This window comes from Nyctereutes procyonoides, unplaced genomic scaffold, assembly GCF_905146905.1.
Source record: "Nyctereutes procyonoides isolate TBG_1078 unplaced genomic scaffold, NYPRO_anot_genome, whole genome shotgun sequence".
In the NCBI taxonomy this organism is placed as follows: Eukaryota; Metazoa; Chordata; class Mammalia; order Carnivora; family Canidae; genus Nyctereutes; species Nyctereutes procyonoides.
Genome location: NW_026575131.1, coordinates 42,478,028 through 42,550,116, shown reverse-complemented (window position 1 = coordinate 42,550,116; position 72,089 = coordinate 42,478,028). Strand labels below are relative to the sequence as shown.

At 42.8% G+C, this 72,089-nt stretch overlaps 1 protein-coding gene across 1 annotated transcript; it reads left to right on the top strand.

Moving 5' to 3' along the window:
- Positions 1-16,889: 16,889 nt before the first annotated feature.
- CCR3 (C-C motif chemokine receptor 3) lies at positions 16,890-32,058 on the top strand. The gene is made up of 2 exons (XM_055344579.1): positions 16,890-16,961; positions 30,919-32,058. Exon 2 carries the CDS (start codon positions 30,929-30,931, stop codon positions 32,006-32,008), a length of 1,080 nt encoding a protein of 359 aa, XP_055200554.1. The 5' UTR covers positions 16,890-16,961; positions 30,919-30,928; the 3' UTR covers positions 32,009-32,058.
- Positions 32,059-72,089: the final 40,031 nt, after the last annotated feature.

Genomic DNA, 72,089 nt, shown 5'->3' with positions numbered 1-72,089 from the left:
ACGAAAGCTCTTTGGTGTGGCATCACACTGTGCGGCGTACGCGTTCCTGAGGCCCAACCGCTGGTGCGGGGCACACCAACACAGTGAAGTCCTTCCAAGTTCCTGGCTCCACTCATTAGTGGTTAGTGAACCAGGGCAAGGTAACTATTTTTCTGAGCCACACACTGGGCATGTGAATAAAACGGTGCACATTCAGCATTGAGCACATGGTATATACTCAGTAAACACGGTCATGACGGGTCCCTGAAGCCCACAGCCGACTCTGGCTACCCTGCTGCACTTTCAGTGGCGTTCAGTTGGCAGCTTGAACTGGGCCACAGGGAGGGTCCTCACACCAGGGAACCTACATCAGTGGCTTTTCCACTGTTCCCTGCAGGAGAGCTGATGTGGAACGTTGGCCGGCTCCCCACCGCAGGGCAACGACGGCCCTGAATGTACCAGGGGAGGTGTTTGCCCCCCTTTAGTCTTCCATTTGTGAGGGCAGAGGGACCTGATGAGAAATTCTGCATGTGAGTGCATACAGACCTTCAGTCTGGGCAGAATTGAGCTTTTATTTGAACGTCTGCCCTTTGCACACGGAGCTGGGGCCCAGTTCCCTAATTGCAGGGGGGTTCCTTCACATTCCAGATGCAACCACCCACCACTCAGCAGCCCAGACCCATGTTGCTGAGCAGGCTCTCTGACCTTTAGGGGGGTGAGGAATGCCATGTCTGGCCTATGTCTCTCTCTGTCTGTCTCTCTGTTTCTCTGTCTCTCTGTCTCTCTCTCTGTCTCTCTCTCTCTCTCTCTCTCTCTCTCTCACACACACACACACACACACACACACACACACACACACGCAAGGAAGTTCTATGGCCCGGAGCTTGTGCCTTGGGGCCAGGCTTCTTGTACCCACTTCATACTTCCCTTTTCTGGACTTCTGGTCTCCCTCCCATCTTCCTTTCCCTTCTGTGGGTTTTTGCAGGGGAGGGGATGGTGGTATTTTGTTCTGTTTTCTGGTCTTCATTTTTGCTGTTTGCTTCCCTCCCCCCTCCCCTGGCACCAGCTGGCAGTTTCCCTGTCATTGAAGATCACGTTCAAGTTTTTTTTTTGAGAATCTTCGGTTCTTTCAGCCCTTGTGGACCAAGCCTCCTCAAGGTCACTGAGGGCGGCCAAGGGGAAGATCCATGAAGGGAAGCAACTTCCTACCTCCTTTGTCCTGTAGCAGCATTTCCTTCCCAAAGTGCCACCAGAGTGCCCCCCACCTCTTGATCAGGGGACTGCCCTTCCCCCCAGCATGGCCTCCACATCCAGCTCTGGGGCCTCCCCTCCCATCTTCACTGCTGTCCACACAGTGCTACTTCTCATCTTTAATTCTCATTTTGAGCCTCTTGTCCTCTTTCTTTTTTTTTTTAAGATTTTATTTATTTATTCATGAAAGACACAGAGAGAGAGAAAAGCATAGACATAGGCAGAGGAAGAAGCAGGCTCCATGCAGGAAGCCCGATGTGGGACTCAATCCATGGATCGAGTCTCCAGGATCACGCCCTGGGCTGAAGGCAGCACTAAACCGCTGAGCCACCCAGTCTGCCCTCTTGTCCTCTTTCTGATGCTTCCAGGTGTGCCTGTTTCATGAGATCTCTGCAAAGAGGACTCAGAGCCCCCTTCAAAGGCCTTTACAAAGATGGCTGTTGGGGAGCCTTCCGGGTTGGATGAACTTGAGGCCAGTTACACCTCTCTACCCTGGGCTTCCATTTCTCATGAGTTTTAGTGACAGAGAGTACTGGGGAGGGACTGTCCTGGGAGAAGGGACAAAGACCTCTAATCCTTGAAGCTCAAGGAGGGAAGTCTGTCAGTATGGTCTACTGGGGGGGTCTAAAGAAATTACCAGGGGGAGACAGAGATAGAGCCAAGGGACTGCCCTCCCCAGAGTTATACAGGAGTAGAGAGGAGGGTGCCTGGGTGGCTCAGTGGTTGAGTGTCAGTTTTTCCCCCAATTGATCTATATACATAAAACAATTTAGATTAAAATCCTGCCAAGGTCTTTTTGTAGAAAAAGACATAGACAAGATGATTATTCTTACATTTGTATGGAAAGTCACAAGACTTCAAATCTCTAAAAACAAGTTTTGAAAACAAGGGCAAACCAGAGGAGTCACTTTATCTAATTTCAGGATTTGGAATTTGAGATGTCATACATACAGAGCTACAAGAATCCAGGCAGTGTGGTTTTGGCAGAAGGACAGAAGACAGATAAATCAATGGAACAAAACACAAAATGTAGAACTGGACTCACAAAGATGTCCAACTGCTTTTTGACAAAGGCGCCATGACAGCCCTTCCAACAAATGGTGCTAAAGCCAGTAGATATCCATGGGCACAAAGAAAATATAAGCCTCAGCCTCAATCTCACATCTCACACAAAAAATTAACTCAAATCAATCACAGCCTTAATTGTAAATGTAAAACTGGAAGACTCCAGAAGATGACAAAGGAGCAATCTTTGGCATCTGGGCCAAGGTCAAGCATTCCTACACTTGACACCCAAAGTGCCATCCATAAAAAGAAAAATGGATAAATTAGCTTTTATCCAAATGAAAACCTTTCCTCTGTGACTCTATTCAGCAGATGGAAATACACGCTACAGACTCAGAGAAAATATTTGTAAACAACATATCCAGCAAAATGTTTGTATCTAAAAGGTACAGCACTCTTAAAACTCAAAAGCAAAAAATCCAGTTAGAACAAGGGGAAAGACATAAATGGACACTTCCCTGGGAAGACATACAGAAGGCAAGTAAGCACATGAACACATCTTCAGTATCATAGGACATTAGAAAAATGTAAATGAAAACTACCACGAGATAATACCACACACCTGTCAGAATGCCTGAAATAAAAGTGACAAAATCAAATGCTGGGTCACTCACACATTGCTGGTGTAATTCTAAAATAATACAGCTACTCTGGAAAGGAGTTTGGCGGTTTCTTACAAAACTAGGACAGGTGCTTACAGTATAACCCAGAAGTCACGTTCTGGGCAACTTATCTCAATTTTTTTTTTTAAATCAAAGATTGTTAAGTTGAAATGCAGGATGCATCTAGTAAAATGCCTGAAGCACACTAATCATAGAACTTTGCAGGTGTATGTACACCAATCAGGACGTTGCCAGAAGCCAGAACATTCCCTGACTGGGTAATTTCCAGTTAGTACCCAGGGAGGTAGTTACTATTTTATTTCCATCTCCACGGATTCGTTTTGACTGTTCTTGAACTCAATAGAAATGGAGTAATATACAATAGCAGCAGATTATTCTTTTATATTGTTGTGTAGCGTTTCATCATATGAATATATCACAATTTACCCATTTTAAGGGATCCCTGGGTGGCTCGGTGGTTTAGTGCCTGCCTTTGGCCCAGGGCATGATCCTGGAGTCCCGGGATCAAGTCCCGCATCGGGCTTCCTGCATGGAGCCTGCTTCTCTCTCTGCCTGTGTCTCTGCTTCTCTCTCTGTGCCTCTCATGAATAAATAAATAAAATCTAAAAAAAAAAAAATTTACCCATTTTATTGTTGACAGGAATTTGGGATTTTCAGTTTGGGACTATTCTGAATAAAGCTACTAGCAACAGTCTTGTGCTTATCTTTTGGATTCATATGTACTTCTTTCTCTTGGGTATATAGCTTGCAGTAGTATTTTCGGGTCATAAAGAAACCATATGTTTTACTTCACATCCTGCAAAATGGTCTCCTCAGTGGTTGTCTTGATTTATACTTTTGCCAACGTGTGTGAGAGTTCCGGTTGACCCCACATTCTCGCCAACACCTGGTACTGACTGCTCCTAGGAATCCTTCCCTCCTTCCCTCCTCCCTCTCTCTCTCCTTCTCTCCTTCTCTCCTTCCCTCCTTCCCTCCTTCCTTTCTTCTTCCCTTAGTCATCCTAGTGGGTATGTGCTGCTATCTCTAATCTATTTATCTAAAACTGTGGTTTTAATTTGCATTTCTCAAATGAGCAGTGATATCAGGTACATTTTCATATATGTGTTGGTTAACTGGATATCCTCTTCTGTGAAGTCTTTGGCCTATCTAAAAGAAAATTAAGTTATCATTTCCAAATTGACTGCTAGGAGTTTTTAATCTATTCTGTCTACGAGTCCCTCATCCGGGGCGGGGGGGTACCTCGGCCTGTTTCTGGCTATGGGCACTCCTGCCCTTTCTACCCAGCTCCTGGAAACCCCCTGACACTCATTCTAGTTGCAACAATGCCCAAGTTGAAGCTTCTGGACCCTGTGAGAGACACCAGCCATTCTCCCATACTTCTACCAGGGTCTCAGCCCTGGGCCAGCCCCTGCCTGGCCAGATTCTGGACCAGCCACAGGACACAAGTCTCTCCCACTTGTTGCTTCTCCCCTCAATTCTTCCTCAGGAGCAAGAAGATTTCTCACTCCCAGAACTGGGGCCAAATAAAAAGGGACAAGGAATTTATTTAAGCAGTTGCCTGACAATGTTACTCTGGACCAAAGATGTCAAACCACCCTCACCTGTGGTCATGAACACATAAAAGCCTCAATCTTAATGTGCAGGTCTGGATCTTGGCACCTCTTGTGCTGCAATTTAGTGCTAGGCACCATAGAAAACCCACGCAGAAGGACAGGGCATGGGGCCAGCTACTGAGAAGCTTTCAATCCAGTTGTAAAAAAAAAAAGGTGTAACACAGGCTCCATGAAATAATAAGATAGTGTGTGTTAGTCAATACAAAAATAGGCTCAGAATCCAAGTTTTAAAACAATGCGTGCACAACCATAAGTGCTAATTTGGGCTGAGGCTGGAGGGGAAGTTTTTTGGGCACTTCCTTGAGATACTCTCTCCTTCCCCTTTTTGGCATGGAGGTGGGGGGGGAGGGAGTTCTTGGATAGTTTTTTATACTCAGGAGGCACTCCACCCATGTTTGCTGCTTTGACTGAAGCTTGGGTTGAAGAAATAGAGAGCCACATAATTCCCACCAGCTGAACCAAGTGCCAGGCACGTAGTAAATCACATTTAATTCTTGCAATATTCTGAAGGAAGAGATATCAACATCCCCATTGTATAGATGAGGAGACTGAGGTTCAGACAAGTGGTAAAGAATATCACCCAAGATCATACGATTGGCATCTGATAGAGCCATAATTCGAACCGAAGGCTGGCATGCTGGGGTGCTCATTGCTTGCTGGGAGATGCTTAGACAGTGAGGCAAGGCAGGGGCAGTGTACAGTAGGAAAGTAGAACCCAAGCCCTGCAGAGCCAGTTCTCTGATGCAGCCCCAGGAAGCAAAGGGGCACCCTGGCTCTCTGCCGGCCTGGTGGCACCCTTCAAGGAGACAGCCTAAGGCTGTCTGGGTGGCTGGGCAGCAGCAAGAGAGAGACAAATGAGATAAGAGACAGCTACACAGCCAGGTGGGTAGCCCCTTTCCCTGTCACAACCCAGACTGGAGTGCTGCCTCACGTGCCCAACTGGGCTGGAAATACATCTGTCCCTGTAACGCCTCCATTTCTTTTCCTCTACCTTTCCCACCCAGGAATTCTGGAGACCACACTTTAGGGCCATGGCTAGGGAGCAGGGAGGCCGCGTTGATGGGGATCCATGGTAGTGGTATGGCATGGGATCCTGCTTCTTCTGACCTCACCGTTCTGAAATAGGCATTCTACTGCCTGGACCTCAGGAAGATGTTCAATGTCAGGCCCTGGAGGAAGCCTGTGCCAGGGTCCGACTACCCTCCAAAGGACTGGGTCATGGCGGGCCCTTCTAGCCAGAGCCATTGTCCTCTCTACATTTCAGTTTTTGTTTTTTTTTTTAAGATTTTATTTATTCATGAGAGACACACAGAAAGAGGCAGAGACACAGACAGAGGGAGTCCTGTGTCCTCTTTACTATGTTGAGTTTCCCAACCCATGAACATAGTCTGTCTCTCTCCTTTTATTTTGGTCTTTGGCTTATTTCGCCAGCATTTTGCAGTCTCCAGCATTGAGTTCTGCAAATGTATTGTTAGAATGATACTTAAGTATAATCTAAAAGCCTTTAGGAGCAATTGTAAGTGTAATTGTGTTTTCAATTTTGGTTTCCAAGTGTTCATTAATATATAAAAATGTGATTGATTTTTCTTCATTGGTTTTTTCTTTCCCTTGGCAACCTAGCTAAATTCAGTTATTAGTTCTGAGTTCTTTTGTAGATTCTTCAGGATTTTCTCCACAGATGACTGTGTCATCCTCCAACAGGGACTCAATTTTATCTCCTCCTTTTCAATTGGCATGTCTCTCATTTCCTTTTCTTCCTTATCGCTGTCTAGGATCTATGGTTCGGGAGGAGTGGTGAGAATGGACATCTTGCCTCCTTCCTGATCCTAGAGGAAAGCACTCAGTCTCTCACCTGCAAATTTGATGCAGTCACTGGCTCTCTGTAGTTGCCGTTTATCACGTCAAGGAAGTTAATATTCATAGTTCACTGAGACTGTTTACCATGAATAGTCAACTATCTTGTCAAATGCTTTATCTGTGTTACTATTCTGCAAATGGGCTCATTTCTTGTAAGATTTTCCATTTATGAGCATGATGTTGTTCACAGTATTTTCTCATGACCCCTTTTTTGGCTGAAGAATCTGTAGTGATATTGCCTGCTTCAATCCTGACATGGATTGGTGATTGGTTGCTTTCTCTCTCTGTCTCTGTTTCTCTTTTATGTCTTGCTAGAGGTTCACCATTTTTAATGATTTTGGGGGGAAAAACAGATTTTTGTTGCATTGATTTTGTGTGTTGTTTCTGTTTTCAGTTTTATTGATTTGTTTTGTACTTCTTCCTGCTTACTTGGCTTTATTTTGCCCTTTTTCTAGTTTCTTGAGAAGGAAATAGATTACTGATTTGACACTCTTCTAACATAAGCATTTCGTGTTGTCTGTTGGCTTCTCAGAGCCACCTTAGCTACCCCCCACCAATGTTGACTGGTTATATTTTTATTTTCACCTAGTTCTATGTATTTTTTAAAAATTTCCTTTGAGACTTCCTTGTTGACTCATGGATTATTTGTTTAGAAGTGTGTTTTTAAATTCAAGTATTTAGAAACGTTCCTGTTATCTCTCTGTGATTCATTTTTAGCTGATTCCATTTTGGTCTGAGAATGGGAATTCTGTAGAATTCCCAGCTTTTGAAAAAAATTTGAGGCCCTGGATGTGGTTTATATTGGGAAATGTTCAGTGGGCACTAAAAATTTTTTTCTGGTTGCAAAGGAGTTGAAATCCTATATTAATTCCCTTTCTGGCAAAGTTACCTACAGAAGCCTTTTTTCATGGCCAAACTCTGACTGATAGAGGACGGTTATATCCCACACTGCTCAGCAATCCATCCCTTCTGTACTTTCTACCTTCTTTTTCCCAAACTCTTTCTCATTTGCTGTCCCATTGCTGAGTGTATTCCCTTTGGGCCCTGCACAGCCTGGTGACAGTCACATCTCTCTTCCCAGACCTCATGTCACACACCCTCCCCATGCCACTCAATCCTTTTCTTACCTACAGAAATTTCTCCTCTGTCAAATTAAAAAAATGTGTGCCCTCCTTGCCCCATCATCTCATTAAGAACTTTCTTTTTCTTACTTGTTTACTTATTTTTTTTTTGTTTTTTAAATTTTTATTTATGATAGTCAGAGAGAGAGAGAGAGAGAGAGAGAGGCAGAGACATGAGCAGGCTCCATGCACCAGGAGCCCGATGCGGGATTCGATCCTGGGTCTCCAGGATCGCGCCCTGGGCCAAAGGCAGTCGCCAAACCGCTGCGCCACCCAGGGATCCCTCATTAAGAACTTTCTTTGTGATTCATTCTCCTTAGAATGCACAGAGAGTGCAGAGAAGACTATAAGGAGAGAATACTCTCGCCACCTCATGGGCTGAGTTGACTGCACCCTTGGATCAGTGGTGCATTCGTCTTCTTGACCATCTGCTCTGGGGTCTAAGTTGTGGGAAGCTTTTTCTAGAGTCTAGAATCCTTCTAGAATCTTTGAACAGCAATGGAATCTTGGTAATCTTGATGGTTTGGGTTATTTTGAAATCTTCTGCTATTCCATAGCTCCCATGGGAGTGGGAAAATGCTATCAATTTGTTCTTCTCCATGCTAACAGCAGAGCATTTAGGAGTCCAGAAGGATCGAGGCACGTTGGATGGCTGTGCGGCCACGGTGGGTCATGTAATCTCACATTGCTTTCATCATCACCTGTAATTTGGACACCTATAAATCGTGATGATAACCTGACAAACCATGGTAAACCTTTGGCATGAGACTGTTCAAAAGATGATCATTGTTCTCATTGTGTGTTATTTTGTGGTTGTTGCTGTGACATCATATGGCAGTGTTTCTTGCTCCTTCCACTTCCTAGCTGTCTTTTCAGCTTCCGAGAACTCTATGCATACCTGCGAATGTTAATAATTCCTGGGTACACCAAGAGACTACCTGTCGAGCCTCTCTTGCATTTTTGTGAGGTCATAATCAGAGTTCTAGCCTGTGGAATTGGTACAAATATGATGTGAGCAATTTCTGGGCCTGCTCACAAAACACTTTCATACTCTTTCCCCTACCTCTTGGGTGAGGCAGCTGTATACATTTTGATCTTTAGCAATATCAGATTCTCCGTACATAAGGTGCCTCACTCCCTGAAATAAGGATTGGAGGCAGACTGCCACTGATCAGTGATCTTGACTAGCTATACATGATCAAGAAATGCATGTTTAAGCTCATTGTGCATTTTGTAGTTCGTGAGTAACTAGCATTTTCCTAACTGATGTAGAAATGGGTACCTTGAAGTGGTGCTGTACAAAAACCTAAAATATGTAGTATTGGCTTAATGCTCAGGCAGTGGGTGGCAGAGAAACTGATCTCAACAACTGGAAAGATGTGGTTGCCTGGAGTTGGGGACAGAGGGAGGGACGGACAGCAAAGGAGCTCAAGGAATCTCTTGGGGGGGGATGCAAATGTTCCATATCTTGACGGGTGGCAGGTGTTTCCCAGATACATATGAGCATCGAAATTTATTAATTGGATGCAGTATATAGTCCAAAAATTGTATCTTAATAAGTTGATGCCAAAAAACAACTGCCATCTATGGTAAACTTCCTATTTTCTCTCACGTTTCCAAACCCTGAGGTGAGGATCCACATGGGAGTGATTAATTTTTATTGTTTTAATTTAAATTTTAGTTTGTGAACAGCCAGTGCAATACTGGTTTCAGGAGTAGAATTCAGGGATTCATTGCTTACATACAACACCCAGTGCTGATCCCAACAAGTGCCCTCCTCAATACACATCCTCCATCTAGCCCATCCCCCCCCCCCTTAAACCCTCAGTTTGTTCTGAGTGCTCTCAGAAACCACCAGCAAGCAAGGGAATGAGAAAGCAGGACAGGCTGGGAGGTAACTGGCAGGAGTGACCTCAGGCAAAGTCACCCCTCCACCCGATGTGCAGAATGCTTGTTTTCTTCCAATTGTCTTTTTTTCTTTTTAAGATTTTATTTATTTATTCATGAGAGACACACACACAGAGAGAGAGAGACACAGGCAGAGGGAGAAGCAGGCTCCATGCAGGGAGCGCAATGTGGGACTCGATCCCAGGACCTTAGGTTTACAACCTTAGCCAAAGGCAGATGCTCAACCACTGAGCCACCCAGGTGTCCCCCATTGTCTTTTAAGAAATGGAGAATTAAAGCACAGATGTTTGGATATAGAAGTCAGCTGCTGGATCTTGCGCATGGGCTCCTGGAGCTGGATGGGGTCCAGGCCAGCTGCACATCCCCCGCCCCCCCAGCCCTAGCCCCGCCCTCTGCCACACCCAGAGCTCTAGGGAGACAGCAGGGCAGGGTGGTGGGGAGTGTGTGTCAGGGGGCTTGGCTGGGATCTGGTGGCTGGGGAATCCAGGCCCAGCCCTACTGTGTTCTGGCTGTGTGATCTTGGGCTCATTGCTTAACCAACTCGCTTCAGTTCCTCCTCTGCAAATGGTAAAAACAAACACACAGGCTCACGGAGAGGTGTTTACTCAAGATGAACCACGTAAAGCCCTTAGCAGAGGCCCTCGCGTGACACAAGTGCTCAGAGAAAGCTGTTTTTATCTTTCAACCACCGTTTCTCTGCCCTTCCCCCCCTCCTGCAACTTCCCCACTATGGACAACAGCCCCCACCCTCTGTCACTCCTGGTAGCTGTGAGTCCCCTATGTCCTCTTGTATTCAGAACACCCCTACACTGGCTCTTTTATACCCGCCTCCCCAAGAGACTTTGGCACATTTTTTAATTCGTTCAGCATTCACACTGTGCAAAACAGAAGCTTGGCACATTTAAAAAGTATCCAGATTAACCTTGTTTTGTGAAAATGAACCATCAGTCCTCTCCAGCCAGAGGTCTCACTTCTGGGTAGCTTTCCAGCCACTGGGGTTCATGGGAGGTTCCCATACTCCTCACCATACTCCTGAGTCATGAACAAAGCCAGAAATGAAATTTTCTTGAATGGGAGAAACATTGCTGGCTGTTATTTGGAGAAAGAAAAATGAGCTTAAGGTTCTATTAGCTACCATCCCTTACAGATTGTATCTCTTGTCTTTTTCTCCCCCTCCCCCTCCCAGTTCCCCCTTCTTTCTCTCTCCTTTCTTGCATTTCCAAGGGCCCATCTCAGAGTGTAAGGTAACACAGAAGAAAGGACTTCATTTATTCTACTCCACTGACATTAGGTACGTTCGCTCCTGCTTATTTTCAAGTGTGTTGTATCCCATACCCAGGGGAGACAACTGTGTTTTGTGCATCATTTCTAAGTCCTTGCAAACCTTTTTCTTCACCATCCTATTAATTTGCTAATTTTTACACTAGATTTTTGGTGTTTATGCCAAAGAATAAAAAGGAACAAAATGAAACACATAAAATGGTGAGATGGACCATAGTGCCAGCCCAGAGCCTTATGGAAATGGCCTCGTAGGGCCTGGGGCCTGTTTTCAGGCTAATCTGAATACATGGGTAATGCTAGTCCAGATCCCTGAAAAGCAGACACTAAGGAGGTTTTATACTGGTCAGAGTTTGTTAGGGGAAGCACCATGAGGGGACATGGGTGAGGGCCAGGAGAGGCGGGGAGGGCTGTCAGGCCCCACGTGGAGTGGGACAGGATGGCAGAAGCGTGCTGGCCATCACACAGACTGAGGGATGTTTGGCGTAGCACTGGGAAGTCCTAGCCCTAAAGTCAGCCAGCAGAGGAGGAAGGTGTCCCAGGAGTGGGCCTGCATCAGCATCCCCTCTGTGCTGGGACAGGGGCAGATGGGGACCATGGGACGTGTGGCCTTGGGACAAGCACAGCGCTGACTTCAGAGCCCGGCAGCAGGGCCTTGGTCAATTCCACACCACGCAGCTGGAGGTGTGCGAGGTACGTGCTCATGGCCACCATGAGGGAGGGTTTGCTCCATTTCTGGTTTAATTCTGGATTTGAGTTGGAGGCCAATGCTGAGGCTAAACTCCACTTTTCTGTTTTCTGCACATCTCGAGAAGTCCACTACCTCCCCAGCTAACAGCTTCCACGAGTTCACTCTGGCCCTTCTTGTGAGCCGTCCGGGAGGGGGAAAGTCACATTGGTAAAGGCTTGCTTCTGTAGATTTTTGAGCTTCCCAGGAGAGCAGTGTGCTGTGGACAGAGGGGATTCAGAGGTACAGTGGACCACCGGTAAGCCAGAGGCAGGCAGGGCTGGCCATCTGGGCCCTTCCACTAACCCACTGGGAAAATGTTACGGAAAGGACCTGCATGGTCTGAGCTCAGTCTCCATGCCCCGGAGACCTTGTACCTGGGAGCTGGTGACCAGAAGATAGGTGCAATTCAAGGAAATGTGTGCTCTCTGCTGCTCTGCCAATCACTTCCTTTCACACGCTCAAGGCTGAGGTTGACCTGACCTCTCCTGCAAAAAAACTTCTTGGCCTCTCAAAGCTTCGGATGGTTTTTTGTTTGTTTGCTTCTCTTGCCCATGCTCCTATATTCCTAAGCTGTCTTCTCTTTGGTTTGTTGTTGTTTTGGTTGTTTGGTTGTTTTTCCTCCAAAATGTTTCTGTTTTAGTTTCTGTGACATTGAGAATCTGGAAGATCACGGAGTATTCGTGTTTGAGGTCAGGTTTTCCTGTGAGCTGAGCACTTTGAGTGGCCTGAAAGAAGCTCCAGAAATCTCTTGCCCCTCCTAGGAATAGCCAAGACAGAGCAAGCCCCTGTGGACCTCTGGGAAACCTCCTCAGGTTCTGTCCATACATTTGGACACCATGTCATCCTTGTGGTCAGTGGAAGCTCAGTGCACTTTTCCTTCAGATGGTAGGAGAATGGAGGAAAAGCAAGTACTCAGTGGATAGTCTACACTCTGGGGTGGAGCCCAGCTTTGCCCTTCACCCTCCCTGTGGCTTTTGCCAAGTCCCTTGACATCTCTGTTTTCTCATCTACAATGTGGGGGTAACAAGACCACCCCTGCCCACCTAGTGGGCTCCTATAAAGACCCCCTATCAATATGATAGAATGGGCCAGAAAGCAATTTGCAGCTGCGTTGTGTCTATATGCTGAGCCATCACAGACCAGCATCTCCCAGAGCTCTAAGGAATCCCGGTCCTGAAGAATGTTAACAGGTGTTCTTTGAAAGAAAATAATTTTTGTTTCTACATTAAAAATAGGTTTGGGAAATGCTAGGTTAACAGAGTTTAAGTGGTTCTACACTGCAGGATTTCTCGGAGACTTCAATGTGCTGTGAATCTCCCTGAGTGTTTTCCAATAGTGCATGAGAGAATCTTCTTTATGTAGGAACCTGTGGTTCGCACACAACACCCTCTAGTAGAAATGCCGTCTGAGATAACATCGTCATCCTGGAGGACAGAAGGCATCAGATTTGGTGCCAGCTCTTGTAGTAATGCTGGATCACAGGAGACACCAAACACATTGGATGGATTAGTTAGTTTAACCAACACACAGGTAACAGGGAGCCACAACCTGCAGGACTTGAGGTTCTTGATACCAAAACCAGCCCAAGAATCCCTGACATGGGAAGAGTCTGACCAGGATCTCCCAGAGTCACCACATGCCCTTCCACAGCCCACATAGAGGCTTGTGAGTCCTGTTTCCACCAAAATCATGTATGGTCGTGTGTATCCTTACATAAATTAACCCCCATCAGAACTTTCTTTAAATCTTAATCTCCCAGTTGATGACAAAATGGTCCACTGACCAGAGCACCCAGTGGACAGGCTCCCGTGGTTGGTCACTTGCACATGGAGCATGCTGTGGGGTCCATTCCTAGAGGAGTGAAGCTGCTGCTGAACTCCACACTCCCCGGCCATATACCCCAAACTACTGTTTTCTGCCCGAGAACCATCATCTTCTTAGACTTCTTCCTGTTGACTTTCTTCTACCCCATTGCCAGCACTTGGCTTTTCCACCTGGTAAGGAAGTTCTTGGTTTGCTTCAATCACTCCAGAAGAAATTCTAAGTCCACAGTGAGAGGTGGCTGGCCACGTACCAGATAGAGGGCCCACTCCCTACCCAGCCCTGTCCCTGCCACCCACCCGCCTTCTCCTGAAGGTCACTCGGTATGAACACCCAGCTTCCATCCTCTCCCCACCACAGGAAACGTGGTGACATTTGAATTTGGAGGCAGGGAAGGCTTGGCTCAGCTCTATCTTCTTTCCCCAGGAAGGAGAGTTGCCTGTGGCTCTTGGTGTTGACTGCACCTTGGTAGATGAAGCATCCAGCTCTGCTGTTTGGGGAACAGGCTACTTTTGGATCCCTCAATATCTTCACTTGCTCAGAACCAGAGAGCAAAGGGGACAGGTGAGGAGGGCAGGGGTGCTTACTTCTCTTCAGATGATTCGGAGCTTCAGAAAACTGCATGAGCCATGAATACCACGGAAGTTCTGTGGAGGTGGCAAGGACCAAGCACCTGTTGCAGTGACACCGTCGTCCTGGTCAGCACCAGTTGGGCCGTTTCCACAAGCAGGCACTGGGTGCAAGGTGCTTTCAGGGCCACCTCACCTGACCCCCTGTCCATGTGTGATGTTTGCAGAAGAGGAAGCCAAGCTTAGTGCCAACGGCCTGGACTCAGAGTTCAGTCCTGCAAAGCTGAAAGGGATATCTTCCCAGGGAGGCTGGGCCTTGACTGCAGATGGGGTGCAGACCAGCAGAGAGGGAAGAGGGTGGGACTGAGGCGGGCAGGTCTGAGCCCCACATGGGGCTTGAATGGAAGATTTGGGGCAGAAAGAGAGGCCCGAGAAATGCAACTGGAAACCCTGGAGCTGGACGAGGGCTCTGGGATTTTCCAATCCAGCCTCCCACCTGCAGAAAGAGTTCTCCTTATTCTCAAATAAAATTTATATTAATGTTCTCTATGGATGGCTATTTCTGTGATTTGTCTTGTGTAACCAACCACCTGGACTTGCATGCACACAAGCAGGCTAAGAAATGTTGTTTATGAGACTTGTGCCATGTAAATGACCTTGGGAACCTGGTTAAAATATATTATCTGGCTTTTAGGTCAGAACTGGCTGGGACACCAGTTCTGTTCTGGACACCAAGAGCTACGAATCTGATCTCATATCCAGGCCGAGCTGCCTATCTCCCCACCTCCCTGAAAGGAAACTGGGAGCGGGAAGGCAGACACACACAGCCCAGGCTCCTTGAAACTATAAAATTATGATTGCATAGAAATGCAACTCGCTCCAAACTGCATGTAGGCCAACAAATGTTTAACTTCCAACCCTGTCATTTGCCCCATAATATGGCCCTCATGGGGATGGTCAGGTGGAAGTCTCTCACCTGAGGGGAGGATGCTCCACCCAGGCCTCTTGATCCATCAGGACTCCAGCTGCGCTGTCTCCACCAGGCTTCCCCAGCTGCTGAGGTCGGATGTTGTAAGTACTGCATTTGATGAAACTTTGCCTTATTCTCATGTATTACCTACTATTCCTTTCATCTACGTGTAGATTCCTTTCCTCTTCTGTTTCTATTAGGTTTCTGTAATAATGATATAATTTTTTCCTTTTTGAAATTGAAAACATAGCTGTTATGAGTCTTTTTCCCAGAACAATTACAAAAATGAGTCCTTCCTTTATTCTTTCACCTGTTTAATAGGTATTCACCTGGTGCCATCAGTATGCAGGCATGGGGTGGCAGGGCAAGCAGGGGAAGCAGGGCAGGCCTGGCCCCTGACCCCCGGGGAGCTGACCTTGCAGGAATGAGTGCAGAGGGCCCCAGGCTGTGCATCCCCAGCTCCTTTATGGGGCCCCCAGGACACCCCGTCCCTGGTGGGACACCCTGCTGAGACTTCTAGTTCTCTGGGGCAGAAATCTGTCTCCTGGCAGCCTCTCCACCTTGGCCTTAGAGAGTCCAAGGGAAAGGCCAACTGCATTATAATGTAGAATAACATCCTATCTTCTTCAGAAGCTTCCAGTTCCTCTAACTCTTCTCAGGCAGGGCTTCTGCAGACCCACCTGACATTGAATCCTGGCTATCAAGCTCCCTCAAACTCCAGCCTCCAGGATGCCCGTGAGCCCTCTTTGGCAGAGTCCTTTCTTTTTTCCCTATCTTTTCTTTGTCCTTTGAAGCATGTAACAGAGCTCTGCATCCATAGCAGATGTGTGATAAACACTTGGTGAGCTTCATTGACGTGTCCACTTAGCCAGTTTATCAGATGCTGGGTGACGCAGATTCTTCCCACAGATGCTGGGTGATGCAGGTTCTGTGCCCAGCACCGCGATAGGTCCCCTGGACATGTCAGCAATAGAGCAAGCACATGTCTTGGTGGTATTTTACTCATTGCTTATGTTTGCTTAGCCCTCTGTATTTGACAGAGTTTTCCCCCAAATTCCCACAGATGCTGGGTGACGCGGGTTCTGTGCAGCACCGCGATAGGTCCCCTGGACATGTCAGCAATAGAGCAAGCACATGTCTTGGTGGTATTCTACTCATTGCTTATGTTTGCTTAGCCCTCTGTATTTGACAGAGTTTTCCCCAAAATTTTAGTTGATTTCATGTCTACTCTATGGATTTACAGATGAGAAGACTGAGGTCCAACAAGACCTAATGGTGAACACAAGGTTATGCCACAGTGGGGGCCACAGCTGTAAGTCATTCTCAGGTCTTCTTGGGACATCTAACCCTGTGCTTCCATCTTGACTTATCCAAGTCTCCTGTTGAGTTGTATAGAACAATTAGGTTATCCCACAGTCCACATTTCATAGGAGAATTCTGATTTCATTTGAAAAATTCTTTTAGGGGCTCCTGGGTGGCACAGTCGGTTAAGCTTCTGCCTTCAATCCCAGGGACCCGGGATCGAGCCCCACATTGGGCTCCTTGCTCAGCGGGGAACCTACCTCTCCCTCTCCCTTTGCCTGCAGGTCTGCCTACTTGTGCTCTCTCTTTCTCTCTCTCTCTGTAAAATAAATAAATAAACAAAATATTTTAAAAAATCCTTTTAGTATTGAAGAACAACTGGCATATAATGCTACATTAGTTTCAGGTGCCTAACATAGCGATTCAACAATTCCATACATTGTGTAATGCTCACTACCATCTGTCAGATGTAGTTACCATCCGTCACTCGATTTTACTTTTTACTCTGCCTCCCCCAGCTCAAGGCTATGCTTATTTGAGAACTTTCTCCCCCTTGCCAAAACAAAACAAAACAAAAGAGCAATGCCAAGAGAATGCAGAACCCCTGAAATAGCTGTTGAACATCAGCAGTGTTCATTTCGAAGATTACTCAACTGCGTGCTTTAGTATGTCATGTCAATCATAGAAAAGAAGAACTGTACCAAACTTGATATCTTCTGAAAACTTGCAAAACCTGAGCAGCTAGTCTGTTTAAAAGAGGAAGCTGTATTTTTTCCTACCTTACTGATGTCTCTGATCAGATGGTTTCTCCATTTCATGAGTGGTGAGACCTTAGCTGTCACTGGATGCATAACGGACTTTGCTAAAGCAACAGGTACTGCTTATCTTCTTTCTGTTCTCACCTAGGCAAGAACTTATTAAATGCAATAGATGTTTGTTTAGAAGTTATTTCCAGGTATATCGTTGGGTTTCTAGGAACAGAGAGATGGAAAAGGGGTCTAGGCAGGTGGAAGCAGTACCTCCCAGGAGTGCTCTTGGATTGAGGAGGCAGAGGAGAAGGGACTCTCTGCAATTTAGCAGGTAGTATGAGGCCAAAGTGGGAGAATTTGTTGTGACATATGTCTATTTTCTTCTTGCTTTCTCCCATTTTCCTTTTCCTTCTCCCATCTATTACCATGATATGCTTGCTTCTCCTAGTCATCCAAACTTGGTCCCTTTTACCTCTTTAGTCAACATGCCCATGTCCGTGCCCACAGTGTGTTTCCCTGTGCTTTCATAAATTCTCAACTGCTGAGAACGTGACCACTCCAAAAGGATTACACTTAGTAGTTTTGTGTTTATGGATATTGACTTGTAAGAAACAGTGAAAATAGAATTTACATATATGTGTATATGTATATAAACATTTGTTTATATATTACATTTGTATATAATTTGTAATTTCATATTTATGGTATGTATGTAAAACATATTTATGTGATACATACATAGTATATACATATATATAGTGTGTGTATATACATATATATGTATATAGATATAGATAAGGTTCATTGAAAATTCACTCTAAGGCAATGAGATGAATCAGTTAATCAACTGATTTGGTCTTTGTGTCTGGATTTACAAGGTTGACTATTTTTCCTGGACCTGTACTAGAGGATAAAGATAGAAATGCCTCCTAATCTTCTGAAAAACTTGGATTGATGGGGATGGAAGTTAACTGTTGACAAATGTCTCCAGGGAGGGTGTTGGGACTATGATATGTTTGGTATATGGAAGAGATAGGGGTACTTGTCACTCTTTTTAGAAGATGGTGATGATGACATTGAACCATGCAGGCTGAGTTATTTCTCCTGGGGGGAGAATTGTATGACTCAATAAGAAAAAAGCTGATGTACCCAGTGGAATGAAATGGGTAAAGGGCACAAGCACAGAAAAGGAAAAATGAATGACTACTAATTCCAGTTAAAAACGATTCTCAGTAATTAAATACATATTAGTTACACAATAATGACATCTCTTTTGCCCATATAATTGGACAATTTTTTTTTCTTTTCTGTCTTCTTAGTGTTGATGTATGCTTGTTGAGACTGGCACCATCATCTATGAGTGCCAAGAATATATACACTGCTACACACTTTCAGGAAGCAATTTGGGGAAAATGCATCAAGAAACTTAGAAATATGATCACAGGTAGAAATTGTGCTTTGGGAAATCTACTTTAAGGAAGTAATTAAAAAATACAAAGATGTTCATTGCAGCATCATTTATAAAAGTGTAAATCTGGAACAACGTGGTCACACAATAAGACAGTGATTAAATAACCATGAATATCTATACAATAGTTGGGGGTCTTTACAAATTATATATTTTTTAAAAAAATATTTATTTATTTGTTTTATTTTATTATTATTTTTTCATTTACTTGAGAGAGAATGAGAGTGAGAGAGAGAGAGTACAAGCAGGGGAGAGGGAGAAGCTGGCTCCCAGCCAAGCAGAGGCTCCATCCCAGTATCCTGAGATCATGACCTGGGCCGAAGGGAGATGCTTAACTGACTGAGTCCCCTAGGAGCCCCCCCAAATTTATTTATTTTAGAGAGAGAGAAAGAGAGCATAAGTGGGAGGGGCAGAGGGAGAGGGAGAGAGAATCTCAAGTAGACTCCACAATGAACGTGGAGCCTAACGTGGGGCTTGACCTCACAACCCTGAGATCATGACCTGAGCTGAAACCAAGAGTCAAGAGTTGGGTGCTTAACTGACCATCCCCTACACGTTATATTTTCAAACAATTATTAACTACATGGAGCAAAGTACAGGATATAAAATTTAAAATATCAGAATACAAAAAATGATATAAAATTGTGTAATCAATTTTAACAAACGTGGAACCTAGAAAAGAGGCAGAGGCAGCAGTGCTTTGTCCATGGCACAGGTGTAGGTGGAAATAGCAGTGGCCAGGAAGCTGAGCCCTCAGGTCATGCTGAACACCCCCCAACCACGTTATTTTGACTACATAGTCATGCTTTCCCTATGAAAACATATTCTTCATAATCATCTCCTTCAACTAAATAACATACCACCAGCCTGTATACAATTAAAATTCAACCACATTTAATTCAACCTAATGTTGAAATTCAACCACATTTAATTCAACCTAATGTTGAAATATAAGGAGTAGATTTAGTCTTTTACAAGGAAATTGGTAAAAAAATAACCAAAATCACCTGGCAGGTGAATAAAACCAAGTCACTTAATGAACTGACCATATTCCAAAAATGGGGTGTAGCCTTTGCTCTAGTAACTAATGACAATAATCATCAGGGAAGTCCATGTGCTGCCCCAGAATACAGTGCTGGTATGTGTCTGCAGCTAGCAAGAAGATTGCATTTATTCATGATTGCATCCTTGAGAGGTTCTTGTGGGTTTCCAGGGAGGGAACTTCCTGGCTCACCAGAAAGCCTATTCTGTTCCCACAACCTGGTAATTCCTGGCAAGTCTTTCCCCCTGTGGGACTGAATGCAGTCTCCTCCAATGTTATCAGATTTCTCTGCTCTGGGGACTCTACTTCCTCTCCTGTAGGAAAAGCTATCACATCAATCTATATCAAAGGGATTCTTCTATCTCAAAGGGACCTAAAACACTGCCTAATTCAAACCTTTAATTAAAAATATTAGAAAACTTTGGTACAGATACAAACAACACTGGCCAAAAAAAATAAAAAATAAAGAAAAAGGAGAAACTAAAATTAATCTGAGCATTAGAAGACTTATATTTTTCATACAAAACATTCTAAGTTCTTGTTAACTATGGCTGGTATTTCTGGACCGTTATCATTCTAGCCTGTCCTGTACTCCAGATGGTTACTAACCCTCTTAAAATAGGGCACCTGGGGCAGAACATAATATTTCAAATATGTAGCCTGCACAGTGAAAAGCAGAGTGAAAATTATGCTGGTTCATCCTCCTGTCCATTTCAGAAGTGTTTATTAAGCAGCTATAAATTGTCAGGCATTAAATGGACATTAGTCACTAGTTCGGCACTGTCTAGTATGATGGTTACCCGCCACATATGGGTACTTAAATTTAAATTCACTGAATTTCAATAAAATGAAAAGTTCAGTTTCTCAACAGCACTAGCCACATTTCAAGTGCATAATAGCCACGTGGCTAGTGGTGCCTTATAGAGCAACACAGATACAGAATATTTCTATTGCTGCTGAAAAATTCTCTTGGATAGTGCTGCAGCAGATAATTATTTTTTCTGACTACCGCAGGTTCTCTGTAAAATAAAACAAAATGAAAAAGGGAAAAGGAAAGGAGGCCTGGCTTAATTGTATAGGCGGGAAGCAATTTGAGTAGCTAGTAAGATAGGTAGTTGGTTGGATAATGAAAGGGGAGCTTTTAGAATCACTGTGTTCTGGATCCCACCTCCAGAAATTCTGATTTAACTGTTGGGGGATGGGGCATAGCCTGGCATTGGGATTTCAAAAACTCCCCCTCAGTTCCCATCTGCAGCCAGGATTGAGAACCGTCACTGGAATCAAACTTCTCATTGTGGAAATCTCCTTCTGCAAAGTTCCTGCCAGGCAGTCACCCAGGCTCTGCTTGGATACCTCCAGGCACAGTTTGCTTGGCGCCTCAGGAGGTACCCATTTCATTTTGGGTAATCCCACTCAAGCTCTTTCTTATGTAGTGTTTGAATTTGCCTCTTGGAATGACCTCCTGCGGGCTCTGGAGGGCACCTCTGTGAATCACATTCTGATTCTCATCTACAAACTAGTATCTTGCTCTCTTTCCTATTCCAAAGTGTCTTTTGTCCTGGGTGAGTGGATACATCTGGCTCTATCAACTCATCTTTCTTGGGTAGGGTTTCCTCTCCCCTACATTTCAGTTGGCAATGTTCACATGCCTGGGACCTCGCAGGGTGCTCTGGATGTAGTCTCAGACCACCTGAAAATCCCATCACATGCTAACCTGTAATTCTAGTTGACCATAAAGTTAGCAAGTGATGGGGTTTTTAATTTTTATTTATTTACTTTTAAAGATTTATGTATTTGTTTATTTTGAAGAGAGAGAGAATGCACAAGTGGGAGGGGCAAAGGGAGAGGGAGAGAGCATTTCAAGAAGACTCTGAGCTGAGTGTGGAGCCCAATGCCAGGCTCAATCGCACAACACTGGGATCATGACCTGAGCTGAAATCAAGAGTGAGATCCTTAACCCATGGCACCACTCACGTGCCTCTGGAATTTTTTTTTTTAAACTTCCTGTGTAAGATAATCAATTGCAGCATTATTTGAAACAGCAAAGAGTATCTGTTTATAAGGGGACTGGCTAAATAAACTGGTATATCCTCACAATGGATTCTCAGCAGTAACAAAGAATAAGAAAAACTTATGTGGTGAAATGGAAAAAGCAAGGTGCGTGATGACGCATGTAGTATTCTGCTTTTATGCGACCAATAGGGTAAGGTTAGTAAATATATTTATATTCGCTTACAGTTGCATATGGAAATGTGTCCCTGCCAGGTGAAGAGTGGGCAGGTTTGTTGTCAGCCAGTGTAAAAGATTGGGGGTTCCTACACTCTGATTCCTCAGCTGTGAGGCAAGCCTACTGTGTGTGCAGCAGCCACCCGGGCCACTCCACATGTCCTCCAAGCAACTTGGCAGCATGGAGAACCAGTGGGAACATTCAGTCATATGCCTGCTGTGCCGTTATAAGTCCTTTGTCCATTATCTAATTGTCATGTGCCTTCTGTTGGTAGCCGTAAAAAAGTGTCAGTCTTACTTGCTAGCTTACAGGTAGGGTACCCTAGATCCTCTACAGTTCTTGATGGGGAAGAGGTGTACAGAGATGGAGCAGGATGAGACTTCTTATTGTGTATCTTCTCATAATATTATGTTTTGAACCATATGATAGTGTGTATTACCTCCTCAATTGTAAATAGCATGTAATTTGAAATAAAAATGTTACTCTTGTAAAAATCAACTTCTCTCATGTAAATTTAGATTAAGGTAATGGAAGTATTATATGCAGATTAGGAGAAATGATAATTTCTTAGCATCCTAAAGTGGTCAGAATTAAGTGCCCAGTAGAACTCTCCTTGATTCCTGGTTGTCCTCAATGTTCTGGGAATTCATCTACCTACCTATCTATATAGCTATCTATCATCATCTATCTCTACCTGTCACCTACCTGTCATCTTTGTGAACGATAATCTGACCTCGGATATCTCTCCACTGGACATGTCAGTGAGTAAATGGATTAATATAATCCATGGTTCCCACTAGGTTATTTAATTTGGTTGAGATCCAAACTTGTTTGTAGAAATTCAAACACTTCATTTAGAATAGCTAAAGATTTTAATGAAGTCTGAAATGTCTGGTTAAAACAAATTATTGGATACTAATCATTGTAGGTTTTCTAGAACTTTGGGTAACGAACTACTGACTGGATATTTGTGAAAAGATAAGCATTTCTGTTTAGGTGGAAGAGATACTTGCTCCTCTGAAGTCATACTATGCTACCTTGGACAAGATCTAAGAAATTTTGGAAAGCCCTGAGAACTTAAAAGTAAAGAAGGTCAATGGTTGGGGGATGGGAGAAGAACTAACATACACTTGCCTGGCTCTGTGTTCTAGATGCTCTTGCATGTGTTGGTTCATGTTATCCTCACACCACTCCTTCCTCCTTGACACCTTCCTCACTTGGCTTCTGGGACACCAGCTTTCCTGTTTTTTTTCTCCTACCTCACTGTCCACTCCTTCTAAGTTTCTCTTGCTAGTCCTCCTTGTTCCTATGACCTCTGATTTTTGATATACCTGAGAACACCACCCTTTACTATCTGTACTCACTTCTCCGGTGCTTTTACCCAGTGTCAGGACTTTAAACACCATCTATATGATGACAACTATCAATTTTAGATCTTCAACAAGACCTCCCCTGGAGCCGTATATCCAACTGCCTACTAGACATCTCCACTTAGATGGCACACAGGCATCTTGGACTGATATCCCCACCTTCTTTATCCCGCTGATGGCAACTTCTTCCTTCCAGTAGTGCAGGTCAAGACTTTTGGAACCTCTAAGTCTTGGCCATTTCTCCGGATATTCATCCCTCACTCCTCCTCTGATCACACTGGGCTTCTTACTTTTCTAAGACCATATCCAGGCACTCTGTCATCTCAGGACACTTGTACTTGTCATTTCTCTGCCTGGAGCCCTCATCCTCCCACTACCTGTCTAACTCATCCAGTTACTTCCTCCAAGTCTTTTCTCAAATGTCACCTCAGTAGGCTCCTTATTGACCTCCCCTCCAATTTAAAAGTGTCCACCTCCAATCTCACCCGGTTCCTTTTCCCCATCTCCTATTTTATCTCTCTCCAGAGCACTCATGACCATCTGAGACCCTGTCGTTTTTAGCTATTTATTCCCTGTGTCCCCCAACTAGAAAATAAGGTCCATGGAGTCAGGAAGTTTGATCTGTTCAGTTCCCTGATGTTGCCTGTGTTCCTGGACCAGTGCCTTGCCCATCATAGGTGCTAATAAGTAATTGCTGAATGAATGGCTGAAGAGCCCCATGAGGCAGTAACTCTTCTCATCAGCATGTTGCACGTAAAAATCCTGAGGCATAGTGCAGTTAAGCTACTTGCTCTAGGTCGCACAGTCATTTCTTCAGCACAGTAATGAATCATTATCCTACACCAAGGAGTATACATGAGGAAGGATACATAAGAAAGAAAATCTTATAGCTATGGACTCCCTTGGCACCAGATATCAATGAAGTCAAAAGTATCTAAAGTCTTGGGCACAGGACCTGATCATAATACCAGGTGGTCCTGCAGGAATGATCACTGGAGTTATCTGTAGGCAGGGCTCTTCTAGATGGGCAGGTAGAGTCAGGGTGGCAGGCAGTGACTTCATACATGTTCTCTTCTCTATATTCTTTGGATGATTTATCAAGTTCACCTGAGAGGCTGATACCCTCAAAGAGACAAAGCACTTAAACACACACACACACACACACACACAGTCCAGATTAGTGACTTTACTAAACTGGGATATCATTCAGCATGTGGTTTTCTATCAGACAGGCCTGGTTTTAACCAAACTCCCCCTACTGTCAAGGATCAGCACTCTCCATCAGTAGCATAACAGATTTCCACTTCAGTGAAGTTCTGTTATAAAACAGATCTTAAATCCGTAGTATCTTTCTTCATGCATCTGACAAGACCTTGTTGACATTTACTTCTAAAAGCATTCAGACAAGTCCGAGAAATATTGCAGACAATTAGCTCAGAGTATCTCTGGCTTTGGCTGCCATAGACAGACCACAGGTTGTAGCATTGATGCTACTGGAGTGTGTGTGTTGGGGGGTGGGGTCATGACTTCCATTTACAGTAGATGTCCACAGCGAGGAAATGATGCTGCAACTGAGAAAGGTGTTCATTATCACACCAAAGGTCTCCACTCATTCGGTGGATGCTGATGGGCAGATGTGGCTGTACAGAGCCCAGGTTTCTTTAAGCCGGGAACACGTGGGCTCAAGTCCCAACTTTGCCATTTGCTCTCTGTGTGATCTTAAGTTATGGAATTGTTTTGAGCTCTTTTTTTTTCCTGAACTCAATTTTTTTGTGCCATATGCTAAGAATAATGAAAAAATCTACCAAAGCACAGACTGGAGGACAATGAAGGGCCTGTTAATTGGTCTGTGCTTTGGGGCCTTTGAAAGGCTGGGGAGGATCATGTCCCATTAAAATCAGGAACCATCGTTACTTAACATCACTGTGGAAATTCCAACCAAAGCAACAGGATTAGAAAAACAAATGAGGAATATGAACAAGGAGGTTATAATGTCAGCCTTGTTTTGCTCCCGACATGGAGCCTGCTTCTCCCTCTGTCTGTGTCTCTCACTCTCTCTCTCTATGTCTATCATGAGTAAATAAATAAAATCTTTAAAAAAAAAAAAAGGAATACTAAAGAATTTATAACAAAGGTGATGTTTTGAGACTGGTGGAAATGCACTTCATGCCATATATCAAACTCAATTAAAAATGGATTAGAGATTTATATGTATGAAATACTGAACCACAGGGTACCAAAATATATATAAACATTCATGCAATCTTGGGGTGTGGAGGTCCTCACTCAGTGGAACCCCAAGGTAATGACAACATGGGCTTTAGGACAAAAGGACACACAGGATCAAGTCTCAGCTCTGCTGTGCACAGAATAGCCTCAGGCAAGTGAGTGAGCCTTGCCGAGTCTCTGTTTGCTTGTTGGTAAAATGGGGATATAAAAATCTACCTTGTAAAGTGTAAGATGGAGTAACCATGTAAAGTGGTTGGCCTAATGAAGGCTCACTTGTCATGGACTCTTATCTCACATTGGCTATGTGTAAAGAATGTAAACTTCCTGAACTCAGAGACCATTTTCTCTCTGGTATTTTGTTCCTTCCCAGGTGTGGTTGTTGACAATAAGGAGGAAAACATGCATTAAAGATTTGACCATGTCATTCATTATTTGATCCATGCTGAAAAAATGAGTATTTCTTCCATTCAGAGGCATCGTGTGGGCTGGTGCTCAAGACTAAGGAGTTGGAGTCACAGCTCACTGGTTTCATTTGGGATGTCTTTGGAGTTTAACAAGCCTCTCTGAGTTGACACTTATTAGAAGCTCTGGCTTGCATCTGGGAAGTGTTTGAGGGTGCAGGGAAATGGTCTCTACTTCAAAGGCAGGGAGGTGGGAATTACTGTAAACCCACGGAAGTGCCCTTCTGAGCTTTCCTCAGGGACATCTAAACCCAGAGTCTGGGGCCCAGGGAGAGAAGAGCAGGGCCCCGTGGTTACTCAGTATTTGCCAAAAGCACTAAGGATCGCAGAGTATGAAGGAGGAAAGAAAATATGAGTGTGACAGTATTACACACCAGATAATCTGAAAGAATTCGGGGATCCCAGTCCACACGGCCCACATGTCCACATGCATGTGTGTGCCAGGTCATCTGAAGGGCATCTCTGTCTTCCATGGAGGCTGACCAGTTCATGTCTCAAGACCTAAAGAGAAATTTCTAAAAGGAACTGTCCCTCCCCCAGTTCTATGGTGTATGTTAACTCCACCCAAGACCGAAGAGAGACAAACATTAAGATCTTTAAAGCAAAATTTAAATACTCTACCTAGGGTGACTTCCACTTCAAGTTTCTTAGATCTCAGTTTGTGGTTTCAGATTCTGATGACTAAACCCTTCGTCTTGTAATTTGTCCACGTTTTCAACCCAGTTACCTTTAGAAAATGTGGTTGCTAAATCTCCAGCAGAGCCTGCTGGAAGGCACTTGCTTTTCATTACAGTTTAATGCACAAGGGAATATAGAAAAATTCCACATCTTTCAACTCTAAAAATAGTCATCCATTTCCTTTCTACAACTATTTTTATTATTTGCCCATTCCCCCCCTTTTTTTTTCTTTAGGAGAGGGAGAGAGAAGGGTAGAGGGAGAGGGAGAAAGAGATGCTTAAGCAGGTTCCATGCCCAGCACAGAGCCCGACACCAGGCTCAATCTCATGATCCTAAAATCATGACCTGAACTAAAATCAAGAGTCCAATGCTTAAGCTTAGGGGACTGAGCCACCCAGGCACCCCCTCCAAAACTGTTTTAGTGACTACATAATAACCTATTGTAGTAAGTGGACTACAATTAATCCAAAGTCCCCTTCACTTGTCAAAGTGTCATTTAAACTGCTTCCATCTTTTTTTGTTTTTTCCTATCATGAAAATGAGGTCACAGTGAACATCCTGTTTTGGTTTGGTGGTGGACTTCTTCCCCTAGGGTAAATTCCTCAGAGTAGAACCAGTGGACCAAAGTCATGTGTATCTTATTGGTTCTTGTTATGTACAAAATTTCCTAAACATATTGAACCAAGTCATGTTGCACCAGGGATGCATAATTGCTCCAGGCAGGGCCACTGCAACCTCACCAGTATGGGGTGGCATCATTTACTTTTTTTTTTTTTTTTAATGATTGAAATGGCATTTCAAACCTCGATGTATTTTCTAAAGAACCCTCTCTAGGGAAGCCTGGGTGGCTCGGTCAGCTAAATATCTGCCTTCAGCTCAGAACATCATCTTGGGGGCCTGGGATTGAGTCCTGCGTCAGGTTCCCTGCTCAGCAAGGAGTCTTCTCTCTCTCCCTCTGCCCTTCTTCCCTGTTCATTCTCTGTCCTAAATAAATAAATAAATAAATAAATTAATTAATTAATTAAACAAAAACTTTTTTTTTAAAGAAGCATCTCTAATTCTAGATGTTTATGCTCAATTCAGCCTTGTGACATTCATTGAAATTTTAAGTTGATGAATGTAGAGCTCTGCTTGTTCCCATGGAGAAGAATCCATTGCATATTACACAGTAAAAATTGAGGTTGCACACACAGTATTGAGCCTGGCCAAGGCAAGATTGGAGGGCAGAGGGAAGGGGCAGGGGAGGAGGGTTCTCTCCTCTGACTCCAGGAATTGTGAGAAAAGGGTCAAAGGTCACAGATGGAAGTAGTCACAACTCTGGGTTCCTATCTTCCCCATCCAAGCTTTGACCAGAGTTGGAGGATATGAAGGGCTGTTTGATAAATTGAGGGGGGCCCTCCAAGAGGATGTCTCTCTGCAAGTCACTTCCTTACCCTCGTGGGTGTCCATCACAGTTAAGCTGGTGGTCAGGCAGGAAAATAATTTAGTTTGTACCCCTGAGTGTTCCTTAGTTTGTAACTGGCATGGACATAGAGTCAAGAAGCAGTATGTCTGCCTAGGTGCCTGCCAGTTCAGGAGGAGGTGCCTAGCATGGGCCAGGAGCCTGATGACGTGGCAGGATCAGAGAGGGTCCTCCATTCCAGTGAGTGCTAGAGGGGTCTCTATGCCCAGGGACAACTGAGAATGAGTGGACTGTGAGGCCATTAGCTACAAAGCAGCAGATGCTAGCAAAAAGTTCAGGGTTAAGATCGAGTTATCATCCTTCCTCAGCAGACACCAGTCACCAAAACAGGGCCTGCAGGAGACCAATGCATCTTCTTTGCCCTCTGCCCATGCTGGCCCCTCCCTCATATCTCCACTGCCATCTTAGAAAGGACCAATGAGAGAAGACAAGAAACCAAAATTAATGAGCTGGCACCGTAAAGCGGATAAGCAAAACTGAAGTCCTCCTTCAAATGAATGGGTCAGGCTAAGTTTAAACCACTTCGGACTAAAATTTGTGAATCCTTTTTCCTGCTACCCAGTGGAAAGTTGGTAAGATCCAAATTGTTTTGGAGACTAAAGAAATTGCATTTGCATTGCACGGCTGAGTAGTACTATGAGCAATTTTAGTGAACCAGCAAAGTAGTATAAACTCATTTTTTGATAAAACTTGTATCCGTGTATGCATATCTGTGTAGAGAAATGTTAATAGTGGTAAACTGCATGGGGGAATTTGGGGTGGTTCTTACTTTTATGTTTTTGCCTTTATTATCAGTGCTGTTTACTATTACTGTACCGTATTTTTTAAATGCAAAAAAGACACTTTTAAAAGTCTAATTCAAACTTCTTGACTACTTCAGACTTAAATATTTATTTTGATTTGGACTGAAAACAATTTCAGTTTTCAAATCTCTGACCCATGTAACTGGGAGTCAAGGACTTGGCTTCTCACCCCCAAAGAACCAGCATATTTCCCTATGCATTGCAGTCTACAGCCTCTCAAAAAGATCCTATAATTTTATCATGGTCATGTTGAAAGTAACACATGAATTAAAGACATGATCATCAAGTTGAACAAAATCTTAGTCAATTTTTTTAATTTGACTTATTTTTAGATCAATCTCAGAGAAAAGGAAAGATAATAGCAATAGTTAAATGGAGGCTTTTATAGTTTTGCTTCTCTAGAGCAAGCAGCTCTGTTTTGGGGTCTTTTTTTGTTTTGTTCTGTGTTAGCCATTAAAGTTTGAGGGATGTTCTCTGTGATTGTGACTGTGCAACAGAAAAAATAATGAATGGGTATTTTTTTCTCAGCAGCTGTAGATTATGGGATTAAGAATAAAAATGATGATAAGATCATACAAATCAGTTGTTTTCACTCCCATCTTCCACCTCAAAAGCCTGGATGTGTTACTGATCAATGAGATATAGTAGGACAGAGCCATGGAAACAGATCAAGTTCTATCCAAGAGACCCAAGTTCCTTCATAATTTTATATGAAATGGTTTCTTACTGCTTTTCTTTCTTTCTTTTTTTTAAGATTTTCTTTTTTACTTGAGAGAGCGTGCGTGTGTATGTGTATGCTCTAGAGAAAGCACAAACAGACAGAGGGAGAGGTACAGACTCCCCACTGAGCAGGGAGCTCGATGTGGGGCTCAAATCCAGGACCCCAAGATCATGTCCTAGGCTGAAGGCAGATGCTCAACTGTCTGAGCCACCCAGGCACCCTCTTACTGCTTTTGTTTCAGTTCCACTTTCTACCAATTTTATAGTTTTTTTTAAATCTTATTTGATCCTGCACATAGCTTCAAGTGGTATCATGATCCTCATCATGGTATCATGATACCTCAAGTGGTATCATGAGTAAATGAGGCTCAAAGTTCAATTCTTGCCCAAGTCCTACAGCTGGTGAGAAGAATGGCTGGGAAAGGCTGCTGCCCATGTCTATTCTCATTTTGACTACACAGTACCCTGACAGGTGCTGACCATTGGGGTCCCAGTAGTCTTGTCATTGGCCCTAATTACTAATTACTTTGAGAAATGCCCATTGATATATACTCATGTCCTCACACTTGTCCCTTCCTCAGAGAAAGAAGAAAGTCAGGAGGACTTCTTCCAAGGAAACAGTGCAGGGATCGACTGTCCTCCTTGGAACTCCTTCCTTGTCTGTTTTTCCATCTTCTCCAGTGAAGTCTGTAATCTTAAGAAGTGCAGACACGGGCCCTAGGGATCCTAGTCTAGAGGATATCAAGTCTGCTGAGAAACTCCATTGGCCTCTCCCTCCCACTCAGTCCCTTTATGAAGGAGGAGCTCTGAGGGGTTTGCTGTTGGCACAGGGGTGGCTTATCTCAGCATTATCAGGAGCAGGTAAAGGACAGCAGCCTAGGTTACTGTTGTTTAGAATGTAATTGCCACACAAGTTAATATTAATTATAATGGTGCAGTCTTAAAAAGTTAAACTTAAAAATCACAGCATTAGAATATAGTAAGAAGAGAATTATTCATAGATACTGAAGACCTAGCCTGAACTTTTGTTAGAGGACTTGGGATAAATTACTAAATTTCTCTAAGGTTCAATTTCCCCATCAGCTATAATGAACAGTACTTTGTTAAGGGACCCCAGAGAGGGGAAGTTATTTGTAATAATAACAACCACTATTATTATTAATAGTAGTATTTGGTTTTTATATAGGGAAGATGATTTTGAAAGTCATATAAAAACTATAAAACCTAAAATTCAAAATTCCTGAAAAGATACAGCAATAATAATTAGCATAAAATTATTGTTCTCATTCCCCAGCCTGCTTTTCCCTGCTTTGTATTTCCTCCTTTAAATGCTTGCAGAAATCAACATCCCCATTCTTTACCAACATCCGCCACATTTCTGTTTCTTTTCCCATGGTGAATTGCGCTGACTTTCAAAACTTCACATCTTTCATCCCTGACACTTCCCTGCCTTCCAGCATCTCTGACACAACTTTGAAAAACATGCTGAAGAAACTTTAAATGTCTAGGCTGTTTAATCACATGTGGTTTTGTGGGTAAATGGATAAATCAATGGGTGTGGCCCATCAAGGGTGATTATGCCTAATTGTGTGGTTGTTTTTGTTGTCATTTTTCTAACACAGGGACAAAATAATGGAGGCCACTATAGCCGAGATTAAGACAATGGATGAGTCTATCCAGACCACAGTGTTTGACTATGAGAATTCACTGCCGTGTGAAAAAGTCAACATTAAGCACCTGGGAGCCCAGTTCTTGCCTCCACTGTATTCCCTGGTGTTCGTGATTGGTCTGCTGGGCAATGTGGTGGTGGTGGTGATCCTCACAAAATACAAGAGACTCTGGATTATGACTAACATCTTCCTGCTCAATTTGGCCATTTCTGACTTGCTCTTTCTATTCACTCTGGTATTCTGGATTCATTATACTGGATGGAATGATTGGGTTTTTGGTCATTCCATGTGTAAGCTCATCTCTGGGCTTTATTACTTGGGCTTATACGGTGAGATCTTTTTCATCATCCTGCTAACCATAGATCGGTACCTGGCCATCGTCCATGCCGTGTTTGCCCTTCGAGCCCGGACTGTCACTTTTGGTGTCATCACGAGTGTTCTCACCTGGGGCCTGGCAGGGCTAGCAGCCCTCCCTGAATTTATCTTCCACGAGTCCCAAAAGGAGTCTGAACAGTTTGTCTGCACACCTCTCTACCCAAAAGACCAAGAAGACAACTGGAAGCGTTTCCATGCTCTGAGAATGAATATCCTGGGTCTTGCTCTGCCTCTGCTCATCATGGTTGTCTGCTACTCTGGAATTATTAAAACGCTGCTGAGATGCCCCAGTAAGAAAAAGTACAAGGCCATCCGGCTCATTTTTGTCATCATGGTAGTCTTTTTCATTTTCTGGACACCCTACAACCTGGTCCTCCTACTTTCTGCTTTTCAAACGATCTTTTTTGAGACCACTTGTGAGCAGAGCAAACAGCTGGATGTGGCCATGCAGATCACGGAGGTGATTGCCTATACGCACTGCTGTATCAACCCCATTATCTACGCCTTTGTCGGGGAAAGATTCCGGAAGCACCTCTGCCACTTCTTCCGCAGGAATGTGGCCACCTACCTGGGCAAATACATCCCGTTCCTTCCCAGCGAGAAATTAGAGAGAAGCAGCTCTGTATCCCCATCAACAGGAGAGCAGGAATTCTCATTTGTATTTTAAGAGAGATGTGGAAAATCACCTAAAGCAGATGCGCAGAACCCGAAGCAAACATTTCAAGTTAATCATGTTGACCTCAAGGCCAACCCTTTAAACTTCCAGCTCAATACTGTAACCCTTAAAGACATTAAAATATATACACAATCGTATATGTGCGTTGGCCCAGACATTACCAGGGGTCACTAGCTAGTCAGTTCACTTAACTGCTAACCTCAAAAAGCAGAGCTTTGCTTGGTTCTCCAAAGAGTTACATACATAGTAATGCCATTAAATGTTAGGTAGTTACAAACAGGTAAATCATTTTAAATTTAAACCTTAATTTTAGCCAGCTATTGCATAAATGAAACAAATTTCACAAAATACAATATGTCAATCATAATACTTTTAACATGCCTAGCTCTCTCCTTGCTTGATGAAAAGGCTTTTTTCTTTTTTTTCTTCTTTTTTTTTTCACTATGTATATGTGCTCTCAACCAGCATAATGGCACTTTGTTCCGAGTATTCTCTCTCTCTCTCTCTCTCTTTTTTTTTTTTAAGATTTTATTTTTAAGTACTCTCTGCACCCAACGTGGGGCTTGAACTCACAACTCCTGAGATCAAGAGTCACATGCTTCACCAACTGAGCCAGCCAGGTGCCCCTCAAGTATTATTATTAGTGAATGGATTTCCTGTTTACACCAAATGATCAGATTTCCTATGAGCGACTTAATAAAAGGAGAGCAATTTGATATTTTCAGTATAGAAAATACAGGCCTTGCTCGTGGAAACTTCTAAGAGCCCTGAAAGGTGCAGACACTGTCCTCTTAAACACCAGGCTCACTGTTCATCCAACAACTCTGTATTAGGTGATACAATGCACCAACATTGCTTTAGGTTAAGTAAAGAACGCAAAAAGTGTGCAAGATAAACACAACCTTTCCTTCTGGTAGTGGGTGTGAGACAGAAACAAGTAACTTCAGAACAAAGGGGAACATACTCATTGCTCTGCCTGGGCCAGGAAGGGAGACACCATTTCTATGGTGTCTGGAATATGAAGGAGGAAGACTTCATGGAGGAAGTGGCTTTTGAACAGGTCTTTGAAAAAAGGGCAGGATTTGGAAAGGGGGGGGTCGGCGATTGGGTGAGGTACCTGAAGTCAATGGAATGTCCAATACAAAGGTGAGGGGGGAGGGCACAAACATGAATGGACGGTGTGGGGGATGGTGAGCAGGTTGGGATGGGCCATAGATTTCAGGCAAAGCATCTTGGGTTTTGCTGGGAAGGCAAAGAAAGCTACTGAAGGAGAAGAGTAGAGGAGAAGGATAATCACCATGGAGCATTAGGAAGAGAAATCTGGTAATACAGGGTGGAGTAGAGACCCCAGAACTATGTAGGAAGTTGGTTAGAAGTGTATGTGTGAGGCAAGGAGAGATCAATGACTAATAAGAGAGGGGCCAGAAGAACTCAGAGAAGAATTTGGCCAAGAGACAATGGTGAAGGGAGAGTCAAAGCACTGGGAGCAATATAGGATTGACTGGGGGAAAAGAGCAAAGACAAAGTAGAATGTATCCTATGTTAAAAAATGAAATAAAAAAGAGATACAAACAGATTTATTTGCTGTGCTTGAGTGCATTGCCCATCCCTTAAAGGACAGGAAAAAAAGTAGTAGTCTTTGGTTTTCTTTAGGGAGGGTTATGGGTAGAGAATAGGAGAAGTATAACTTTTCTCTGAATGCCCTGTGCCTTTTGGCTTTTGAACCAAGGGAATGTGTTACCAATGAAAAATACAAACAAAACTTTAGAATCATATATTAAAAAAAAAAAAAAAAGCTAAGCTGCTCTTTAGATGTGGTATCCATTCTACCAGCCATAAGGGCATTGGAAACTCTGAAGCACCTTTTGTCTTTTTTGTGGTTCAGTCAGAATGTAAATAAAGCAATTATCTGAAGACTTAACTATACATCATTGGTTTTCTCTTGTCTTGTGAAGTAATGTCTGTCCTTAGGTAAGTACAAGTGTAGGATACAGGTACTTGGTCATAAACCCAGATCCCTAAAAGCTTTAGGAGTATTGTGACCCACACAGAATGGCACATAACCAAAACGTGTGATATCCAGGTTATGTGAGATCCTCAAACTAAATCAGGAAAAATTTTGTCCTATCTGAAGACTGAGAGGCTTTCCTCGGTTCCAAAAGTCTAGATTTCATGTCCAGTAGAACTAACTATAGTGATAGAAATGTTCTATACCAGTGTTGTCCAATAGGATCACCGCTAGCCACATGCAGCTCTGGAAATGTGGCTATTGGGACTGAGAAACTGAATTTTTAATTTTTATTCGATTTTAACTGAAATAGCCACAGTGGCTAGAAGCAGCAACATGTGCTCAGCTGCACAGCACTGACCCCCACCACCTTGCATTTCTGCCTCTCTTCTATCTATCTATCTATCTATCTATCTATCTATCTATCTATCTAGCTTCTGGAAGCCAGCAAACACACAGCTTGAACACTGTGACAGACTAGGGAAAATACCAGTGATGCAAAGATGAGTAAGACCCACTTCTAGAAAACTCACTCACAGTTCGGTGGAAGAGATTCATCCAAATCCAATAACTATAATGAAACACAATAGGTGCTTTCTCCTGCAGGTGGAAGTAAAAGGGAGAATTGAAGAAAAGTACCCAGAAAAAGTCACATTCTGCTTAGGTTGGCTTCTCCCAAGAGCACTTCCTGAGCAAGGATTGGAGAGCAAAGAATTTATTTGGAAAGTGCAGAGAACTCCAGTAGGAAAGGGGGAGGTAAGACGGGACTGGGAAGATGTCATCAAAGGGTTCATTATGAAGTACCTTCCACTGGGGGTGCCTGGAGCTCAAAACCACTAGAAAATGCCTGGCAACAGGGTAACTCCCACTCAGCTATCCCACTGGAGGGGGAAGGAGGTTGAGGTGTTTACATTCCACTCCTGTGAGTCATTGGCTGATAGTGGCTCCTGGGGTATGTTAATTCCTAACTGGCTCTGGCAGAGAGACCCTTCCAGCTTTGGGGAAAGCTCCCAGGCAAAACGATGATGTAGATACTGGGCGTCGGAAGCCAGCCAGGCACACTCCGTGAAGGCTTGAGGGATAATACAATTTGCTGCCTACTTGAACAGGTTTGTGAACAACTTTTCCATGAAGCAAAGAGTGGATGTGAGAGTGGTTTCCAGGCAAGTGGGTCAATTTGTGGGAACATACAAAAATGCACTGCAGAGAGAGCCCGCTGTGACAAGCCGGGAATGACCGACCTTGACAGTGGCAGGTGGTCTTGAACAAGCCCTGCTGCTGCTCCTCCTTCATGGTGAGCATCACACTCTGCTAGTTTTTTTTTTTTTTTTAAGATTTTATTTATTCATTCATGAGAGACACAGAGAGAGAGAGGCAGAGATATAGGCAGAAGGAGAAGCAGGTTCCCTGCAGGGAGCCTGATGCAGGACTTGATCCCAGGACCCCAGGATCAGACCCTGAGCCAAAGGCAGATGCTCATCTACTGAGCCACCCAGGTGCCCATCACATGCTGCTACTTTAAAAAAAAAGATGATCCTTTTCCAGCTTGAGTTTCTGAGATTTCCTTCAAATTCCAGAGCTAAAATTCTCAAGTCTGGTTCTTAACAAAGTAGCTTCCTGTCCTTCATAGCTGTGGGTTTTCAATAACTTCACTGGGATTCTCTTCCATTTCTGCCCAGATAAGTCCCCAGTATAGTTAGGGTTGTCTTTCTCCATCCACTGATCTCTCCCAGGGGTCTGTGAATTGTTCCTCCAGGAGCCAAAATGGCCCAAGGCCCTCTCTGTAAATAAAGTCTCACTGGCACACAGCCACGCTCTAATGTTTATAAATTGTCTGTGGTTGCTTTTGCGCTACCACAACAGAGTTGAATAATTGTGGCAGAGACCATACCGCCCACAGATCCTAAAATAATTTACCTCCTTATCCGTTACAGAATAAGTTTCCTGACCCCTGACCAACCATGCCCCCATACAGGACCCAGGGCCCTGGTATGCATAGCTATGGCAAGGGAGAACTTGGGATGTGAGGTCTGTAGACAAGCTGCTTCAATGCCCAGGCTGGTCCTACCTTGACCCTGGAAGCAGTGCAAAATATACAAAACAGGGTTGGGTGGTGTAGCAGCCAAATACTGGTCTCTAATGCAAAACCCTAACAGTATGTACTGAGACAGTACACTGGAAGCTTTATTGAGGCAGCAGAACTCCATAGATGGGTATTCCAAAGTAGATATAAGCAGACCTGACACAGGACCTGTAAAAACAGGTTTTGTGACTCTTTAGACCCCCTCAACTTTACTGGGAACAAAGAGATTGCATTGATGAAAATAGGGAGATAGTTGAAAAGGGGTTCTTTGTAGAAGGTGGCTAGCGCCCCCCTCCCCTGGAGAGGAGAGAGGCAGGTGGGCGCTTGTGGCTTACCTCAAGCCTGCAAGAATGATGCCAATGGCACCGCCCGGCGGCTTGATATGAATCATCCTGATTAAAGAGGCCCGGCGCATGGGATCTGGCCGGCTAAGGGAGAGCTAGTCCACTGGCCACTGCCCCAGGTCGTCAGAAGAACGGCTGCCTCTTGCAATCTAGACTTTTGGAACCGAGGAGAGCCTCTCAGTTTTCAGGTAGGACAAAATTTTTCCTGGTTTAGTTTGAGGTCCTGGCACACCGACCCCAGTAAACTGAAGCTCAGGCTTTGCTTGCTAACAGCAGCTTTGGTGACAGTTGCAGTGGGAAATGTGAACACTAGGCGGCCTCCGCCCATGCGAGAGGCGCAGAGAGCCCTGTGGTGGTTCAGTAAGCCGAGAATACACCCGCGTGCAAGGTGGGAGGTGGGGTTTTGATATTACAGCAAGAAACTTAGTCATGCCTATACCTGATGTTGTTCCACTCTGTTGCAGGAAACTTTAGGGGATACCATTTATATCTCTAAGAATTGTGCGGTGCAATGACCCAGAAGGAGCAACAGAAGAAGGGAAACACAGCTCCAATTTATTATTATCTGGGCTAATTTCTATCCTTGATGTAGGATTTTGGCAAAGCGGTTATAAATTGACGCTTATGAAATCCCACTATCTCTTCCGAAACCAAAATTCAAACCTTATTCCAAAGGGTCGTGGCCAAGCCCAAAGCAATGGATACGCTGAACACACATGTGAATAAAAGAGGACAGAGAAAAGCAAGATAGTGCCCCTGTGAGAAACACCCTGACTCAACACAATCGCTGTTTTCAGGGTGAAAATAGAGTTTCTAGTCCCTGCATGGGACCTTTTAATACCCAGAGGCCCTGGCTGCTAGTGTGGGTGGCCCCGGCCAAGTTCAGAAATCTGACAATGAGAATGGCAACTTCTCTGGCCCAGGACAAGGGGGAATGGAGGAGCCCAGCCTATGTTGTTCAGTCAAGAGACTGCTCATCTGTCAAATCCCAGTTGGTCACATGTATAGACAGCTACATTGTCCTAGTCTTTATGGGGGCGGGGGTTGGGGTGGAGAGGGCAGTGGAGGGAAAGATAAAACGTTGGTTGCTGGCCACAAGAGGACACTTTACCTAATCAAAGAGTGTATCGGACATCCTGGCCAATGCACTTAGATGCACTCTGTGTGCTTCTCTACCCTGCCCTGTGCCCGAGAAGCTGCCCTGCACGGATGCTGCCAGCATTCTCTCTTGCTCTCTAGATGGAGCCCATAGGGAGCACCTGCAGGAGGTTGGAAGAAAGGGAAAGAGTAAGATCTGAGTGTTTATTTCCCCAGTTCCTCCTGAGGCAGCGCTAGGCCAGGTGCACCCCAACTGACCACGGCGGACCTCTCCACACTGTTTCCCCCACCTTTCACCCCATCACGGCTGCTAATGAGCCCCGCTGCTACTAGTCTCATGCAGGGGGCTAACATCTCCCTTCACTCTGCTATCACTATTGTAAATGGCCCCCTTTATTAAACTCTTCTCAAATTGCCCAATTTGAGTGCTTCACCTGTTTCCCATAGGGACCCTGAGCAATGAGGAGACAATATATAGCACAACAGAAGAAGTTGGCAAAAAAAAAAAAAAGGAAAAATAGGGTGTCAAGTAAGAGTTCTAGGAAGACTTCCTGGAGAAGGAGGCAGGAGGCTGGATCTTAAAGGCAGGAAGCTACACCCCTGAGGAGAACTGTGGGAAGGGGCTAAGCAAGGCAGCCTTGGCATGAGGGGGAATGTTCCAGAAGCAGAGACAAACAGTGGGTGTGGAATGGAGAAATAGGGGAGATTAGGAGTAGGAGTTCTGAAGCAAGGGCACTGTGAGGTCTGAATTAAGAACCTTCAAGTGACAGATTTGAATGTGGAGTGAGTGATGGGGAGTAAGTGACATTGCTCCAGACACAACCTGAAGGGTTTGCCTAGCTTGTAATGATTCCCACAGTGACCATCACTAGGTCCCTCCCAGGTCCCCTCGACTTGTTTGATCCAAGAGCTTTTGATCCTAACCTACATAAGCTAGGCCACTTGGAATTCAGAGACTCCAATGAAGATACAAGGAGATGGGCAGAAGGCATGGATCCTATCATAGCCATGGCTTAGGGAGAGGCTGCATGATCTCCTGAGGCTAGGTGGCGCTTCCTTCTTCCATTCTGGGAGCTGTCCAGACCACGCCCATGAAGTCATTCTTAGCTGAAGCTGGGGTTGTTTGTAAATCAAGAAAACTAACTAAGGTGGACGTGAATGCTAGGGAGCAGATTGCAGACACAGACTTCCGTGGAGGTGAGGCTCACATCCATGTTCCAGAGTAGATAGATGGCAGCCCCTGTGATCTGGTAATGAACCAATTAGTTGTCCAGTGATGACAGAGCCAGGCCAGCAGTGGATGATGGGTGGCAGGAAGATGCCGTTATTTGCCAGTCTAAAGAGGATGAGTTCTGGCAGAGCCCGAAGGTAGGATGGATGCTCCTGAAGGCACCAAGCAACTTAAATAAGGGGGGGAAACCCAAATACTGAAATTTTTATCTTCTAGTTAGAGTAAAACTTAGAGCCTTTCTGTGACCGTGTTGGAAAGAAGCAAGTACTTGCAGCTGCCAGGTTAAGAATATTGGAAACCAATTCACTCTAAATTGTCAGATGTCTTAATTATAATATGAATTGAATGCACATATTTGCCAAATAGCATGTATGAATATTAGAGCATGAATTGAGACAGACAGAGAACCTGTGGGAATGAGGGTATTTGGAAGGATGCAGAGGACTTGGGAAACTCTGATCTTCTATTGCCCTCTGGCATACTGCCTCCTACACCATTCTCTCCTCAGGAAACCATTTTTCCTTAACCTGATAAAGTTAACAGTTCAACCCACGGCCCACTCCTCACGGTTGTTTCTCCTAATAAGTAGGGTTTCAATTTCACATGGGCCAGAAGATAAAATGCAGAATTAGAGTAGGGAAGAAAATTCCAGAAGAAATGACAGAAACTGTTTGAGTTAATTGTTTAATTATCAAAAGTTTGGGTTTGGATTTTGAAAGTGCTTAATAAAAGTGGGCAGAGCAGAATTTTGGATTGGGCTGGATTTATGGATATGTGCACTCATCAGAAATATTGAACTCCATGTTTAGGGTTCTAAGAGTTTGCTGATTGGACTAACACAGACTTGAACCAAATGCTGGTACATGTTAGGTGAGTGTGAAAGGTCAGGGATCCCTTGGAATAACCTAGAGAACGACTAGAACATTATATTATGTCCACCATGTGGGTTCTGACCAATCTACCTCACTCTTGTTCTCTCTAGAGCCCAGAATACAAGATTAGACAGGAGATGTCATCTAGAATGGTAGTGGGAGGGCCTATAATTGAAATATAGTCTTTGACCTTGAGATAGAAAGCTTACAAAGCCTGCATGTTTTACCTGTCAGAAACAGCAGGTGTGACCAATACAAAAGCTGTCTGGAAAAAGATGGTAATCAGAACTAAAGGGGTGATCTGACATCCAGAAACCTCTCTGACTGTGTTCATTTATCATGGGAACTCCAGAAATTAAATCCTGTCTGATTCAAGAAATTTTCAGGTCTGGAAAAAAAACAAAAAAACAAAACCCAACAATACAAAACACCCACTAGGGAATATGGCCTCTCCAAATTCTCAGAAGTGAGTCATTTCATAAAGCCAGGGCCTCTTGAAACCACACATCTTTGAGGAAGAGCATTACAGTATTGCCACTCAGCCCCAGCCTTTCCCAAATGGGCCTTATGCCAAATGTTGAGCCTGCCTGCCCCCTTCTTAAGCCCCACCTTCAAAAACTCTGCAGTCAGGCAGAAGTCCCTCAACAAAGAGATTAGAGGAGTCTTCTCTGTGGAAACAAATGGCCCCAGAGGAAGACACCTATAGGTACTGATGTTCAAGGGGTCCCCCAACATAAAGACCAGCTCCCCATCACTCATGTAAAGCCCAGCAGAGGAGGAGTCCCACCCACTCATTTCTTCCAGTCAGCAGTGGTGCCTTATCTTAAATATAAATGGAATGTTAGGCATTGCCTAACATTTGAGGAGAACCACCTACACGGAAGATAGCAACTGGAATAACATCTGGGGGAAAAGGAACTCAGAGGAGAGAGAAATATGAGGGCATAAAAACAAAAACAAAACCATTATACATTCTCAGAAAAACAAAAGAAAAGTGTGGATCTCTAAAGCATTGAGAAATGGGGGTAAGAGAGAGATAAATAGGTAAGCAGGTAGGTAGAAATTGGAAAACATGGGGTGCATGGGTGACTCAGTTAAGCAGCTGACTCTTGGTTTCGGCTCAGGTCATGATTGCAGGGTCATGAGATTGAGTCCCTCATTGGGTTCTGCACTCAGCGCGGAGTCTGCTTGAGATTATCTCAGTCTTCCTCTGTTCCTTTTCCCTCTGCACATGTGCATTCTCTCTCTCCCTCAAATAAATAAATAAATCTTTAAGAAAAAAAGCTATAGGAAAACATTCTTGGAAATTAAAATGATAATATCAGAAATTGTATAATAAAAGTTAACTAAAGGCTTGGAAGATAAAGCTGAGTAGAAAAATAAACTGTGAACAGACAATAGTAATAATCAGAATAAAGGCCTGGCTTTAGAGACCACATGCTTAGCCACTGTGCAATGTGAGAGAAAAGGGAAAAATCAGAGGCTGGTCATAGGAAAGAAGGGGGGTGGCATATAGGATGGTGTCCAAAATTTGACCAAAGGATTTTGGGATAGGAGGGGAAAATGGTGGAAAGCATATTATCATGTCATCAGGGCAGTAGTGAGCCAGGAGAAGTTCCCAGAATGGAAGCACAGTGCTCTCTTGAATAAAGGGGACTCCAGGTGCCCAGCTCAATAAAAGGATGTGGACTCTCTGCAAATCACACCCTTAGGAACTTCTAGAAAGGCAGGGTAGACAAGTCTATTGAGAAGTTTCAAGGAGAAAAAAAAAGGGAGGCAATAAAAGGAATTGAAATGGACCTAGTGTCAGGCACTCGACAACGCTGACCAATGAAAGATGGTGGGGCAGCAACTGTGCAGTTTCCAGTTTAACCTGGGAATCTATTTGGTGCCAAAGTAAAGATCAAGTATGAAGGGAGAGAACAGATACTTTGAGACATGCAAGGACTTTAACATTTGCTTCCAGTTTACCCCTTCTCAAGAAGAGACATCATAAATGCTTTGGCAAAATGAAGGAGTAAGTAAGAAAGAGGGGATCCCCAGATCCTGGAAACAAGATTCGACATAGGAGAGCAGCAAAGAGAACTTCAGGACCCCCAGAGCAATCAGTCCGGATCGGCCTTGAGAAAGAATGTAGAATTTGTGGGGTTTGAGCATTCTGAGAAATTATTGTTAGGCAATAATCAACAGATCAGATTGGAGCATTTTGGAAAATTGGTGATAGGTAAAAAAAAAAACAAAAAAAAAAAAAACAAGCAGCTCAAGGAGGGGGTAGGAAAGAATCTGCTATCAATTCCAGGAATACAACACACTGGCTCCATAGTGAATAATATTAATGTAGTCATAATAACTTGAACATTAAGTATCGACTCAACCAGAAACTGGAAAATAACCCTACTGAGAAGACACAGGGAGGGAAAGGAAGTGCAAGGGACCGAAACTCACCTACAAGAACAGGAAATCGATAAAAAATGTCTAAAATTGATCGACCATGATACATGACATAAGTAAGCTCCAGGAGAAATGGCCAGTAGGAATGTCAGTGGTCACCTCGGAGACATGTGCAGGGGTAGATAGAGGTTATTTCTGTAACTATTTGTTCCAACTTTCAAGAAAAGTATCTTTAAAATATTTCATGTTATTGGATGAGGAAATAAGAGCAAAAAGAAAATAAAAGCAGGAGAGGGAGATTAAACCATAACAAAATTCCTTACTGTGCACTGTAAGGCCCTGACAACTGACAGAGATGAACACAAACTTGACCACGTGCTTCTCAGTAACCCAAACACCAAACAAACAGTCCAATGTTAGCTAAGACTCCAAGTGTTAGCCACATCCAAGGCCCAAATAGATGGGCACCACTGAAGGAAAAAAATTGCTGAGATTGAAGAACAAATTGAAACATGTAATTATAACTGCAGTTGTATTCTTCAAAGTGAGTGCTCTAATTCTTAAAGTTTGACATCATGGTGCAGAGATAATCACTCCTCTGCACCATCAGTGTTCCATGACCCCTGTGATCAATATGTGGCACATGTACTACACAGTTACCACCTCCCACTGAGGTTTGTGGAGGAGCAAGATTTTGTGTTTGCTGTTCCATTTGGGGGAAGTGCCCATGGAAGTGCCGTCATCACCAAATTACTAAGCTTTCCTTTCTTTATCTCTCGTGGTTATCAACCAAGGTTTATCTCTTCCTCAATTCCTGGAATTAAAGATACCATCACTGGTGATAATGTAATTTCATCAAGCGCTGTTTGAAGAAGATGCCTTTGGAACAGTATTCTCAGAAGCCGCCTACCTGAATACCTTGTAAGAACCAATTCCAATCTTCTCAGCTTTTTCTGCTGGGGGCTCCAGTCTACCTCACAACAGGTGCAGCCTGGTGGCACCTGGTCCAAGCCAAGGCCATGCCTCTCCCCACCTATCCCAGGACATGTCCATCACACAAGGCACCCACACACGTGCAAGCTGGAAGTGCAGGGGACTTAGGGTCCAGCAGGAAGAGCTTTGAACAATGGGAGAAAGAAGTTGGTAGAGAAATGTGTCTGCTTCTATCCCCCAGATGGACAATCCTGAGAAGCACCTTGACTTCCAGCACCCATGGCAGTGGCCATGGTGCATCCTTGTACTACTTGCTCCCTCCCTGCTTTACCCCTGTCCCTCACCTCTGTCACCTGAGATCATGTACTCTGATGAAGTTCTGGCTCAAAAGCCTGGACCTCGGGCTCTGCCTTCTGGGGAACCCAAGTGAAGACACAGGATTGTGATTACCTTCACTTTCATTTTTAAATTTCTAATATTTTCCCATGCACTTGGAGTTACATATGAGCACTTGAGAAGACTTTGTTCTTAAATCTTGAATCTAATAATGTGCCCTGAAACGATGTGACCACTATTCAATGTTTTAAAAAATTGTCTCAGATTCGATTTGCATCTCAACTCTCATTTGCATACATAGCTCTGGAGTGGAAGGATAGGACTTTACAACATGTTGAGTCCAAAATACTCGTGCTTTCAAGATGACTTCTTCAGTGGCTTCCAGTAAATCAGTTATTTTTCCACAAGCAACTGATTGTTAGCAAGTTCTACTATGTTGGTACTGTTATCTGTCAAGTATATGATTACACTTTTTTCTTCTTTTTTGAGAGAGAGAATCCTTAGCAGACTCCATGCCCAGCAAGGAGCCCAGTGTGGGCCTCAATCTCACAGTCCCAAGATCACGACCTGGGCCAAAATCAAGAATCAGACACTTAACGGACTGAGCCATCCAGACACCCCCTGATTACACGTCTTTTGATCAAGTAGCCTTTCTAACACATTATGGATGCTATGGTATTTGTTTGAGCATTTGGGATAAATGTGTATCAAAGCAATTTCACTGTTTTGGAGATGCCATATAATTTACTTTTGGCTAAAAACTGAATAATATGGGATGCCTGGATGGCTCAGTAGTTGAGCGTCTGCCTTTGACTTAGGTCATGATCCTGGGGTCCTGGGATTGAGTTCTGCATCAGGTTCCCCACAGGGAGCCTGCTTCTCCCTTTGCCTATGTCTCTGCCTCTATGTGTCTTTCATGAATGAATAAATAAAGTCTTTTTTAAAACACTGAATAATACAAGCAGTCTTCTATCATTTTGTTTATGCCCAGGATCCTGCTGCATTATGCTGTGTTGTGGTTACTTGGTGAAAGGTGTGAACAAAACATGATATGCTTGTGATCCCTAAACCACTCATAGCACTACCTCATGTTTTGTTACCACTGACAGTTACTTAACACTTGGCATCAATAAAAGTTTTCCATTAAATATGTATTTTTTCCTGCAGATTCACTTTTTTATTATCTGTACAAGACCCGGAAATCTCTTGACAAGCAAACAAAATAAAAGCATAAGAGACTTCAGCGTGATTCCACTGAATCTCCATGACCTCCATTCTTTTTCATCTGCCTTTTAATGTTATTTGTATGCTAATAAACATCTCTCTGCCTAAAGCTGACAGTGTGCTTACTATATTGTCCAGAGGACATATACTCATTACTTGTTTTAACTTCATTTTATTTTGCCTATTTGGTTTTTTTTTTTGACTCTAGAACCCAGGTGTTTATTTATTTATTTTTGTATTTTTTTTATTGAAGTTCGATTTGCCAACATAGAGCATAACACCCAGTGCTCATCCCGTCAAGTGCCCCCCCCCAGTGCCCATTTGTTTAACCATTTGAAACATCTTAATTTTTTACCTAAAATTGACAGCTGGTATTATCATTAGTTTTTGCCACATTTTACTCTTGCAATAGTCAACATACGTCCATATTTCAATTGATTAATAGGACTTCAACACATAAAGCAGATAAGGAGATTTTTCACTGTCAGTGACACCCAAATGCTCCCTTATATTGGAAGTGAATGTCCTATTATTTACAATGAACTTGTGTTTCTACTGCATGTATTGCTCCAATGGGAACTGGCATGATCACATGGCCACCAAGCAGCCGTAAGTTCAGAAATCCCCAAAATGACACTGAGGCAGGCATCCAGATTTTTGTCCTTCCGGTAACTAAGGTCAAAGTTGAAGTCAAAATTAGGTTCTTTTAACCAGGCTTTTTACCCACCCTGTAGTACCTCAACTATATTTTTGAATGGCATTGAATTCTCACCTAAACCATATCCATCCTGGGTACTCGTCAAAAATCTCTATGTGCTGTTTTGTTTCTTGTGACTCAGAAGGAGTTAAAATAGAAAAAAGGAGAGTACCATCTGTGTGGTTATTTCAAGAACTATAGATGTATCAGGAAGTCCTAAAAGATACATTAGTAGAATGCCTTTCTTTTCCTCACTATGCCTGAAAAATCACTAGATTTTTAAAACTTGGATAAACATTCAACTGAGTTCGCAGCTGAGACAATATCTTGATGTTTGAGATAGTCTAACCTCAGAACCAAAGCCAGAAGGCAGAGGTCCAGGAACCACAAGGTGGAGGTGGGTGGAGAGAGGTGGGAGATGGTGACACATCTCATGTTTTTACCTAATGATCCACTCATAAATGTGACTTCCTGTCCTCACACCTCCAGGCCCTGCTGGTCTCAAGGTGTTAGTGCCCAAATGACCCAAAAAAGTTCCCCTTCATTGGAAACTGAGAATGCCACCTGACCTTGTCATCATTTCCTTGCACAATTAGAAAAATGCCCCACCCCCTAAAAAGATATGCATTCTGGAAGATTATATACATGAAATCTGGGGGGACATTTTATGTATCTTGCATTATTATATCCCCCAAAAAGAGTTAACCAAAACTACTATAGTTCTATACACAGTCTAGGGATGTCTCAGATCCTCCCTGGCTGAGGAATGGCACATTAGGCCACTCCAAAGGACTCCACCCACAGAGGTGGTGGCCAAAGGAAAGGGGAACATGAAACATTTGTGGAGGAGGGTCTTAAATACCGGCTTCAAAAATAAGTCTTGTTTCTGCCTATGCTCCTCTTCTTTCTTTACTACTCACTGTATTGTATATCAGTTATGTTGGTTATGGTTAACACCTGGTTTCCAGGCTGCAGATTATCAACAGGATCACAGTGAAACTCCAGTAGAAATTGGCATCACTGGGAGAGCACGGACAGTGAACTCAAAAACGTATTTCTAAGTACAGTAGTGGATGGCAACTTTGGGCAGTACCCTGCCACCACCATGGAGGAGCTGAGTGATTTGAGGTTGACCTATCACCCAGGGTCACCTCTGGATAATCAGGAAGAAAGGCCAAGGGTGTGTCTGCATGTAGCCAACGAGTGGACTATAAAGACCTCCCAGAGAGGGGTCAGTCAGCTCACAAAAAATTCCCACAGTGACTGTGGGCATGCCACCCGACTCTACTTGGTGGCCATGGAACTGACCCACGCTGCATGACCAGATTTGAGAATTTCAAACAAAATTGTTTTAAACCTTCAAATGAAACCATTCTGGGACCATAGGTGGGTAGAAGTGAGTGATCTCAAGGCTCTGGAAAGCATGTCCATGAACTCCAGCTACTGAGGACTCCAGAGTTTTCCCAGTTGCTGTTCTTCCCAACACCAGGCTGCCCAGCTCATGCTTCCATGCTGTAAACTTCCTGTGCATTCTTCCAACAAATCCATTTGGAGGAGAAATGTCAGTATCAGTAGGTTTCTGAAGACACTTAACTGATGCGAGTTATTTCAGGAAGTTTGAGCTGGTAACAGAGGACACCAGATTGGACTGGAGGTAGTAGATTCAGAGAAACTGTAGAGTTATTGTCGGATAAGAAACAAGGACGTGGTCAAGCATGGTGCTCAGACTAGAGTGATTTCAGGACATGTAACTTCTGAGGAACAAGTGTTGAGTGGTGTGTGTGTGTGTGTGTGTGTGTGTGTGTGTGTGTGTGTCTGTCTGTGATGTGTTTCAGGGCTCCATAACAAAACTACAAACCTGAGTGGATTATTTTTTTTTCCTGAGTGGATTAAGACAACAAACACTGTTGTATCTCACATTTTGTGGGTCAGGAATTTGGTAAAGTCTTGGCTGAGCAATTCTTCCCCATGTGGCACTGACTGGGATTACCTGGTGATGTTCAGCTGGTGGTGAGGCTGAACCCAGGATAGGTTCACTCCTAGGCTGGCCTCTTAGTAGGGATGGCCAAGAAGCCAGGTTCAGCTGGACTTTCTCTTCCCAGGTAGTTTCCTGGGCTTTTGTGCATGGCATCTCCAGCGGGGCAGCCAGACTTCTTATATAACTTCCCACAGCTCTGAGAGCAAATGTTCCAAGAGATAAGCCTCCAGTTCCTGAGGCCGAGGCCCAGGAACTGGCACGGCATTACTTCTGCCATAGAATAATGGTCAAGGCAATGACAGAGCCCATTCAGACTCAGGGGAGGGGACATAGAGCTCACGTCTCAATGGGAAAAATGCCAAAGAATCTGCAGCTACCTTACCTGCCATGGTGTGTTTGTGTGTGTCTCTGTGTGTTTGTGCATGTTTCCCAGTATGTGTGCATGTGTATGTTTGTAAGTGTGTTTGTATGTTTATGTGTGTTTGTATATTTGAGTGTATTTGTATGTATGTTTGCGTGTTTGTTCATGAGTGTTTGCATGTTTGTATGTTTGTGTGTGCTTATGTTTGTGTGTGTGTAAAGACTAAATACTGACTTCTGGGGCAGCCCCGGTGGCATAGTGGCTTAGCGCCGCCTGCAGCCAAGGGGGTGATCCTGGAGACCCGGGATCGAGTCCCACATCAGGCTCCCTGCATGGAGCCTGCTTCTCTCTCCCTCTGCCTGTGTCTCTGCCTCTCTCTCTAGCTGTGTCTCTATGAATAAATAAATTTAAATAAATAAATAAATAAATAAATAAATACTGACTTCTGCCACAGCAAGATGACCTAACCGGTAGAGTCCTTAAAATTACTATTGCAATCAAATAGTAGAGGAGAGGGCATTACTCTTTCTATTTAATAGTCCAGCTAATAGATAAGAAGAAACAATAGGATGATAATCTCACCACTTTGTAACCCATAATGAATCAGTACATGCAGGCAATAATCATCAGTGGCTGCTAACATCACAAGAAGAGGGACAACCTACTTCTATCAAAAAGTATCCAACAGTTTTTTATAATAAAGGACCAGAAGCGTATTATTTTAAAATATTAATAATAGTTACAGATTAATTTTTCTTTCTCTTTTTGTGCTTTTCCATTTTTGATGGTTTACAGATCACAAAAATAATACATACATGCTGTAGCAAGTGAAATCTTAATATATAAATATGTATAAGGACAATAATAGCAAAGGTGATCATCTCTCCTTCTGCCCTCCCCTTGCTCATACAAAAAAAGGCACGACCATATGCACACATACTGCATTCTCTTTGCCTGCTTTCACAGATATGCCATTGTATGGTACTTATTTTGCTTCAACTTGCTAATTTTTCACTTTATTGTAAATTACGGGGATCTCTCCATTCAACAGATAGATACTTAACTCTCCATCTTTCTCCTAGTTTCTTTGTAAAAAAAAATACACGTTTGCACATATAATTTTACATTTATGGTTTCACATTATACATGCAGAGTGAGGGTGTGTTTTTCTTTTAAGCATAGTTTTTGCTTCTCTCTTTTTCCTACCAGTTTCTCCATCCCCTATCTTTGCACCTAGAGTCCTCACGTCTCACGGAGGACCACGTTCTTTGTCTCAATGCCCCACTTCCATACACAGGGTTTTGTTGCCATTGTTTAAAACCATAATACATAGTTATTTGCAACTAACTTCCTCATCCAATAATACCTTGCAGAGATTTTTTCCAAATCATCTGGTTTAGCTTGAATTCCTTCTTTTTAATGGCATAATAATACTTCTGGGGTGGATGGGCCATAATTTATTAAACCTTTCTAGAATTTAGAATTAATCACTCTCCAGGCTTTTTTTTTTTTTCCTACTTAACTAACCTTACACAAATTACTGGTACTCTTATTTCTGTGGCATCAATTCCAGGAGTGGGATTGGGGGTGGGGAAAGGACACAGGATATGTGTTCTAAATTTGAAAGACCCTGCCCCATTATTTTCTGAAACCATTGAAATAATTTACTTTTTCTACCGATGGTGTACAAGGAAAGCTCCCACTTCTGACTCCCTTTCATGCTCTCCTTACCCCAGACATTTCCACCCCTTCCAGTGTGTTTAGGCTGATAGGCATAAAATGGTGTTTTGCTTTTAATGTAACATTTTGTGTGTTTGCACGTTTCGGTATTTATTTTTAGCCATTTGAATTTGCCGTTCTGTGATAAGAAAAGAGACACACCCACAAGTGGGAAGGGGATTGCACAGTTACAGGTGAATTCTATATACAGCACCATGGTAACACATTTGAAAATCTTGAGGATGTAGAAAAATTACCTAGAAAGTTTTAAATTATCAAAATTCAGCCAAGAAGAGGGAAATATGGATAGATCAATTAATAATAGAAAATTTGGAAGGTAAAGTAATATCTACTTTAAAAAAACCTACAAGAACCAGATGGTTTCACAGCCAAGTTCAACCTAACCTTTAAAGAATAGATTTTTTATGATATTTCAATATTTGCAGCCATAGAAAAAGATAGAAGACTTCCTACTTAGTTTTGTGAGGTCAGTCTGTTGTTTGTTTGTTCTTAAGATTTTATTTATTTATTCATGACAGACACAGAGAGAAAGAGAGAGACAGAGACAGAGACACAGGCAGAGGGAGAAGCAGGCTCCATGCAGGGAGCCCGATGTGGGACTCAATCCTGGGACCTCAGGATCACGCCCCGGGGTTAAGGCGGTGCTAAACCACTGAGCCACCTGGGCTGCCCTGGGTAAATCTGTTGTACAGATAGAATCAACTATATATCGATGTTACTTTTAAGTTTGTAGAAATCCAAACATGATTGAATAAAATTCAGCAGTACATCAAAAGAATAATAATCTATAGTCAATGGAGCTCCTGAGTGGCTCAACAGTTGAGCATCTATCTGCCTTCAGCTCACGGCATGATCCTGTTCCGGGATGGAGTCCCACATCAGGCTCCCTGCGAGGAGCCTGCTTCTCCCTCTCCCTGTGTCTCTGCCTCTCTCTCTGTGTCTCTCAAGAATAAACAAATAAAATCTTTAAATACTAAAAATAAAATAAAAGAAATAATAAAATAAAATCTTTAAATAATAATCTAGATCAAGTAATATTACGTAAACATGGAAAAGTGGTACAAATTAGGAGCTCCATTTTCTTAATACCTTTGACAAGGTATTAAGGTATTTGACAAATTAAAGAATCAAAACAAGGGGTGCCTGGCTGGCTCAGTCGGGAGAGCATGTTACCCTTGACCTTAAGGTTGTGAGTTCAAGCCCCACATTGGATGTAGAGATTGCTTAAATGAATAAATAAGTAAAAACTTAAAAACAATTAAAGAGCAAGACCCAGATGATTGCAATAATTGAGAAATTATTTGATAAAAGTGTAGCAACTAGTTCCAAAATAGGGGAAATCATGAAACTATTTGTGATGAAATCTGTTACCAAAAATCCTCAAAAAATATCCCTCCAAATGGTAAAATATTAAAACTAAGCCAATTAGGTTCAGAAACCACAAATAGATGCCTGCCACCATCATTATAATTAATATTATCTTAGAGAGTCTAACAAATATGATGAGTACAACAAGAAAAAACATTGATAAAACTTTGCATGTCGAGATACCTAGAAAACCCAAGAGAAGGAAATTTCTGGAACACATAAAAATCAATAGCTTTTCCTTAGACTACCCATAGTGGCCCAGAAATTCAGAAGCTATAAAAGAAAGATAAACATATCTGATGGTATAAGTTTTTCAAATTTTTACAGAACACCATAGGCCATAGCAAACTCAGTGTAAAAATAATTGGAAAAAAAACACTTGCATTAACATGGCCAATAAAGAGTTGAAATCTACAATGTAGAGTGGTCTAAAAAATTTGCAAGAAAAGCATAAACACCCCAACAGAAACATGTGCTGAAAGTCACACCTTGATGAGATAAGGAGCTTGTCTTTCCATCACAGACAGCAGGTTCCCCCCAGATGGTGGCTTCTCGCAAAGCAAACTGTGCTAGATCATCGGTCAGATTACAACTCTGCTTTTAACACACTTAAAAAATAATAACATAAGAAAAAAATAATAATATCATAAATAGTAAATAAATAATATTGAAAATAATAACATAAAGGGGAAAGCATATGTACCTCCTTTCAAATTCAACCAACACCACCTGAAATAGTGTGCCCTCAAATGCTAGTCGCATATCCTGTACCAGGCTGTCTTCACTGCAGAGAAAAGAGAAACACTGGCCTCTACCCCTTAAGTCTCTGGAGCAAGTTTTCTGGCTCTGGCTTGAGAGTACACCTTGTAAATTCTAGTTCATCTATGTAGTTCATCTATGTGAAATCCTGCTGAGCTATGGAGGTGTTTTCCCCTTGCCCTGGATGCCCCAGCCTTCTTGATGCTCCTGATCCACAGTGTGGCCCTAAAAGACAGATCCTCTGGGTTTGAGATACACATTTAGGTGGTGTCTGTAACTTTAGCCACCAGATACCAACCACTGCACTGTGCTGTTTGGGTGGAATCCAGAACCAAGGTCAGGACATTCTCGTGGACACTGGGTAGGATACTTCACATGACCTTTCTCCAGGTACAGTTGGGCAACACAGCCACTTCCTGGACCCCTGCTCCGGGCCAGTCCCCATTTCCTCCCATTATGGGCTGATCCACAGATGCCAGTTAGGATGACCTGGACATTGCCCGGTGACATGAGGTGAGATGAATAGCAACAAAATGGTAAGAATCCATGGGTTTCTAAGCTGCATTCTGGTCCCAGTCCGTGTGGGGACCCTCTGTCCCCTTTCTCCCGAGGTTGTGTGGGTCTTCTGCAGAAAGCACAGCAAGTGACAGAAAAGTGACAGCTGAGGCCAGGCATGGAAACGACCCAGAGTGGGGGTTAACAAGGGGTGAGTGCGGGAAGCAACAGCAGCCTCTGTGTTCTGGAGAAGAGGGTGCCATGACAAAGCAAGGTGACACAACCTGGGATTGAGTGGGCGTGGGCATGGGCAGGGGACAGGGAGAGGTAGACTTTCAAAAAGCAGAGGGAGAGAGATGAATCGCATAGATAATTCAAAACCTGCAAGAAGGAAATGAAGCAGTGAAAATTGAAGATTGTTAGTTTCAATCCTTCTATAGAAGTTAAGACAGGAAGGCCAAGAAAAAGTGACTGGGGCGTGGGATTTAGAGACAGGAATCAAAATTGAGGCAGCCTAGGGCTGAGATAGGAGCAAAGAAGCTTTCGTCTAATTCCCCTCTGCCCTGGCTCTGGGCCATTGAACCCTGAAGATCAACTGAGGTGGGTTTATGATTTTCTGATAGCTTCCCAGGTTCCCACCAACTCGAGCAAGATGTCCAAGGAGGCAGTACCAAGCTAAGCATATGGGATGTGCTGGGGGGGGAGGGGAGAGGGGGTAATGGAAGACCTACTCTCACAGGGCACAACCAGAAGGCAATAAACAACAGTGCTACATGGCCAGGGTCTCCCTCTTGAGTGTGAGGTCTTGAGGTTGGTGGACCCACATCATCCACATCGCCTGGGAGCTAATCAGAAAGGCTGATGGTCAAACCCCACCCCACACCGACTGAATTAGAATCTGCATTCTAGCAAGATCCCCAGACGGCAGGAAGTCGCGATCAAGTTTGAGACGCACTGCTAGGCAGTAAGGCGGAAGGGAGAGGGTGCCTGGGGTCCAGGTCCTACTGAAAGGTCTGTGGACATGTCGGGTCTGGGCAAACCTCGGATGCAGATGGTCGAATAAACTGAGAAGGGCTGGGATGGAAGAGTGGAGGTAGCGCTGCACACGTAAGAGCCCAGGAGGACACCTGCCCTCGCCCCACCCAGCAAACTTCCCTGGGATGTTTTCAGCCAGGAAATGACTCCGGTTATCATATGTGAGGCAATAATGGGGATCCATCTTCACAGCAGAGATGAGGGGCCAGATAGCTATGAGGCCCCAGCCCTGCCCAGTCAGCAAGAACCGCCTGGGACTTGCAAAAATACAGATACCCAGGATCTTCCCTCTGAAAATTCAGATTCAGAGAGGTTTGACGTGAAGCCTGGACATCTGACTTTTTGTCAGCCCCTGAGTTTCATACTTTTGGGCACCACTGTTTTAAACCTTTGGTTCATTCCTTGGATGAGACAGGGCATCGAGTGCCTCACCAAGCGCCCGCCTTCCCCCAGGAGATGCCTGCCAGGCTTCTCTCCTACCTGAGGGCCACATGACTTGCACCCCATCCTCACCCCCTGGGGATTGAAGGGAAGAAGAGCCTTAGTTAGCCCCAGCCGGGTAAGACAATAGGCTTGAGAGACAGCCTCTTGCATCTGTGGAAGCTCCCAAACTGATCCGCCCAAAGAAACCAGCCTGGGCTGCCAAGGTTAAGGCTTCAGACTGCCATTCCACACTAGCCACACTCCTGAAGTGTGCCCAGGGTCCCTGCAGGAGGCTCCAGCCATGACCCCGCCACACCAGGCATCTTTCTCCTAATTGAGTGATCTTCCTGTAGGGTAAAACCATATGTAGCTGTAAGTGGTACACTTCCTCTTCATTAAGGAGTCCCAGACTGTTACTTTTGCTTTGAGAAAACCTATAAAAGACAAATTTCAACTCACGTAATACAGAAAGAGAGGAATAGCTCATACACTAAGAATGGCCCTAATCCCTTAGCAGGGGCCTGTCCTCTGGGTCCAGAAAGAGGAGATTAATCTGCATACATATAACGAGGCAGATGTGAGGCAGGTGCTGCCCTCCATCCCTATCTCCCCGACTTGGAACACCTAGTCCTAAATCGTGCTGCTGCGTGTCATCATCGCTGACCTACACTGGGGAGCATCTCATTTTCTTTTCTTTTATTATTATTATTTTTAAAGATTTTATTTATTTATTCATGAGAGACACACGGAGAGAGAGAGAAAGAGGCAGAGACACAGGCAGAGGGAGAAGCAGGCTCCATTCAGGGAGCCTGATGCGGGACTCGATCCTGGGTCTCCAGGATCAGGCCCCGGGGCTGAAGGGGCAGGCACTAAACCGCTGAGCCATCCAGGGATCCCCCGAGCATCTCATTTTAAAATAACTCCTTCCAGTACGTTGCCATATGTACTCAGTAGGTTTTGTTAAGGATATTGATTACACTGCCCCAGTCCTTGCTGTGGTGTGCGCTATGATGCCCCAGTTAGCAGGTGCTGCAGATAAACAAGGACAGGACAAAGAAGACAAAGCCACCCTCCTGTGCTCTAGAAGCTCTGGAAGCTAGTTTGTTTGCTGTGAGATTTACAGGGCCTTTAATACATTGATGTGGGACTCTCCAAAGAGGAGGGCTGATAGACGGGGCTTTCCAAACTTACTTGGCCACTTTTTTAAAGATGCTCTTGTGTAAAATATTTCAGAACAGGCTTCCCCAGTGCCCACATCTTCTCAAAGAAGCCCCATGGAGACATTTCCCTCCTTGAATCCAGTACCACCTTGATCGATTTTGTGAGTCCTGAGAATCTGCAACCACATGCATTTGGCTCTTTTAATTGGCTGCTGGACTGAGACCCAGATTGCCGGCCCTCTAGCAAGCATGTGGAGCATCGGAGTACACCCTCTGTGGCCTGACTCACTGATATCTACTTGTTCCCCTCCATTTCCTTGTTCATTTACTTGAGGTATTTTTCTGGGCATTACTTCTGTCTGCAAATCACCTTAAATCTTTTTTCCAAGCAAAGACTCGGAGAGACCATGTGACTTGTCCAAGGTCACACAGCTCACCAGTGAGGAATCCAAGATTCAGACTCAGCTCTGCCCATCTGTGAGGCCCACACTCTTCCATGCCTCCTCCCTAGTCCTGTGTGGAGCCCTTGGAAACAACCACGATTGAACCACAATGACTGAACTTAATCGTTCCCTCTCCCTATGGTCCTTTCACACTGCCTAGCCCTCTCCAAGCCACCCTGTAGAACCCCTTCCCTATCTTCCAAAACTTTTCATCAGCTCCCCAAGTCCAATACCATAATCTGTGACCCCACAGATCCAGCCCATGTGTTTCTGCATAACCGGATATACCAATGCATTGAGCATTCAGCACAGACACAGGTCATAACAAGGAAGAACATTCCAGTGTATTCCAATGAGTCTCTCCCAATTGCACACAACAGAATCCCAGCCACACAGGTAGCTTGGCTGGTTATGGTCTTGTCTTGCTCATTCAGGCCCCCAGCTGCTGCAGCCAGCTCTCCTCTCTGCACCCATGGAGTGTTTTCATGCCCTGGCTGCCACATGGACTGCAGATGGCTGGTCCACTGGCAGCCTCATATTTGCATTTTGAACAGGAGGGAAGAAGAAGAAATCAACTACAAGAGAAGGACTGGGCAGTGACAACATGAGGACAGATGAGTTTCCCAGGAGGGGGTCCCCAGAAGACTCCACTTTGGCCTCATGGGCCAGGAATCTGCCCTGAGCCACCTCTAGCTGCAAGGGAGGCTGTCCTGAACATAATCACAGTTCGCAAGGAAGAAGGAGAGGTGGGTTGGGGCAGTCAGGTGGGGTGCTCTGCACACTGGAGATCACCCCCACATTGAGACCACTTCAAATGCCTGTGATGAGTCCAAGACACAGAAAGCAGGTGGCAGGGACTGGAAGGAGAGCACCAGGATCCAGAAGGTGGCAGAGTCACCTACGGGGATGCTGCTTCCCAAGCTCCCTGCAGAGCTGAAAGACTCGTGCCCCCCGTTGTGGGGAGTTCTACCAATGCAGGCTCAGCTGTCAGACTTCTTGGCTGAAAGGAGTCCCACCCCCTTCCCAGGACAACACTCCTCCACTGCCTTGGCGCTTCATGGTTTTGCCAGGCCTGTCGGCTCCAGCTGAGTCTCTGCGGTTTGCCGAGACTCCCAGATTCTGTGGCTGCCCCACTCCTCCCTCTTCCCAGTCCTGCCTCCTGCCCTTCCTCCACCCCCAGGGTCATCCCCAGGCTTTCCTGATAAACACCTGCAGGGGCACAGCCCACACTAAGGATGAGCCACTTCTTTCTTTCTCTAGTTCACCTAACAGATATCTGCTGAAGGCAGGGTATGTCTGAAGCCTGGAGCCGGGGCTGGGAGTGCAGGCGCCCGTGAACACAAACTTGAAGAAGCATCACCACCAGCCCTCTTCAAGGAGCTCACAGGCTCAAGCTCATGCAATGGAGCTGGGAAAACAAGCAACTAAGACACAAGACAAAATACCATAAGACGAATGTAAGGTGCAGAGGATGAAATCATATGATGCTTGTCTTTCTTTGGTTAACTTATTTTGCATAAGCATAATATCCTCTAGTTCCATCCATGTCGTTGCAGATAGTAAGATTTCATCCTTGTTGATGGCTGAGTCATATTCCACTGTGTAAAGATACCACGTCTCCTTTATCCGTTCATCTGTCGGTGGACATCTAGGCTCTCTCCGTAGTTTGGCTATCATGGATATTGCTGCTATAAACATTGGGGTGCAGGTGCTCCTTGGGATCACTAGGTTTATATCCTTTGGGTAAACAACTAGTAGTGCAGTTACTGGGTCATAGGATAGGGTAGCTCTATTAATTTTTTTGAGGAACCTCCATAGTGTTTTCCAGAGTGGCTATACCGGTTTGCACTCCCACCAACAGTGTAGGAGGGTTCCCCTTTCTCTGCATCCTGGTCAACAGCTGTCATTTCCTGACTTGTTAATTTTAGCCATTATGACTGGTAAGAGGTGGTGGGGAAGGGAGGGGAAAATAGGGAGAGACAAACCGTAAGACTCATAACCATAGGACACAAACTGAGGGTTACTGGGGGGGAGGTTGGGTAGGGGGATGGTGTCGCTGGGTGACAGGCAATAAGGAGGGCGCATGATGTGATGAGGACTGGGTGTTATGTGCAACTGATGAATCACTGAAGTCTACCTCTGAAACTAATAAGACACTATATGTTAACTAATTAAATTGCAGACGATGCTATCAAGTTTGGACTGTAAATCAGCAGAGATTAGGAAATCCAGAGGAGCTTCCCGGGAGAGGGAGCCTTTGGAATGGCCTCTGAGGATGACAGGGCAAAGTAGCACTCCAGGCAGGGCCCTGCCCAGAGGGTAGCAACACATCCAGTTTGGCCAGAGTGGGAAGTGAAATCGAGTACTAGTTAAGAACACCAGGCTCCAAGTGAGTCAGACAGCTGGGGGCTTGCCTCCCAGCTCTGCATCCTCTGAGAGTGGACTTGGTTTTTTTAAATTATTTTATTTTTTTTATTTTATTGGAGTTCAATTTGCCGACATATAGCATAACACCCAGTGCTCATCCCATCAAGTGCCCCTCTCAGCGCCCGTCACCCAGTCACCCCCACCCACCGCCCACCTCCCTTTCCACCACCCCTTGTTCATTTCCCAGAGTTAGGAGTCTCTCATGTTCTGTCTCCCTCTCTGATATTTCCCACTCATTCTCTCTTCTTTCCCCTTTATTCCCTTTCACTATTTTTTATATTCCCCAAATGAATGAGACCATAGAATGTTTGTCCTTCTCTGATGACTTCTTTTGCTCAGCATAATACTCTCCAGCTCCATCCACGTCGAAGCAAATGGTGGATATTTGTCGTTTCTAATTCACAACCAGGACTTTGTAAAACAGCAGTGACACGTCCCCTTTTCGCAAGGGGCTGGGGCGGGGGGAGGTGTCAAGCAGTTACAATATGTAAAGCACTGCAGAGATGCCCGAAATAGCATGAGACTGAACTGACTGTCACACAAGAAGAAATACTAAGGACATGACTATTTAAACTAGGGGTTCTCAAAGTTAGGTTTCCAGACCAGCAGCACCTTGTTACCTGGGAACTGGTTAGAGAGACAGATTCTCAGGGTCCCACCTTCACCCTATTCAACCAGAAATTCTGGAGGCAGCACCCCATAGTATGCTCTTCACCAGCCCTCTGGGGAAGCCGAGGTGCATTAAAACTCAACACTGCTGGATTCAGCCAAAAGAGGAATATATTTGAAGGATATGGGGGCTTGTCAGGGGATCCAAGGACAGAAGTGCAACAGGACCTCAAAGACGGACAGCCAAGATGGGAGCCCAGGGCAACAGGAGCCTCCTCTCCCTTCTCTTACCCTCGGGCCCCACTCTTCCTGCAGCTGCAGAGGAGCTTCCTCTGAGTCTCCTTCCACAGGCCAGGGGTTTCTGCCACAGAGTGGCCAGACCAGGAGGCTCCACTCTTACACAAGTCATTCTGGAAGCGGCTCACTGGCCCTGCCAGAGATAGACTGAGTCACTTGATCTGAGCATAGTTACCTCCCCACCGCCAGCCCCCCTAAGTGGATGGAAAGGAGTATGAGCCTCCTGTGCTTGGAATGCCAGCCATATGCGTGGGAAAGAGGTCAAGGTGAGGGAATGAAATTTAAGAGTTACAAGCTTTGGGCTCAGTCCAACAGAGCAGTGGTGTCAGCCACCACCCCAGACCTACGGAACCAGAAACTTTCCAGTGGGCTAGAAAGTCTGTGCTTAGCAAGGAGGAGTCAGAGAACCACTCTCAGGGCAGGCTCAGAAAGGGTGCAAAAACCCTATTTGATCAGAGGGACGAATCACCTCTATAACCTCATCTGTCTCTCACCCCACTTCCTTAAAGTCATAGTGAAATAGGCAGAAAGGACATCAGAAGAAAAAAACCATCTGGCGGGGGCGGGGAGCAGGGGCGGGGGCGGGGGAGGCTTCCCCTTACTTTTCTTGCTCCAATGCAGCGTGCATAGCTGGAGCCGGCTTCTCAATGCCACGGACCGGCAGGGCTGGGATGGAGCCTGATGTTCTTTCTGCACTGTTGGGGAAACTGAGGTTCTAAGAGGTCACAGGCCACACCCTACGTCTCTCATTCATCGACAGAGGAGGACTGAAGCTCAGGCCTCTTAGCTTCAACTTATCCTGATGAACAATGGAAGTTATCTTGGTCAAAGAGAAAAGTCACGGAGAAAGTAGATCAGAACAGAATCCCGTGAGACCTTCATGAATAATGAAGAGCCACGCAGAACCAGCCAGTGGAGCTGGCGTAAGGGTTGCATCTACAGTGTCATTTTGTAGAATCCCTAGCCAAAGCGATCAACCAACATCCATTATCAAGCCTCAGATCCCACCATTGTATTTAAGAGTTTTTCATAAATCGGGCAAGCCTAAACCCAGGGCTACCTCGAAATTAGAATATTCATAAAGCTTTTATAAGAACCGGAAGGAGAAGAGGAGAGGAAGGAGAGAAAGGAAGAGGCATTTTGCAGAGCAAAAGAAAACTAAACTTCTAAGTTCTCAGAGTTATTATTATTTTTTTTTAAGTTCTCAGATTTAAATGGATCTGGGAAATATTCCACAGGGGCAAGTAGCTGAAACACAGTGGACAGAGCAGTGAAAATGATCTACTTTGAAAATATGACCTTTGGGAAACTATAAAAAGGAAAATACTCTTGGCAGTTACTGTGTCATCCTTAATAAAAGGAAGTGGCAAGTCCAGTCCGAATTACAGTAGGTCAGTGTGGCATGTGCGGGATGCAGAAAGACGCGAGCAGACAACAAAAGAAAAAAAAATTTAACAAGGATAAAAGAGGAAGCAGACTGAATCCAAACCAAGAAATATTTGTAGCTCTCAGCAATGGGTTTTACCAACATGCAGACTAGAGGAGGGGTGGGCAAGGACAGTTGTGCAGGTTGCACCCTGAACACTGCTGGGTTGCCTTTTTGAGATTTGTAATTTGATGTATTTATGTTCAAAGTGACTGCTTGGCAACCCATTCACCTAAGAACAAATAAACAAAACATGACTTGGGTTCTTTTCATAGAATACCTGTATTTTCTTTATAAAGTCCCAAACTCAGGAGATATAAGCAACCATTTAAGCAAGTCAATATCTTGGGGCCGGAACAAAATGATAGAACACTGTGAGTGACCAGATCTGCTCTAAGGAAGGGGCACCAACTACAGGATGGTGCCCTTCTGCTTCTGGAGCCGAGTCAAACTCTCCTTACTATTATTATTATTTTTAAAAATGTCATCTTGTTTATTTCTGCAACTAATATTTTCAAGATCTCAGGGATTTTGATGATCTATTTGGGGACTTGCTTTCTTATGTCTTTCCAGGACACCTCCATGCTTTACGCGACTAGGAGTTGTCAGACCATTTCAACTCTTGGAAATCCTTCTCGAACGTCCCCTCTCCGTGATCGAAATCCAGCAAACAGAAATAGTAGTGGCCTCCTCACTTCCACAGGGAGTGGGAGGGGAAGGCTGCTCCCCTTGGGAGAAACTGGCTTCCCACAAGGACATACTGAAGGGAGGCGACTTGTTGGCTGTTTGAAAATTTCTCACCCACCCAACTGGACAGTGCGTGGGAGTGAGGCCAGGGTTATGCATGTGCTCAGCATCAGTCATCCAGGATCTGACCCCGTCTCCCCCACCTCCATTGCTATGGTTGCCAAGCCACCACGCCCCCACTGCCACCGTGGGTAGGACTTGTTTCTCTGTGTGCTTGATCAGGCTATGTCCAGTGCTGCTTCCAGAGCAATCCCGTAACAACATCAGTCCCTCCTCTACCCAGCGCCTCCAGTAGCCCCCCAGCTGGTGCCCAGTGAAGGGCAAAGCCCACCCAGGGCCCAACAGCTCCTTTTGACCTAGCTCCCACCTCCCCTTCTGCCAATGTGGATCCCCCCACACTCCCCCTTGCTCCCCTCCGCTCCAGCTACCCTGGTCTCCTGGCTGTTTCTTGTGGACCAGTGTTGCATTTCTCCAGGCCAGAGGCATACCTAAAAATGGAAGTGCCGAATCAGAGCATCTGTACATTTTCTAGATATTACCAAATTGCTCTCTTACCCAAGTTATCGAGAGAGCTGGCTCTCCACATCATCTGCAGCACTTGGTATTAAAGATTTTGCTAATCACATGGGTGGGAAATGTTAGCTCAATACTGTTTCAATTTATATTTTCTTCATTATGATGGAAGTTTAGTGTATTTTCATGTTTACTGACCGTTGATAGCAATACTCTGGAAATCTGCTGGGGTAGAGAGGAAATTTTAACAATTCAGTTTCTTAAAAAGTTTATTCTGTTTTTCTATTTTTCAGGGGTTAATTCTGACAATGTATAATTTTCTAGAAAATTACTCATTTTATCTGAATTTCCAAATGTTTTGGCGTAAAGTCATGCCAGGTATTCTCGTAAGGTGACTATTCTCTCTTCTATGTAGTTATGTATTTTGTTGTTGTAGTTGCTAATATAGCTTATTTGTACCTATTCTATTTTTTTCCCTTCATTGTCTAGTTAGAGGTGAGAAAATGAAGACTGAGTAGGCTCAGGTCAGATTTTGCCACCAGGCGAGTTATGAACTAAAGTTTCAGTTTTCAGAATCTTTTGGATTTCAAAATTGCAGACTGCATGGATTACAGATCTTTGCTTTCATTTTCATTCAGCTCTCATTCCTTGGTGATTTTTGTTCTGCTTTTATTTTGAACTCATAATGCATTTAAAAATGTATTTTCCCGTTTTCAAAAACATGTGGTTTTTTTAGGATTTATATAAGGAGGGTTTTTAATTTAATACATTACAGTCAGGGAATGCAGTCTGTGTGATACCATTTTGTTCATATTTGCTAATAAGTCTATTATGAACTTGCACAAGGTCAGCTTTTATCAAAATTCCATATATATATTCTGTTTCAGAACTTCCCAGCCAGTGAGCCATGAACAGGCTATGGGTGTGTCGCAACATATGGATTTCTTCAGCACTGGGGACAGATGGGTGGGGCCTTATTCTAAGCAATCTCATCTGGGGTTCCTGGCAGGCAGCCTCTCATCCAGGAAGCTCACCTGGTAGCCCCGCGTGGGCAGCAAGCACACGACCTCCCTGCAGCCTTTGTACTCTAAGGTCAGGAGCTGAGCCTGGGCAAGGAGGCATCCCTCGGTGGACATCCACATCGCCCGCCAGCTGCAGAGCTCATGGCTGCCCATCAAAGACAAAGGGTCTACAGAATTATAGGAGAGTTCATTCATGTTCCAGGTGCCCAGGAGGTGGAGCACAGCCAAAGCCTCATGGTTGGTAGAGGTCAGGGGGCAAGAGAGTCTTTGCTGGGGCCCCTGGCAGACACAGCTTTAGGCAATAGCACCAACTCTCTGTTTTACGTTTTTTTTGGTCACTTCTGCTCATTTGTGGCTGATGTGCTATTTTACTGGCATCCAAACCGGCCACAGGGGTGACTGTTCTCACCATGTATGTATGATTTGTAAAGTAGAGCTGCAGCATTTTTTAAACTCTTAGTATATGACATTTGGTTGCCCCTGATAGTCATTGTATTTCAGTATTACAAGAGATTTCAACATTACATGTGTTAATGAAAGTGAAAGAACTACCAGATTTCTCAAATATAATTTCAATTGTTGCAAAAGTTTGTATGGTTATAACCATTTTGCTTTAATTTTTATCACTTGCTTAAGTGAATAGAATTTCTCATTGATGCTAATGATCAAGGATTTGAAATTATTTCATCAAAAGTCTTGATCTGCAAAAAAAAAAAAAAAAAAAGTCTTGATCTGCAATGTGTCCACCAATCTCAAGCATAAAATCTGATTAAGGCTTATGTCTGTAGGGGCAACCTCATTTCTCGTTTAAAAATGGGAAAATACCCTATTTATAAAACTGATAAAAAGTCAATATTTTATATTTTATAATATTTATAATACAGTTATAAAATAAATTTAAAAGTCAAATAAAATTATAAAAGAAGATAAAGTTACAATAATTTCTAATAATAATTTTACATTGTTTATAACTACAATATTAACAAATTGAGTATTACTTTCCTAATAGGTCATTCTTTTAATATTATATAATTTTATTATTTTCTTAAAGATTTTGCTTTAAGTTCTATTTTAACATTCTACCTCAGCATTTGTGGAATTTTTTGGTTAAATTTTTTCCAGAAAATCTCTTTCCTTTTTTTTTTAATTTAAAGATTTTATTTATTTATTTATTCGTGAGAGACACAGAGAGAGAGAGAGAGGCAGAGACACAGGCAGAGGGAGAAGCAGGCTCCTTTTTGGGAGCCCCACACGGGACTCGATTCCAGGTCTCCAGGATCACGCCCTGGGCGGAAGGCAGGCGCTAAACAGCTGAGCCACCCAGGGATCCCAGAATATCTCTTTCCTTCTCTTTATTTTCAACTTATGTAGTTTTCTTATAGTTCTGTGTAAGCAGTGCCTGATGATTTATGACATTTGACAAATGATGTCAATTCATTTACTTTTTATCTTTTTTTGTGATTACCAATATAATCAGACTGACCAAAGCCATCTTATTTTGTTTGTTTACCAGCTTTTCCCTTTTAGCTCATCCTTAAATCTCTTTCCCCATCTTTAGTGTTTGTTTCTCTTGTGTTATTTTGGAAGCTAGAGATCATACTCAATTATCTTTGAAGTTCCTTTTATGTTTTTAAATATGCATAGTTTTTTAAAAGATTTTATTTATTTGAGAGAGACAGAGAGAGCATGAGCAGGAAGGAAGGACAAAGGAAGAGGGAGAAGCAGACTCCCCACTGAGCAAGAAGCCCAAAGCAGGGGCTCCATCCCAGGACTCCAAGATCATGACAGCTGAAAGGCAGATGCCCAACAGACTGAGCCATCCAGGTACCCCTAAACGTGCATATTTAATTATAGATTTTTCCAACAGATTCTAAAGTTATTTAATGTTTTTATCTTCCTCCTAAACACAACATAGTTTTTGTACAATTTTTTCACTCACCGAGTATCCCCTCTGTATTATGTAACCATCACTGCCTTGAGTGTTGTTTCTATGTTTGTTTTACATTTATAAACAACAACAACCAAATTTTCTTCCATCAGAACTTAAATTTGCCAATAGATTTTTATTGGATAGGCCTTTTATTGTTTGTAGAGAGTAAAATTCCTTAATCCTTGTATGTCTTGGGATCTTTTAAATTTGTCTTGAATGATAAATTAGCAGGGTATCAAACCTCTAGGTTGACAGTCATTTTCTGTAAACACTTGGATGTTATTATTCTTTTGTCATCTGGCTTAAAACCCATCTTTTCTCTCTGACACCTTGGAAGAGTTCCTCTGGACTCTTGATGTGCTACATTTTCATAATAATATGATTGGACATATTTTGGTTCCATTCAAAATGTGCCTAGACAAATTACTAAATATAGTTATTTTAAAGTCTTTTTCAATTAATTAATAATTTCATCCAAGAGTACATTTGAAGCAGCATAATTTTAGACACAACTAACAGAAAAGCCAACCAAAGTAACAGCTTCAACAATAAGGAGGGTTATTATTTCATACTTTTAGAGGTCCAGAGCTAAGATAATGACCTGACAGTAACCAACCATGCACAATGCTTTAAGATAAATCTACCTGTATCATTAGTTTCTTTTACCTTCTACATTCTTCTACTTCATAAAGAAATTATACATGCCTTTTTCATTATAAGTATTTATACTTTACAAAATCATAAGAGCCATGAATATTATTACCAAGGGCAACAAATGATCAAGCAAAGAATCAATTCACAAATCAGACATTTAGATACTTAAAGCTGCATTTGATAGTGATAATAGTATAATGTCTACTGTCTATAGTAATGTCAATGGTTATGTCTAGATGTCTTGAAAATCTGTTAGAAGTGCAAAGTAAGAATGACTTTTTATGATACGTGTAAAAGGTGATCGAAGTTAACGAATTTTCTCACTATTTCTTAACAGACAAAGGAGTAGGACCAATATTCTTGTGAATGTTTCCAACTTAATACATTACTTAGAACTGACTCTTGAACTATCTTTATGGTTCAGAACTTTGCCTTCTACAGCTGCTGAACAGTGGGGTTGGTAGAGAAAGAGAAAGGGAGAAGGACTTCCTTAAGTCTAATTTTTCTTAGACAATTTTCAGAATTGATAACGAAACTTAGAATTGATAACTTAAAGGACCTAAATTCTCAAGGTTAAGGACAGGCCTATCATTACTTCAATTTCTGAGCACACAGTTTTTATGTGACTAAAAAGAGGTCTTTACCTTAAAATCCAATATATTTTATCCCATTGGTTTTGGCCCATTATTCCAGCCTATTATGTGTGTTTGAATTTTGATCTTGTTTTTTAAATCACCAGCTATCACTCCCAACTTTGTGTCAGTTGCTATTCTAATAAAACACACTTCTTTATTTATATACCCTCAATCACACAGTGCAATCACTCATTCATTTGTGTGTTTTTTTTAAAATTAGAGTTTTTTATTTCAAGATAATTGTAGATTCATAGGCAGTTATAAGAAATAATGCAGAAAGATTTTACGTACCCTTTACCTCATTTCCTTTATGGTAACATCTAGGAAAGTCAAATACAGTATTACAGCCAGGATATTGACTTGGATACAGTCAAGGTACAGAACAACAGTGTGTTTCCCCATTCAACCACTGAACGCCATCTGAATGGTTTCCAGTTTTTTGCTCTTATGAATAAAGCTACTAAGAATATTTATGTACAGGTTTTAGTATGAAGATAAGTTTTCATTTGTCTTCAAAGCTGCAACACATGGTATTTACATGTTTAATTTTTTAAGAAACTTCCAAACTGTTTTTTCAGGATGGCTGTGAGATTTTACATTCTTACCAGCAATGCAGGGTATGAGCACTTTTTCTGCATTGTCACCAGCATTTGATTTTGGCCAATTTGATAGGTATTTACTGGTAGTTCATCATGGCTTAACAGGAAGCAACACTGAACATCTTTTCATGAGCTTTTTTTTTTGCCATCTATATATCCTCTTGGGTGAAATGTCTGTTAATGTCTTTTGTTCTTTTAAAAATTGGATTGTTTGGTTTTCTACTGTCAAGTTTTGAGAATACTTTGTATATTTTAGATGCTAGGCCTTTGTCAGGTATGTAAGTTGCAAATATTTTCTCCGCTCTGTAACTTATCTTTTCATCCTCTTAAGAGAATCATTTACAGACCAAAAGTTTTTCATTTACATAAAGTTCAATTTATCCATTTTTTTCCTTTTATGGATCATGCTTTCAATGTCAAGTGTAAGAACTCCACTTAACCCTAGATCCCAAATATATATATATATAGTTTTATGTTTAATATTTATGTCTATAATCCATTTTGAGTTGATTTTTGTATAAGGTGTAAGGATATTTTTTGGGGGGTACTATTTGACCATTATTTCTTAAAAATTTAATTCTTCCTCCATTGAATTGCTTTTGTGCCTTTGTCAATAATCAGTTGGTTATATTTATATTTATATTTATATTGGGTCTATTTCTGGATTCTGTAGTCTGTGTCATTTATCTATACCTTCGATATCTATTTCTCTGCTAATTCCATACAACATTGATACTGCAGTAATATAGTAAGTCTTGAAATCTAGTAGACTAATTCCTCCCATTTTATTCTTCATTTTCAAAACAGTTATAGCTATTCTAGTTCCTTTATCTTGCTCATATCTACAAATAATCCGACTGGGATTTTTTTTAAGATTTTATTTATTTATTCATGAGAGAGAGAGAGAGAGAGAGAGGCAGAGACACAGGCAGAGGGAGGCTCCATGCAGGGAGCCTGATGTGGGACTCGATCCCAGGTCTCCAGGATGATACCCCCGGCTGCAGGCGGTGCCAAACTGCTGCGCCACAAGGGCTGCCCCTGACTGGGATTTTGAATGTAATTGCATTAAGCCTGTGTATCATTTTGGAGATAATTAAGGTCATTACTACATTGAGCCTTTAATCTATGAACCTAGTAAGTCTTTTCATTTATGAAGATCTTTTTTGATCTTTCATCAGCATTTTATAGTTTTAATATATGCATCCTATGCATGTTTTAGGATACTTATACTTAAATATTTCATTTTTGAACAATTGTAAAATTGTATTGAACTTTCAGTTTTTGTGTCCACATGTTCATGGTTAGTATATAGAAACACAGTTGAATTTTGTTTGCTTGTCCGGTATCCTGCAACCTTGTTGAACTCACTTATTACTTCTATGTGTTTTCTTGTATATTTTTTCAGATTTCTTATGTAGACAATCAAATCATCAACAAATAAGGACAGTTTATTTCTGACTTTCAGATCCACAGTTTTTTGTTTTTGTTTTGTTTTTGTTTTGTTTTGTTTTAGATCCACAGTTTTAAAATTTCTTTTTTCTTGTCTTATTGCATTAGGTAAAAGATCCAGTGCAATGCTGAATAAGAGTGGAAAAAGTTGACATTCTTGCTTTTGTTCCTGACTTTATTGGAAAAGCATTAACCCATTTACTGTTAAGTATGATGCTAGTTTTAGGGGTTTTTTTTGCAGTAGCTCTTCATTAGTTGAGGAAGTTTTGCCCTATTTCTGGTTTTCTGAGATTTTTTCCACATGTGCATTTTGAATTTTGTTAAATGCTTTTCTGAATCTATTGATATAGTCATGTGACTTTTATTTTTTATCCTGTTAATATAATGGGTTACATTGATTAATTTTGCATCCCTGGAATAAACCACATACCCATGATGTATAATTGTTTTCAAATATTGTTGAATTCTATTTGTTAATATTTTTAAAGGATTTTTTGAATTCCATAATCCATAGAGATATTGGTCTATAGTTATCTTTAATTATATTGATTTTTTTCGTTTTTTTTAATAAAGGTAATTCTAGCAATATAATATTATAGCTGTTTCCACCTTTCCTATTTTTTGACAGGAAGTGCATAGAATTGGTTTAATTCTCCACTGAAATCATATGGACCTGGAAATTTCTTTCGGGGGAATTATTTTTTTTAACTTACTTATTTTTAAGATTTTATTTGGGGCACCTGGATGGCTCAGTGGTTGAAGATCTGCCTTTTGGCTCAGGTCATGATCCGGGTCAAGTCCCACATCAGGCTCCCTGCAGGAAGCCTGCTTCTCCCTCTGCCTATGTTTCTGACTCTCTGTATCTCTCATGAATAAATAAATAAAAACTTTGTAAAAATAATAAATATTTTATTTATTTACTTGAGAGAGAAAGACAGAGATAGCAACAGAGAGAGCAAGAGAGAGCATGAGCCGGGGAGGAAAGACAGAAGCAGGCTCCCTGCTCGTCAGGAAGCCTGATGTGAGTTTGATCCCAGAACCCTGGGATCATAACCTGAAGGCAGACACTTAACCCTCTTGAGCCATCCAGGTACCCCCCTGGGGAAGTTTTCAAATTTTAAATTAATTTAAACTAAATTAATTTCCTTAATAGTAATATGGATATTTAAATTATCAATTTCATATTGGGCGAATTGTGATAGTTTGTGATTTTGAAAGAATTGGTCCATTTTATCTATGCTATGAAATTGATGTTTGTAGAATTGTCTGTACTATTTTGCTCTTTATTAGTCTTCCTGGAGGTTGTCAATGTTATTGATCTTTCAGAACTAGCTTTTGTCTTGATGATTTTTTTTTGTCTTGATGATTTTGTTTATTGTTTTTCTCTTTTCAATTTCCTTGATATCTACTTTTATTTTTACTTATCTCTTCTTGTTTTGAGTTTTTTAGCTCTTCTTTTTCTAGCTTCTTGTGGTGGATGCTTAGATAATTGATATGAGATTTCTCTTCTAATATAAGCATTTAGTGCTGTAGATTTCCCTCTTGGCACTCCTTAAGCAGTGTCCCAAGGATTTTGATATGTTGTGTTCTCTTTTTCATTTTGTTTAATGTATTTTTTTATTTTCTTTGAGTCTTCCTTTTTGATGCATGGAATTTCTGAAAGTAGATTGCTTAGAGTCCAAATATTTGTTGATTTTCCTGTTATCTTCCTATTTTGATTCCACTGTAGTCTGAGAACACATTCTGTATTATTTCAACTCTTTTAAATTTGTCGAGGTTTGTTTTATGGCCCAGGACATAGTCTACCTTCACATGTGCCCTGTGGATGCTTAAAAAAAAAAAATGTACCTACAGTTGTTCAGTAGAGTGTTCTTTAAACGAAATTAGGTCCTGGTAATGAATAGTATTTTTATAAAGAATTTTTTAAAAAAGATTTTCTTTATTTATTTATTCATGAGAGATACAGAGTTGGAGGCAGAGACATAGGCAGAGGGAGAAGCAGGCTCCCTATAGGGAGCCCAATGCAGGATCCCAGGGTCCCAGGATCATGCCCTGAGCTGAAGGCAGATGCTCAACTGCTGAACCCTTCAGGCACCCTGTGAGGCTGTTATTAAGTCCTTCTGTAACCTTGCTGATTTTTGGTCTGGTTGTTCTATCCATTGTTGAGAGAAGGATGTTGAAGTCTCCAGCTATAATTGTGGATAGATCTATTTCTCCTTTCAGTTCTTTCAATCTTTGCTTCATTTATTTTGTGGCACTGATTTGGTACATACATCTTTAGGATTTCTGTGTCTTCTTGGTGAAGTGTCCCTTTCTCATTCTGTCCTCTCTGTCCCTCTCGGTCCTTGTTAATTTTCTTTCTCTGAAGCTTCAACTGATATTAAGATAGCCCATTATTACTTCTTTTGACTGATGTTTGCATGCCATATATTTTTTCCATCCCTTTATTTTCAATCTACACATATTGTTATATTTGAAGTGAGATTCTTAGAAGACCAGATAGTTGGGTCATATTTTTAATCCATCATGCCAATCTTTGTGTTTTAATAGGTATATTTACACCATTGATATTTAATGTAATTATTAGCGTGTTACGCATGCAATTTATTTTTATTTCCTGTTTTTTTTCAATCTGCCTCCCATTTCTTTATTTTCTTATTCTGCCTTTCTGTGAGGCCTTTGTACATTTTTCTCGAATTTCACTATAGTGTTTTTGAAGGCATTTCTTTTTGTATAGGTTTTTTTTTTATTTTGTTTTGTTTTGTTTTGTTTTTGGTGGTCATTCCAGTTACTACATGATATATGCATAACAGCACAGCTTACTGGTACTGACATTTCACCAGTTCAAATGACATGTAGAAACTTCCTTTTACTTCCCTTTATCCTTCCCTATTTATATTTAAATTATCTTAAATATTTCCTCTACATATTATTTCAAACCACATCAAATAGTGTTACAATTTCTGCTGTGAGTGTCAAACATCATTTAGGAAACTCAGAAGGAAAATGTATTGTTTTGACCCATATTTTTACTCTTTTCATTGTTCCCACCCCCTTTTTAATGTTCTAAGATTTCTTATTTCATTATTTCCTTTATGTTTAGAGAATTTCCTTTAGTCATTCTCTTATGGTGGTCTGCTGGTAACAAATTCTCTCTCTTTTCTCTCATCTGATGTCTTGATTTTTTCTTCACTCCTGAAGGATATTTCCACTGGACATAGGATTCCAGATTAATAGGGGAGTTTATTTGTTTTTATTTTATTTTTATACTTTTCTTTAAAAAATATTTTATTTATTTATCTATTCATGAAAGACACACACACACACAGAGAGAGAGAGAGAGAGAGAGAGAGGCAGAGACACAGGCAGAGGGAGAAGCAGGCTCCATGCAGGGAGCCTGATGTGGGACTCAATCCCGGGACTCCAGGATCACATCCTGGGCCAAAGGCAGGCGCTAAACCGCTGAGCCACCCAGGGATTCTCCAGTTTATTTATTTGTTTGTTTTTGTATTTAGCACTTGAAAATGTTGTGCCACTCAATTGGACCTTTATGATTTCTGATGAGAAGTTTACTATCATCCTAATTGTTTGCCCCTATAGATAAAGCTGCTTTCAAAATATTTTCTTCATCTTTAATTTTCAGAAGTTTGACAAAGATGTGTCTTGGTGTGGATTTTGGGGGGTATATCTTGTTGTAATTTTCTCAGCTTCTTGAATCTGTGAGTTTCAAACTAGGTTTTTTGCTAAGTTTATAAAACTTTCACCTATTATTTCTTTGAGTACCTTTTCAGCCTCCTCCTCTTTATCTTCTCCTTTTGGGACTTTGATGCTGTGAATGTTAGATCTGCTGCCAAGTCATGAAGGTCTGTTCTTTTTTTCTCAATCTTTTTTCTCTTTGTTGTTCAACATAGGTCATTTCATTATTCATTCTTCAGGTTCACTTTATTTCCTTGTTACTATCTTTATGCTGTTGAGTCCTTCTAGCAAGATTTTTGTTGTAATTTTGAATTCTGTTATTATCCTGTGATTCTTCTCTATATATTCTATTTCTTTGCTGAAGGGTTTTTCAAAAAGGATTTTATTTATTTGAGAGAGAGAGCATAAGCAAGGGAGATGGGTGGTGGGGAGGGAGAAGCAGACTACCTGCTCAGCAAGGAACCCAATGCAGGGCTCTATTCCAGGACCCTGAGATATTGACCTGAGCCAGAGCCAAAGGCAGACAACCAACTGAATCACCCAGGTGCCCTTCTTTGCTGAGACTTTCTGTTTCTTTGCTGAGTTATTTGATTTGTTCATATGCTTCAAGTGTGTTCATAAGTGCTCTTTGAAGGCTTTATATGATGGCTACTTATAAATATTTGTATTTCTAACACCACTTCCATTTTGGTGTTGGAAGCCATTGATCATCTTTTTTTCATTTAAGTTAAGATTTTACTGGTTTGTGATATGACAAATGACCATCTAATGAAAGCTGGACATTTTGAGTAGCATAATATAAGACTGAATCTTATTTAAACCCTCCGTTTTAGCTGTTTTCCTTTGACACTAGTCTAGTGGCAAAGAGTGCTGCTTTGTTACTGTCAGGTAGGGGTAGGAGATTTTTCTGGTTTCCACTGACACCCAAGGCAGAAGAGAGGCTCTTGTATTGCTAGGTGGAACTGGGAGTTCCTACTAGGTTTCAGTTAATACCATTCTGGATGGGAGGGTTGGGTGTGGCTCATTACTGTTCTCCCATGCAGTCTCTGCTGACACCACATTACCACTGGAACTTGTTACTGATGAGTG

Bases quoted from the DNA above. Each gene is read 5' to 3' on its own strand.
- CCR3 (XM_055344579.1), top strand. From the start codon at position 30,929: ATGGAGGCCACTATAGCCGAGATTAAGACAATGGATGAGTCTATCCAG.